The 70,776-nt window shown below is 44.1% G+C and overlaps 3 protein-coding genes across 13 annotated transcripts in view; 1 reads left to right on the top strand and 2 right to left on the bottom strand.

The window, feature by feature from the left end:
• The window catches only part of MPHOSPH9 (M-phase phosphoprotein 9), a 49,655-nt gene extending 40,168 nt beyond the window's left edge, over window positions 1-9,487 (bottom strand). For 4 of the 8 annotated variants that reach the window (XR_007949649.1, XR_007949648.1, XR_007949647.1 and 1 more), the window contains exons 1-4: window positions 9,217-9,487; window positions 5,736-5,895; window positions 1,555-1,644; window positions 749-1,287 (exon numbers count right to left, since the gene is read on the bottom strand). Coding sequence is in view for 5 of the 8 variants with exons in the window: in XM_051972676.1 (XP_051828636.1) it covers window positions 749-1,287; window positions 1,555-1,644; window positions 5,736-5,895; window positions 9,217-9,326 (899 nt within the window). In the remaining 3 variants the exon portion in view is untranslated. The remainder of the gene's footprint in view (window positions 1-748; window positions 1,288-1,554; window positions 1,645-5,735; window positions 5,896-9,216) is intronic. The other 4 variants (XM_051972672.1, XM_051972673.1, XM_051972674.1 and 1 more) reach the window with 1 other exon arrangement.
• Window positions 9,488-11,583: 2,096 nt separating this feature from the next.
• MTRFR (mitochondrial translation release factor in rescue) lies at window positions 11,584-36,632 on the top strand. Of its 2 annotated transcripts, XM_051972680.1 has the most exons (4): window positions 11,584-11,677; window positions 32,095-32,306; window positions 34,820-35,103; window positions 35,646-36,632. In XM_051972680.1, the coding sequence occupies exons 3-4, from the start codon at window positions 34,828-34,830 to the stop codon at window positions 35,880-35,882; spliced, it is 513 nt and encodes a 170-aa protein (XP_051828640.1). In that variant the 5' UTR covers window positions 11,584-11,677; window positions 32,095-32,306; window positions 34,820-34,827; the 3' UTR covers window positions 35,883-36,632. The 2 variants fall into 2 exon arrangements, with proteins under 2 accessions (XP_051828640.1, XP_051828641.1); XM_051972681.1 differs by lacking the exons at window positions 11,584-11,677; window positions 32,095-32,306 and adding an exon at window positions 32,675-32,807.
• A 1,393-nt stretch (window positions 36,633-38,025) lies between these two features.
• On the bottom strand, window positions 38,026-58,383 carry CDK2AP1 (cyclin dependent kinase 2 associated protein 1). Of its 3 annotated transcripts, none has more exons than XM_051972678.1 (4): window positions 57,959-58,383; window positions 45,519-45,616; window positions 43,170-43,296; window positions 38,026-38,897 (listed from the first exon to the last, which is right to left on the bottom strand). In XM_051972678.1, the coding sequence occupies exons 1-4, from the start codon at window positions 58,011-58,013 to the stop codon at window positions 38,830-38,832; spliced, it is 348 nt and encodes a 115-aa protein (XP_051828638.1). In that variant the 5' UTR covers window positions 58,014-58,383; the 3' UTR covers window positions 38,026-38,829. The 3 variants fall into 3 exon arrangements, with proteins under 3 accessions (XP_051828638.1, XP_051828639.1, XP_051828637.1); XM_051972679.1 differs by lacking the exon at window positions 57,959-58,383 and adding an exon at window positions 52,736-52,853; XM_051972677.1 differs by lacking the exons at window positions 45,519-45,616; window positions 57,959-58,383 and adding an exon at window positions 43,983-44,531.
• Window positions 58,384-70,776: the final 12,393 nt, after the last annotated feature.

Raw genomic sequence — 70,776 nt, 5'->3', positions numbered from 1 at the left:
CTGAAAAAAATGTAAAAATTGTTTTTAATAGTGTCAAATTATTGGAAAATACAATAGACTTTCTAATTATTCCTATTTTGAGAATACAATTTGTAATAATCTAGCATAAACAAAGAAATTCATACTTTATAAGATGCATTTGAAAAAATTATTTTATCAATCAACAAACAAGTTTTTAATAAACATTTCCCATATTTTCCAGTCACTATGTTAGCTCTATCTAGATGCTAGAGATACCTCAGAATAACTGACTGACCATCTCTACTAAAGAATTCTTCTCTGATGTCTAATAGTGACATAAAAATGTCTCTCATAAGCCAAAAAGGTGCAGAGAGCCAGATCTGGTAAGCCTTATCCAACCTGCAAAAACTTTACTTTAGATAAAGGGCAGTGTGTTTGTATATTTCCTCTAGGAACATATGGTATATATGTCTGTGTCTCTAGGTATTTATATTATCTACCCAAACAGGTTAACAAATGGAATGAATTTTTCTAGTCACAATCCTCCAAGACTATCTAACCCTAAATGTTTGAGCGATTACGATCTGCATCTTGGAAAGAAGCAACCACAGCCATAAAATCACAAATCTTTGAAGCATTAATTCAATTACCTGTTACCTGCCAATTAGCATTATCTGTTTTGAAAGGCTATTATCTAATAAATATTTCAGGTCTTTTGATAATATTCCAAATGAAAGTATTTCATAAATGAATAATTATTTTCAAAGCATGAAAAATAATGACTCACTTGTTTGATTTTCCACAATGTGCTTCAGAAATCTTATCTTCACTGGTAAAATTATGTTCATATTCACCAGGAAAAATAGAAACGTCCTCTTTGAGTGCTGAGTCATACTCTTTTGTAGCTTGGCTACATAGGCTCTTGTTCTTGATATCGCTTACAAACGAATCCTTCTGGGGCATAGGGATTATATGTTTGCCTTTGGAAATGTCTTTGTGCTCCTTGAATTCTTTTGAGTCTTTAGGTTTGTAAGGATTTCGTTCTGAGATAAAAAAATTACTATATCCACCATTATTCATTGAAATATTATCCATAATGGTGTCTTGATGTGAAGAAAATGTGTTTGGCCGAATTTCAGTTTCTTTAAGTTTAGAATAGTTGGCAACGTACTCATTTCTTTCACAGTTTTCAGAACACAACCCCATTTGACTTTCTACTGTAGAAAAATTGCTTGTCAGTTTGTCAGGGGAATGTCTGCTACTGGAAGGCCATGGAGCTTTACTCTTCTGTAACTTAACTAAATTTCTTATCTCTTCCTCAATAAGCTGAAAATAAAATGCAGGAAAATGTGTAAGAAAAACAAAAAAGCACATAAAACAATGCTATCTGAATATATTATTACAATATTCATATATAAAACATATTCATATATTTTACAAATTGTGATGAAATATGCTCTAGCTAAAATATTTATTCTAGAACACTCATTTATTTGTACAAGACATATTATATAAATCAGTAAAGTTCAGGGGAACAGGAAAGTGAAAATACACAAAGGTAAAGGAGAGCTGAACATGTAAACAAGTTCTCACTTTGAGTTGGTTACTGAACTGTTCTTGCTGTGCAACGATCTGCTGTTCTCGCTGTGCTTCCACCAAACTGAAGAGCTGTAACCACTTAGCCTAGTAAATTTTTTAAAAAGAATGATTCAAAAGAGAAAATTTGTCTTAGTTATATGACAGTACGTCCAATATGAGGTAATAATAATGGCAACATTTTGTATCAAAATATGTCATAATTAAATAAGCTACAATAAAGAATTTCTAAAAATAAAGATGACCAAATATAGAAATTCTTCAAAACTATTATACTTTAACTAGAGTTTGGAGAAAATGAATGAGAAAGATATTTTCAAAATGACGTTCAATATCATTTGAACTATTCTATTTCTGGTGGCTCTTCAATTATTAAGAGGTTTTTAATACTTTGGCTTGAAGTTTTTCTCAAGCTTCATTCTCCATACCTCACCCATCCAAAGACAAGATTTCTCAACAAATACTTTCTCAACTATACCATAAACTCGAAGAATTCTTCTATACTGTGAATAATTACACCAAAATGTATTCTTTAAGTTGACAAAATCATGTACAGAGTCACTTTAAGTAAAACAAACTATAACAGAGATAAACAAATGAGCTATTCCATAAATCAAGGAATCCTAATCAGGCTGATGAAGCCACAGCTTATCTTAAATATACTTAAATGCATAAAATAAAATGTGTAGGATTATAAGAGAATCGGAAGTTAGTCAAAATAAAAATTTATTTTTCCCATCCAATTTCATGGATCTTCTAAAATTTCATCCCTATTATATATGTTTGTGGTACACAATGATAGGAATTCTGCTCCCTTGCAAGTTTTCTTTAGAAATCATTTTCCACTGCAATCAACTAACCCTTATTAAATATTTATTATGCTCAAGGCAGTAAAAACTACAAAGAAATATAATTTTTAAGATGGTTTCTGTCTCGAGGGATTTCGTGTTTTCCTGGAATTCCATTACCCATTAAATTCATAATTCCAATAAATTCAAGCATTCAAATGATTACATCTACAGCAGAACAAAGTGTTGAAAATCAAAAATGAAAAACTAAATTGTCTTGATAATTTATGTTCAATAGTAACACATTTTTACAACATTAAGATGGCTATAGTTTCAATATGTCTAAACAAATTATCCCATATTTTTGCTCTATGCAATGTAATATTGAAGAACAATATAAATCAAAATTTAAAAATATATCTCACTGTAGATATGATTTGATTGAGGCAAATTAAACCCTGAGATAAGAATTTAATTTAATACTCATGATATAATAAGAAAATCAAGGGCAAATTTATGTAAGTTTCATCTTTTTTGGTATTTTATATTAATGAACCAATCTTTCAGGCTAACTTTCAGGTAACTTTCTAAATTTGTATTTAAAAAGCCTCTTTCTCAATTCTCTTACTCCCCAAGTTAATAGAAGTATATTTTTTAAATTTATAATAACTTAAATTGACAATAAAAGACAAGAAGGGAAGATATCTCACAGGAAAATAAAATGATTTTAAGTAAGTGACAGTAAATATTTCTCTTATACCACGTAACTTTGGAACAATGCAATTTATAGGATAAATTAAACATTTTTTTCAAACTAGATTAAAATCTAAGTGTGTAAAACAAACTAAAATAGGGAAGAGATTTTATGATTGACTTAATATGTTAATCTATATTGACTTAACATAATTAAGATGTTCAGTTTCTACAAATAAAAAAATATATGAATGTTAATTGAAATAGTGAACTGAACGAAATCACAAGTGCAATTTTGTGTTCAAGCCTGGGATGAGAAAAGCAGCAAGCACAGAAGATAAAGCTTGCTTCATTTTAGAATAAGGAAGAACTGGCTTCAAATTTCTCCTCAAACACCTTCTATCCATTAAGTTCCTTGAGAGAAAGAACAGTGGTTTTGCTTTTCTTTGTACCATCAAAACATGGCATAGTGTCTGGCACTGAGTAAGCACTTAAGAAATGCTTGGTGACTGAATGATGGTATGTCCATGAGTATGACATTCCAACTTTCTAGATCTAGTTTCTTCACCTGTAAAATGGAGTACAATAGCTTAATTGAAATAACATCCCTTTATAAAGTATCCCATTAAAGCTGAAAGCACTCATAGCATATCCAAACCAAAATTATTTGTGCACACTAATTATGGCACTATATTGTTGCTATACTATTATTGCTTTAGGATTCAGATTATTGAAAAAAAAATCATTCTTTCATATCTACTTTATCTGATAATGAAATTTCTCTAAGATACATGAAATACAGATATATTCTCTATTAAATGTTATTTAAAACTTGTTATTAAAAGCATGTAGAGAGGTGGCTTTAAAAATATTGCTTTAAAAGGCCAATCAATTTATTTGTAGCAAATCTTAAGATTATTTCAATTTTACTTATTATATTCACAATTACTTGGTAGTCTCAAATTATACAAAATTTTCATCTATTTAACACTGAACTAGATTTCTGCCTGAAGATATTTTGTGTCATATCATACTATCCAAATGAAAACAGGTTTTTTTCTTCAAACTTTATATCAATTATAGGCAGAAAAGGAATAGAAACATTAACTTTATGTTAAAATTTCAAATAAATGAAAAGAATATGAATGGATCATAAATTTAGAGTTGAAAAGACTCTTAGAAACACTTCATTTCACAATCAAGAAAGCTGAAGCATAGCTCAACCTGCTTGCTCAATGCCAGAAGGTAACAAGTGGCAAAGTTTTGATTTGAATCAGTGGTGAATTTGGACGAAAGTCATTCTTCTAAATTCATGTTATAAAGGCTAAAATACTTTTAACTAATTTTTCAATGAATTGGTGAATTAAGCATAGAATCAAGCAGTTCTTCCAAATTCAAGTGAAAATGATTTGATGCTTATTACATGCCAACAATATGGGTTTTTATTTTTGTTTTCAAATAAACTGAGAAAAGGAAGAAAAATCTAGATGCTGGTGTACGGTGTGAATTTGGATCCTTCCTTGAGACTTACTTATCCAGAGAAAAAATGAAAAGCGGTAGGTTCCTAGCTTAACCCATATGAGTTTATCAAAATTAATAAATCATCATTTACTTTATTTCATGTTAATAGATAGATATTAGGTGAATTTGTTTCATGTTTCTGATGATAAATTAAAAGTCTTCACTTTAGCAAACACTAATGGGATTAATATTAACAACAATAACAATAGCTAACTTTTATAGAACTTACCCATCCAAGCTATACTAAGAATTTTACAATTATCTTATTTAATCCCCACATCAACCTTAAGAAGGTAGGTGCTATTATAATCCCTATTTTGCAGATGAAGAAACTGAGGCAAATAGAAGTTAAGATTTGCCCAGGGTCACATAGCTAGAAAGTGTCTGAGGCTGAATTCGAACTCAAGGAAAACCATGTAAAAAAAATTCCTGTTGCTTATATGAATCTTTCAATTTAAACCCACATTTTATTTACTCTTCAATATAATAAGAATTTGTTGCTTGAGGTCTACCACATGATTTGCCTTTCTTCAATACCAAATATAATTTGACAATAATCATTTAAAGCAAATCAGAATGAAGAATTCTAACAACTACTATAATGAAACCTTTACTATAATTTAAATATCAATTCCAGCCAATACTAAGGAGTATTTTGAGAAAAAATTTCAATATACAAATAAACTAAAGCCAAGTATAAAAAGTTCATTTGTAACCATCATTCTAAAGAACATTCAGTGACATAAAAAGGGACCATAAATAAATGTGATAAGGTATTAAACAGAAACTTTGGTTTACAATTATTTTTGAAAGTTTTACTTCAAAGTAAGCTTTGCATCATTTTTTCCAAATAATTAAAATGTGGAATATGTACATCCATGATTTTTAAAAATGAGATTATTAAATTTAAATTTTTAAGAGCTTTTATGCTGCTCTGCAGAAATATATCATACAAGTACAAACTCAATACAAGAACAAATTAGTAATGCAAAATACATCTACTTATTATGATGTTGCAAATACATGGATTTGGGTTATCTTTCAATCTTTCATACACTAAACATCCAACAAACCACATGGAGACAGAATGAAAGAGAGAAAAAAAGAATTAATGAAGCTATAATGTCAAATGTTTCTATTCTCTATAAAGAATTCTATTGAATCCTCCATTGCTACCTCACACTTTCTCCAAATTTCAGAATCCTCCTCGCCACAGTTTTGTAGATCTTGCATAAAAGAGGTTAGGACTTCAACTGAACTTTGAATTACAGGGATCTTAGTCTTGGCTGAGAGAGAGGACAACCCATTTGCACTTAGGAAGAGACTGTTTCGGCTTCTGTGAAAACATAAATAATGCAAAATTTTCTTCATTCTACTGAACTATCGAATAATTCACTAGTTTAGATTAAGCAATGCAGTACAAAACCACAGTATTTAATTCTACTAAATGGGATCTCACTTGCTGAAAATTTGATCAGAGGATTATACATAAAGAAATAAAAAAATTGATAGCTTTCTATTTTAAAAAATAAAAACAAGTATTTCTTCAAAAGTATCAGCTTTCCTGAAAATAAAAATAGAACAATAACAAAATGAGTAAACTATGTCAAAACTTCCAATTTCTCATACCTAAAGCATTATGAGAAACTTTTCACCAATGATTATTAAATTTATACTATAAAACATCTTTTAGAAATACAATAAAATATCTTCACTGGAATTGACTAATTTAGTTTAATAAATATATTGGAATGAAATTTATCTTTACATTATTTACGAATGGGTGTGCTAAGCAAATGGTGTCCAAAATATTTAGACCATTTAATGTTAGCTTAAAAAGTTCTGATACCACAAAAATTCTTTTCAAATCTAGTGCTGCAATCCAAAACAAAGGATAATTTGCTTCAGATTTTTAATTGTATCAGTCAAGCTATAGAATACTATACAAGCCTTCTCTCAGTGAAAGTTACAATAATCCAAAAGAAATCTTACTATCACCCTGCGAAAAACAAAGTGGATGAAAAACACATGTTGTTCAAACCAAGCTAGCCTAAAGCTATTTGATAAGAGAATCAGTCAAGTTAATTTATTTGTGAATATGTATACACATACAAACACACACAAACATACACAACCATGGATAGACAATGCAGTTGGATAAGGGGCTAGCTGAACCCAGAAATCCAGTATGACATTATGCTGGATTGATTTTGAGAAATAACACAGTACATCCAAGTACATCGAAAAGCTATCAATTTTATATAGCTCAATAGTCTCTACGTGATACTATATGGCTGTGTATCACAAAGTACCATCACCTCAAAAGAATCAAAATTACAAATTTGAAAAGAAAATAGAAAGCCACAAGGTAAGAATAAAATGGCTATAACAAAAGACAGTTTTCAAAAATGTAAGACCAGAAAAGGAAATGATCAGTCACAAGCAAAAATGGGGGACAGCAGATGAACAAATGTCCCTCATTATGTATATGTGTGTGCATTTACTATCAGGTATACACACATATGTAGAGTAGGTATGTATATATACATATACACATACATAGTAAAAAAATTAAAATTCATAGAACCTCTGTAGATAAGCTATGGAACAATGTAACCAAAAATCATATGAGAGGATATGGGGAAGTTGCTATTTAGCCCTCTACAATGAGACAGTATTCACATCAATGAAATCAAATAAAACCATAATAAACATTTGATTTGTCTGAAATTATTTTATAAAAGTATGTGGCATAGAATAGCATAGGGTTTACTTATGAATTCTTTCAAAAACCTAATCAACCAACACATTTATGACATCTTAAGATATATAACCTATGTTATATGTTAGGAATATATTTCAATATAAGATACAGATTAAAACCTTAGTCATCCTAAGTCCTTGGGAAATGCTCCATTTATGATCAAGTTTTCCATAAAGTTGAGAATTCATCCTTTTTAAGTATCAGAATATTTATTTTAGCCAATATTGAGTAGAAATCTCTCCAAAATATCTTCCAAATGAATGGATGCCCATCAATTGGAGAATGGTTAGGTAAATTGTGGTATATGAACATCATGGAATATTATTGTTCTGTAAGGAACGACCAGCAGTATGAATACAGAGAGGACTGGTGAGACTTACATGAATTGATGCTGAGTGAAATGAGCAGAACCAGGAGTTCATTATATACCTCAACAACGATACTGTTTGAGGATGTATTCTGATGGAAGTGGATCTCTTTGTTAAGAGCTAATTCAGTTTCAATTGATCAAGGATGGACAGAAGCAGCTACACCCAAAGAACGAACACTGGGAAATGAATATAAACTGCTTGCATTTATGTTTTTCCTCCCGGGTTATTTATACCTTCTGAATCCAATTCTCCCTGTGCAACAAGAAAACTGTTCGGTTCTACACACATATATTGTATCTAGGATATACTGTAACCTATTCAACATGTAAAGGACTGCTTGCCATCTGGGGGAGGGGGTGGAAGGAGGGAGGGGAAAAATCGGAACAGAAGTGAGTGCAAGGAATAATGCTGTAAAAAATTACCCTGGCATGGGTTCTATCAATAAAAAGTTATTTAAAAAAAAACAACTTCCAATTCTCACCTTTCCAAACTAACAGAATTTAAACTTTTCTTGATGCATTGAGAAAGCATTATGAACAACTGGCCTATAAAGTTGGTGAACACTGCAGCGCTTTTATGATTTCTAAAACATTGTACATAAATTATCTCATCTGCGCTATGACACATTAAAGAGATTAATATTCTTAGAGCCCTAGTATATATGTGGACTCCTTGATGCTACATTAAAGACCTATTATACTTTTGGGATTTGTATTTTGTCTGTGTTTTTTTCCATTTTATGCCCTTTCCTTTGATGTCAGGATATCAACTATCATTCCTTATGCTATCTATATAGCTGCCAAAGAATCTTCTCTCTCAACTTCTAATTTTACTATATATTGAGTAAGAGTAATTTACATATTTCTATATAAAATAGAATCTAAATGATGAGCTACGGACTCATGAGTCAAGTATGTGGAATTTGTGACATCTATTTTAGATATTCAAAGATCTTTTTCATTTCTTTGAATTTCAGCCTCATTATAAATAAGTGACATTACTAAATAATGTAGTTCCAAATAGGTAAAGCATTATTATAATATAAACCACCAATTGTAGTTTATAACTATAAAATCAAAATTTATTAATATTTGAGGACATAAGTCCTAAAACTTCAAAGAAATGTGATTCTCAAAAAACAAACAAACCAAGAAGCAAAAAACTTCATGCATAAAACCAGACATAAAAGAGCAAGTTACTATTTAGCTGTTCCCCGATAAAAGTAATATTTTAAAATGTCTCTTGAAAAAGCCAGCAATATGGAAAGAATAAACCAGATTAACAAAATACATAAACTAGTTAGTTATATCTGGTTATATAAAAGCACTTTTAAAAACTATAAAATTCTAAGGCCAAAAGATTATGATTTAGGGTGAATTGGAGTACTATCCAAACATACATATGATAAATAACATCTATTGTTTGAGATATTTAATAAATTGCTGAATTGAACTGTTTAATTGAATTAACATCTATTACTATATAACTGCTTTTAAATTTTTTCGCACTTTTCCATTGTTACCTGTTAGTATTAAAGCTATATCCAACAGAATTGTGAGTATTTCTGACATCAGATTCTATAGAAGATGGAAAGGTTTCTTGTTTACTTTTCACCAAGTCCAAATCTTCCATAGTTTATATCTAATAGGAATGTGGTTACATTCTCTTATTTGAGAAAGTAGCTTGACTTCATTGTTTGAAGAAACTGAATCCGATTCATCTTCAGGTACTTCATCATCTAGGGACATTTTCAGTTCCTAACATTCAGAAGCACCAAGTCCTAAGCTTCCAAAAGATTCTGAAAAAATGAATGGAAAACACTTAAAAGCTACTAAATATTTTATTCTTCCATGATGGGAAACATTTTAATTTTTGCACATAAACCCACATTTCAAATGATGGAACTAGAAAACAACACCACCTTTTTAGTGATATTACTCAATTTTCTTTAAAAAAAAAAAAGAAAAAGAAAAGAAATCAATTTTCTAGAACAATTCTGTTACATAACCAAATAACAATAACACTTGACTTTTATCCAGGGAACAGGGAAAAGTAACTCTTGGCTATCTGTAGGTTTTGTACATAGATAACTTGTTGGCAAAAATAAGACATATCTTTTGCTAGTTACTAATTTGATTTCTTAATCTCTACAATTTAGAACTTGTGCTACACCAAAAGGCAAATAAATACTTGATGTGTCAATTCAAACAATATCTCCTTCAATAATCATAGGTCCTTAAAAATACACACAAAATCAAAATTAAAAATCTAGAATTACAAAATGAATTTTATCCAAAGTTTGATTTTTTTAACCATTTCCAATCTAAAGATAAATAGAGGATAAATAAATAAATGGAGGATGATTAGGAACACCAAGCCACAATAAGGACATTTTCTAAAGACATAAATGTAAGAATAAAAGGGGAAATGAAGCCAGATAAGCAAATTCTCTTCGGGAGTTTTGACAGTCACACCAGCTGACCAACATCATATTTACAAAAGAAAAAAAAAAAAAAAGCCCAGACAGCATCTAAACGCTAGCAACAAAAATAAAATAATCTGAATTTAAATCAGCTTGCCTCTTGTGTGTTGGATTTCTATCTGGAAAACAAGTCTTCTGAGATGGATCTACATGTCAGGCTATTCCTCTCCCAGTGAGGTAATCTTGATGCAGTAGACGCAGATGTAAATCCAGCTGAAATTCAAAGGTGCTTTTCTAGTCAGAAGGCAAATAAGAAAACAGAAATAAAACCGAATAGCCAGGTCCTGAATGTGGAATCTGTATGAATTAACCAGACTGGAAATTCCGATACTGCAAACCTAGACCCGGGGATTGGGTTGGCTTGGTTTGGGTTTTTTCCCTTCCTCTCCCACAGGACACGGATTTATCAGCTTTCGCCTCATCCTGGGAAAAGGAAGGGTGGAATTGAGGCCATCAACCAGCATCCCACGAGTTGACCTCGCGCACGCGGGGGGGGGGGAGGGAATGATGGCCTGATCTGTCACCCCCAGCCTGGGTAACCCATAACGGTTTGAAGGTGGAAGGCGATGGCAGACTAATCAAGCTAAAAGAGAGAGCAGCCAACCGCGGCGAGTAAGGCCGGTTCGAAGGAGGGGAGGAGAGAAAGAATCGGGTTAATACTGACAGGTCCTGCCCGCTATCTCAGGGAAGAACACACCAACCACTCAGTCACGGAAATCCCTCCAGGAGGTTCCTCCGCAAGCCACGCCCCCTGGAGGTGCCTTGCAATTGGACCATAGAAACGTCATTCACAGACATGGGGTGGGGGCTTAGAAAATGGGCCCTAGGTCCCGCCTCCCTACCTTGAGAGAGCCTCGGGGAGGTTGGGCTGCGGCAGCTAACGCTCCGCCCTGCCCCGGTCCCCTCCATCCCTCTCTCCGGTCTCACCCCAGTGCCCGGGGTTCGACGACCTTTAGCCATCCCTAGAAGCCCTGAAGGGTACGACTTCTGATCCCTGATTTCTTAGAGCTCAGGGTTCCCTTACCTGGCGAGCGCCACAGCCGATGGTAAGGGCTAAGCGAACTGCCCAGCGCGTCCGTTAAGACTCGAGTGCGCGCGTCTGGTGCCCCGCCTACGATTGGCCGTTCGGGCGTTGGGAAAGGGGCGGGGGGACCCGGCGGAGGGGAGGCGCGCGCCCGCGCAGTTGCCACTCCCCGCTGCCGGCGAATTGATTATGGGGCACATGGAATCTGCCTGCCTGCAGAAGAGAGGCGGGTCTCCTCCCCGCTCGCCCCCTTTGATTGGCCTGCTCGGATTCTTTCCCGCATTCACGTAGAAGGGAACAACCGCTCCCGCGCGCAAACCCACCCCCGACCAAAGCGGTGCGGGGGCGGGGAAAGTGCGAGCGCAACCGTGGGCGCATGCTCCCACGATACTTATTTTTTTTTTTTCCCCCTCAGCGGCGCTTTCCCGGTTTACCCCCCACTTAAGAGTGTTCCTGACGGCTCCTTCTCGGGCCCAGGTAAGAGACCCCACGGCGAGCCCGGCAGTCCCCTTGGGCCTCTGCGTCGCCCTTGACGGTGTCCTTTCGTCGTGCTCTCCTTGTGCCGGGGAAGCAGGGAAGCGTGACCTTGACGGCCTCAGTTTTCCCCATCTGTAAGTGGAGGTCAGTCGGGGTCTGAAGGAGAAGGAAGAGGCCTCACGGCTGGCCCTCGGAATCGTCCCCTTCTCCTCCTCCCCAGGCGCTGTGCTGGACGGCCCGACGTCTCTCTACTGGAGATCTCGGTTGTTAGGGGACCCGCAAGTATTAGGTGCTTCAGAAATACACTATTCCTTCCTTTCCCCCTCCCCCCGCCTCTTTGTCTCCTTTCACTCTCCTTTTCTTTCATCCCTCCCTTCCTACCTTTTTTCACTCCTTCTTCCACCTCCTCGGGGCGGCTTAACCCCCACTCCAATTTCTACAAAACCTCCCCCCCTCAATCTTCATGAAGTGCCTCCTAGATTCCAAAACTGGCCCCTAAAGAGTCGCATATTACCTTAGGAGCCCTCACTCAATTCATTTCCACAAAACCATTATTAAAGCTCTTGCTATATGCAAGGTGTAAGTTCAGGTGAAAAAATAACCACAGCTGGAGAATATACATGTGAACCTAAATGCCTAGACAAAATTATTCTACCTGCTGTTTTAAAAACCCTTTCTTCTGGTCCCATCTCGCAAAAAATGATTGAATGAAAAAAAAGTAATGTTTAAGTACTTACAAAGTGCGCTGCACTCTACAGGGCTATTCAAATGCAAAAATGAGGATCCTGCTCTTAAGGAACCCGCATTCTAATAGGCAGGAATATATGTTATCTATGTATGTGTATATGTGTGTTTAAAAAAATTTATATATAAACGCACATGTGTGTATGTACCAGTACAACTTTCTCTCTTTATATGTTTATTTATGGAAGAGATTGGCCTAATGTGTCTAGTAAAATTATGTTTCTCATTTTGTGGCCCAGTCAAGCCTCAGTCCAGCACCTGATCTGGAGCATGTCTTACCTCTCCTACTGACTACCCGAGTGCACCTGCAGTTATCTCAAGCTATTACTTAGAGACCAGTTCATTGATTTTCTGGTGAAGCGAGAGAGAGAATTTCCTCTCTTTGAGTTTCCTTTTGTAATGGAATCACAATCTGGATTTTAAAAATGCCTTTGTCAAGGGGCAGTTTATCACTGATGATTTCTTTGAATGTTGAGGGATTGAAGTTTTCCTGAGTTTTACACATTTTGGGTCATACAGAAAGATAATTCTGCAAAGTCACCTAGAGAGCCTGAAGCAGTGCTGATAGAACTTAAATAGTCTCGTTTTTCTTCTTAGAGGTACTAAACAAATGTGAAGACAGATATGTTTGATAGCCACAGTACAACATCAAAATAATCAGGCTTTGGTGCCGACAGAGCTGACTATCTATCTCTATATATATCTATATGTGTGTGTGTGTATATATATATATATATATATATATATATATATAATATATATATATATATATATATATATATATAAAATAAAGATGACTGTGAACCTAAATATAGAGCCATTGTTAACATTTTTGTCAGCAGCAAAACCAGTTTGTTTTGATGCTGTATATTTGGCCATTGGAAAAACCAGTATATCTCTCCAATAGAAATGTTTAGGTTTAGTTCCTAAAAATAGGACTTTTTAAAAAACATCCTTCACCTACTCTTTTCTTTTGTTTAGCCAGACTGGAGTCAGACACTTTTTCCCTTTTTTGTGTTTGAGCAGTGAATAAGCACATCTCCCCATAGTGGTGGCAGTCTTATTATTCATCAAGTCAAATTTTTACTGGTTTTCCCATTTTAGACACTGACATCTATAGATGAGTATAAATGGTTTTTCCATGGAAATATATTATTGAACCAAATAAACTATCCCCTCTGCAGTTTTATCTATATGTGCCAGACAACCAAAACTAACTAACTAGCTAAGGTCGTTTACTTTTTTACATTATATTACAATGTATACACATATTATATAATTTAACAATATATTTATGTCTGTTCTAACAGAACTCAGGTTATTCCAAGCAGTGACTTACTTGATCCTACCAATCTTGTTGGATTGGTTGTTTTACTTACCATTTCCATTAGCTATACTATCGATGCTTATCCTATATCATTTCATCAATAAATATCAATTATATAGTCAGACAAGAACGAGACAAAACTCCTAAAAAATTTGATAAAACTATTTTGACAATAAAGGAAAAGATGTATTATTGTGACAAAAATCTGTGTTGCTTATAAAATTTATAATGTGTGTTGACTGCAGCAAGTTCTAGTGTGATAGTTGTTTCTTGTACAGTAACGGGTCAGTTTCTCCTAGAAAAATTCTTTTTTTTTTTTAATAATGAAATTTTAGAGGCCTCCTTACCAATAAAATATCTTTCTGAACATCATAGTGAATGAATTTTTTTCAAGAAATAATAGACATGTTAACTGAATTTTTCATTTAACTCATTTCCTCATGAGTCTTAGGTCAAAGGTATTCTGCTTGTATAGCCTTGTCATCTGTAGCTGCCACACAGTTTGGAAAAAAAAAACTTGTAAGAAGTTATTTCTGTCTGGCTTAAACAGAATAAACTCAGAAGGCTTAAATATATTAGTACCTTCATTAGTTAACTACTGCTTTGTGGCTTTACATAGTGATGATTAGTATATGTTAATAATTTATTATTGCAAAATAAAATTTTTCCAATTGAAAGGCTTTTTCTTTGTCTGAAAGCTTCACATAGGCCACTTTTGGAGGAAGATCTTTGATTATCTTAAAGCAGTATGTGGGAGGTTGGCAATTTACATTTTATCTTGAAACATCCCGGTTGCCTATAACTCATAAAGTCATTTTTAAGATCTTTAAAAGTGTTTTTTTTTCACAATTCTGTGAGTATGAACAGATGTTAAACTAAAAAATGAGATAAAAGATTATTATGCCCATTCTACAGATGAGTAAATATTATGAGGTTGTGATTTGCCCATGATGACACAGTCTCTTGGGCCAGGTCTAGTGCTTTGTCCACTACAGTATCCTATTAGTATGTAGTAGAACGTAAAATTGAAAATAAGGATTTGGGTTTCTGTCTTTGTATCCACAATGTCATGCACACAGTAAACGTTTAGTAAATGCTTATTGGAGATTTCATTAACTTTCTTATTCAAATTATGCTATTTGGTGGCTTCTCTCCAAAATAAAAATGAAATGTTAATAACTTGACATCCACTATTTGAACATAGAAGGAAGTGACATTTTCAGGATAAGTGTAAATAGTGTTATCTCTTATTTCATAATTTTTCTACAGTCTTTAAATCCCTATATTTTCACTGATCTTAGTGATCTTGTTTTCCTTCAGGATTCTGTGAAAAAGCTTGATCCTTTATATTTGATATCATAATTACCTCCTTGGCAACATAATTATTGAATTGTGATCTCACCAAAGATTGAAGCAAATGATAAATATGGGTATGAAGACAGCCCTTCACTTAGAAAATACTTCCAGTATATCGATTATGATCTTTAAAAAATCAAGGGAATAGTCTTGACCCCTGAAAAAAGCAAGTAGTTACATATATGATGCAGTTGCTGTCAGTGTTCTGTGCTTTGGTTTTTCTTCGCTCTAGAGAGGGTTTCATGTGAGGAGATTGTATCAAAAAATGATTATTGATATAAATTACTTAGAAAATAAAAGGTGTTGATCAAACTGTTTTAAGGTGAAATTATCTTAAGGAGCCTTTTGAATACTTCAGTACTCAGTGATTTCTTTGATGTAAGTACTCCCTTCACTGGTATAGATTGTAAGCCTTCAGGCCTTTTTCGTCCCCTGAGATTTTTAATCAGTAAATCCTCTTGAGGACATCTCAACATTCTCAAGGGGAGGTGGGGGTGGGGAGGGCTTTTAAAAGTTCTTTTAACATGTTGTAGCTCCACCATTGAAACAGTTAGGCCATAAATCTGTTTGCTAGCCCTCATTCTTAGTACTATAACTGATCTATTTACATTTCTGGACATATATATCTATATATGCCTTATAATGGTATCTTAATTTTAAGGAATTAAAATGCAAAATCAAAACTGAATACAGTGAGAGATCTTTACACAATACATACCATAAATAGTTATGGTAAATCCACATAGAAAATGATGAAACTGTCCAATTATTTTGCCAATTAGATTTGTTCTATAAAACCACCATTTAGCAGTCATGTTGTGGCTGTTACCTATGCTTGTCAGCCAGCTTCCTACTGGTCTTTAGGAATAGAAGATATTACTAGTTAAAGAGGAAAGGAGTGATTAGGAAGTGGAAGGAGATAGAAGAAGAAGTGATTGGCTTCCTAGCTCTATGACCCTGGGCAAGTCACTTAACCCCAATTGCCTCAGCAAAAAGAAAAGAAAAAAGAAACAGCGGCAGCAGCAGCGATTGAGGAAAACAAGTTAATAGTTGTTTATTGATGAAGCGACTCAACAAGTCAACAAAGATTAATTACTTATGTTGGGCACTGCTAGGAATGCAAAGAAAGGCAAAAACTGACTACTTTCAAGGTTCTAATGGAGAAGACAAGATGCAAACAACTATGTACAGACAAGATTTATACAAGATAAATTGGAGACGATCTCAAAGTGAAGTCACTGGTATCCTAGAGAAGAATGGCAAAGGCTTCCTGTAGAAAGTGGGGTTTTAATGGAGATTTGAGGGAAATCAGAATGTGAAGAGGAATTGTAGAGCATTCCAGGCACAACAGCCAGTCAGTGAAAATGCAAAATTGGGGGATAGAATGTTTTGTGTGAGAAACCACTGTCACAAGATCATAAGGTATACAAAGTCTGGAAAACTAGAAAGGAACGAATTTGGAAGGGATTTGAAAGCTGGAGTATTGTAATTGATCCCATAATCAAGAGGGAATTGCTGGTGTTTATTGAATGAGGAGTGGGAAGAGGGGAGGATAGAATATGATCACATCTGCAGCTAAAGAAAATAAATTTGACAGTTGAGTTGAGGATAGACTGGAGTGAAGAGAGACCAACCAGCAAGCTGTTCCAGTAATCAAAAGTAGTTGATGAAGGGCCCACCTCAAGGGGGCAATAGTCTCAAGACAGAAGGAGGCATGTAAAAGAGCTGTTAGGAAGTTAGGATCAATCTAGAGGCTTGCTCACTGACTGGCTGTGTGGAGATTGGGAAACAGTCAAGAATCAAGGATGACCCTAATTTCCAGCCCAAGTGACAGGGTAGTGGGGCCCTTAATAGTAATAAGAAAATTTGAAAGATAGGAAGGCTTGGGAGAAAAGATGATGGTTTCAGTTTGGGAAATGGTTGAGTTTAAGATGTCCAATAGAGAGTTGGACATGTAAGATTCTGGAAGTTAGAAGAAAGATGCCACCTGGATAAATGGATTCGAGATTCTTCTACATAGAGATGACCCTTGAGTTGATGGGAGCTAATGGGGTCACCAAACAAAATAATACAGAGAGAGAAGAGAAGAAAGCCCAGAGTAGAGCCTAGGATGGTGCCTAGAAAGGAGATTGAGCAGTATTGGTTAGGCAGGCAGGAAGAAAACAAGGGGAGATCTATGTCACTAATGCTTAGAAGAAAATTCAAGGAAAAGGTGGTGATTAATAGTGTCAAGGGCTGCAGAAAGAAAGATATTAATTAAGAAAAGAGCATTAGATTTGATAATTAAGAGATAATTTAATAATTTTAGAATTATGTGAGAAATTAAGCACTAATTAGTCCTGGATCCTTCAAAAGGGATTAATTTAGGTTTAAAAAAGCTCTTAGCTAGATTCCATAATGGCTGTGTCTCAGTTTCTGTTTTTATGTGAGGAAATGAGAGAAGAGATATAAAAAGGTGCATTGAGATCTTCAGAAGAAAGATGGTGTGAGAAGTGTAAAGGATTTTTAGTATTTATAAGACTTTCAAAATAGTATTTATTTTGAGATGAACTTTAGTTGGTTCTTGTACTTGAGTCAATATGTCACAAGGCTCCTGTTAGATGCTTTAAATAGGACAAGATCACTATAGTGCTTGCAAATAGAACAATTGCATCATCTTTAGAATTCAAAAACATCCAAGCTTTCTGCTTAGATTTTAAAAGTAGAATATTTTCTAGAAGGGGGAATTTTATAAAAATTGTTGTTCTTTTCCTTTCTACCTTGTAAGACTAACGTTAGAAGCCTTGAATTTCAGGCCAGAGTCACAGTACTCCAATTTCCTTTTATCCATTTAAATTTTAAATAACTCTTCTCTATTTCCTAGTTAACTTAAGCCTTTGTGTTTTTCCCATTTGGAACAAAAATTCTGAGCAAAATTTTTTTTGAGTTTTTTGATTTGCAAAATCAGAATCCTCTGCATGACTGTACAGTGTCACTGATGGGCCTCAGCTATAAGCGAGCTAGCTGCAGAGGCGATTTGCAGTATGGCTGTTCTTTTATAGGACTGCCTCGATTTGGAAGAGCCAAGATGGTTATTTTAAATGCAGCTTTGTAGGAAGTGATGAAAAGAATATCTAAGAATGGAGCACTGAGCATCAGTCCCTCCTGTAAGCTGGCTTTTGGTGCCATCAGCTGGTCATTTCATTTCCTCTTAATATTGCAACACTGCTTTGCCTGCCAGTTCTCCTTCACTAATATATTAGGGTTTTTTGTTGTTGTTTTGTTTTTTTAAGCTTATTGGAGCATAAGAAGCGTTATGTCCTAGTGCAGAAAGAGCCAGCCTCATTGCCAGCAGGATCTGAGTTCAATTTCTACCTTTCCCAGATTTGGAGCAGATCCCTTCAAAGGTGTCAAACATATCAGCCCAGACACATGTAGCCTAAAACACTCCCAAGCCTGGTTTCAAATAAAGTTGGAAAATATTTTAATAAAAATATAAATACAATAAAACACAGATATTGTTAATGTGGTTTTGAAATCAGTATGTAACTCAGGGATCCCTATGTAGTTTATTTTCTATTTGAAATTAATCCAGTTGCATTTGAATATGACTCCCCTGCTCTACACAGCTCTCAGAATTAGAAGTAGCAGGTGCCTATTGGATCAACCATGAAATCACAGAGCTAGTCCTTATGCCTTCAGTAGCTTCGAGGAAGACATTGTAAATCTTCCTATTGCAGTCAATAGTGGTCATTTTAAGAAATAATCCCATAGTTAGCGGAAAGAAAATTGCTCATTACACCAATGTTGGTTTTATTAAACAGGAATCACTTATGCATCCAACCTGATTACTGAAGTTCTCTCAGTCTAGCACAATAATATGGTGGTGATCTTACTTTGTCTATCTTCACTTGTCATTTGACTAAATTTTAAATTTTACCTGAACTTTAAATGTTTTGACTTTTTTTTCTATTATCAACCTTTCTTTCCATATTTCTACAGACATTTACTGTTCCTTACTTGATTTGACCCTATTATAATCTCTTGAGCTTTCCTTGGTCCCCAGCAACATTTCTGACACAAGGCACTGTGAGTGAAATGTCTACCGGATCTGGAGTTAGACGCCCTTAGTTCAAGCCCTGGCTCCCACCCTTAATAGCTGCTAAATTATGGGATAACTTTTACTTCTTGGTGCCTTCAGTTTCCTCATCTATTAAAAAATTATAAGGTTTATGCTACTTACCTTTTAAGATTATTGTGGAAAAAGTGCTTTATAAGTCTTACATGTATGCTACTTGTAATTATTTTGGTCCTAAATTCTTGTACAAATTTCTGCAGAATCCCTAGAGCCTCCCATAAGAAAAACAACCTGGTACTTAGTGGAAGCTATTAAATCCTGTGTAATGTCTTAAGTAAAACTTTTATCCTTAGCATTTTATTTGCAGTTGAAGTCAGTAGATTTACTTGGTACCCACTACATGCAAAATGAAGACCTAAACTCAAGCCTAATCTACACAGTACTTGGCAGGGTAGGCACTTGATAAATATTTATTTGAGTGATTAATCTCTGATAGATACTTTGTGACTCTTCTCAGAGCTGCAGGCAATTCTCTAATAAACCTGTGCATTGCAGAGAAGATTTTGACCACCTTGGTAGTAAGAGTCTCCTCACCCTGGAGTTTTGTGTGTCAGTGACATCACAATTCCAGTCCCTGTCCCTCAGTGAAGACATTATGTTTCTGTGACCCACTTGATTTCAATAAAAATGCCCATCCTTTCTGCTTTGGATGAGTTTCTTTCCCCAAAGGTGAGACATTTTTATCAAAAGTTGGAAGTTAAAAGAAAGTATGAAGTTTTGCCTTTTTTTTTTTTCAATTATTATAGCTTTTTATTGACAGAACATATGCATGGGTAATTTTTCAACATTGTCCCTTGCACTCACTTCTGTTCCAATTTTTCCCTTTGCTCCACCCCCTTCCCTAGATGGCAGGCAGTCTCATACATGTTAAACATGTTAAAGTATATCTTAAATACAATGTATGTGTACACATCTGTACAGTTCTCTTGTTGCACAAGAAGAATTGTATTCAGAAGGTAAAAATAACCTGGGAAGAAAAACAAAAATGCAAATAGTCCAAATTCATTTCCCAGTGTTCCTTCTCTGGGTGTAGCTGATTCTGTCCATCATTGATCAATTGAAACAGAGTTAGACTCTAACCCTAACCCTAACCCTAGCCCATCAGAATAAATCCTCATGCAGTATTGTTGTTGAAGTGTACAATGATCTCCTGGTTTTGCTCATTTCACTCAGCATCAGTTCATATAAGTCTCTCCAGGCTTCTCTGTATTCACTCTGCTGGTCATTTCTTACAGAACAATAATATTCCATAACATTCATATACTACAATTTACCAACTGTTCTCCAATTGATGGGCATCCATTCAATTTCCAATTTCTAACCGTTACAGAAAGGGCTGCCACAATATGTTTTGCCTTTCTACAGTGACTAATGGTAATGAAATGTACTCACTCAGTAAGCATTTATTAAGCACCTATTAACTATGTGTCAGACCCAATGCTAGTTCCTGGAGAAACAAAAATCAAACTTTATACCCTGGTATTGTGCTTATAAATATAGGATAGGGAATAGAGACTGGACCTGTAATTTGATTGATCTAGGGCAGTAGCATCAAACTCCAAGGAGATGCTGACTTAACAAGGAGAATGAGTTAACATTCTCTCTATGTTAATTGATTTTTATTTCTTTTGTTACTTGTTGTATTTTCACTTGTTAAATAATTCTCGATTACATTTAATCTCGTTCTGGTTGTAGACCTTAAGTAATTGACTTTGACTTCCAGTGTTGGTGGATGGCATCTTCTCTACAACTAACAGTCTTCTAGAGTTTCCTAGAGGCAGATGAGAGTGCTCACTTAGCAGCATGGTCAGAGCAGAGTTTGAATTAGGTCTTTGAGGTAGCTCTGTCCATTAGGTAGCATTGCCTCTCATGCACAAAATGCAAAGTAATTTGGGGAAGAGGTCCTAGTAACTGGGTAGATTAGGAAGAGCCTCTGCTAGAAGATAGAGCTTGAACTAAGTTCTGAAGCTACCAGGGATTCTGAAAGACAGGTGGTGAGTACATTTCAAGCAGGAGATGAAGTAGCCTGTGTGAGGAAGAACCAGCAGCCACATAGGCCGGACTTCAGAGTACACGAATGTGTGTGATGAGGCATCCAAGCTAGGTTGGAGCAAGCTTATTTGTAATATCTGGACTAGTTCTCTGGAGGATCTAGGGACCAGCCTTGATCTTAGTGGAGTGCAGGAGGCAGGAGGGCCAGCAGGAAAATGGTCAAAGATGAAATGCCTCTATTTCCAGTCCTCTCGGCCTCTAAATACCTCAGTATGATTATGATTACATCATTACAGCACACTAAGTGTGTGCTAACTAAAGAACCATCACAGAGCTAGTCCTTATGCCTTCAGTAGCTTCGAAGCTACATCACCATACTAACTATGTGAACTAGAGAAGGATCATCTCATTAATCACAGAGTTAACACCCTGCTATAAGTATCTTTGCTTCAAGTATACTTTTCTGAGTTCCCCAATATCTGCGGTCCTCTACAACTTATAAAGAGATTTAAATGCCTGATAGACTAGTTTGGCTTAGCCTCTAGAGATAATAAGGAACTCAGAGACCAGCATCTTCCAACCCTATGTAGTTTTCTGCCTTTCAAAAACACTGAAATCAAACAGAAGACTGCTTACCTGTGTGCCTGACCCAGGGCTCAGAGGCAGTGAATTCCATCACCAATTCAAACACGTCATCCATCCAAACTGTCTTACCCCTGAGCCACAGTTCTAAGTTGCAGACATCAGTTTAATCCTTGGTGGTGGCTCAAGACAGACTTTTTCCCTAACAAATAATAATTTTTTTAGTGAATGATGTCATACTGAGGTGATGCTTTTTGTCAAGGGCCTTGCAGATAAGCATACTAAATGGATCAGTTTCAGCCTGCAAACATGAGAAATAAAACTAACATTCTTTATCATAGATCCAGAATTGTTAAAAGGTCCAGGCAAGGTTAAAAAGTGGCAAATTCTGTCAGACTTTCTGAAAAATATGAGGTTTAAATCTAGATTGAAGGCAGCTGTTTTCTGCAGAAGTAGTCATAGATGGAGGAGGTAGGGAGAGGATTTAAAAGAAAAAAATCAAGTAAAGAATCAGCCCTCTACTAAGGCTGCTTCACTTTAGTGAACCACCCAGAATTTAGGAAATGGGTCAGAGCTGCCATGCCACAAGAGCATGCCTCTTAGTGAAGCTTTTTTTTTATTTAATTTTTTCCTTTTTTCCCTTTTAAATGTCACTAGAAACAGAAATTTGAGCTGATTTTATTGTTCCCTAAAGACTCTGGGCTCCCTCTTTGAGTATCACAAAAACCAAGATCCAATCAGGATCCTTCTTTTTGGCTTGGGGAAGTGGAGCCGTGGGCGTGTTGGTCATTTTTAGCAGCCTTTGGAGTCGGGCCAGAGCGCCAGAAGATGCTGGGAGGGCCTACAAGAGTCTGATTGGCTCCTGGAATTAGCTGCCAAATAGAGCAACCAGTCAGTGAATACCTGGGACCTTCCCGAACTCCAGTTGGGTGGGAGTCTTTCCAGGGCAGCTGAAAGCACTGAACCGGGACAAAAAGGTGGAGGATGGAAGAAGAAACACAGTGGGCTAGTCTAGTGAGCAGCTGATAACAGCTCTCTGGGCTCCTCCTTTGTCTGGCAGGTTCCCAGCCTTGTTTCAGAGTTGTTTCCCCTCTTTGTTAATGCCCTAGACTCTTCACTGTCCTGTGCTGCTCAGATTTGCTAAGGGGCCGGAAGAGAAGCTGCAGAAAAATCAATAGTCCTGTGTTTCACATCCAGCCTTGATGAGAGACAAGCAGTTTGCACAAAGAAAGCTTGTTCCACCAGGAATATTTGGAGAAGATGGTACAGAATAAGCTGGGGGGAAAGGGGAGTAGGGAAATGAGGGAAAGCTGGATAAGAAAGGGAGAGGTTTCCAGCATTCTTCTAACATGAGAGAATCCAATCTAATCTACATCTTGGCGTGTTTAAAGTGGACTCTGTTCTTGTGAAAGTTACAAGAAAATGGCAATGGCAATGCTGATACTACCCACAATACTTCACTGGCTACTTGATCCAGGGCATCATGATGTCCGTTTTTCATTTAGCTTAAAAAGCTCATGAAAAGCTTCAGTCAGTTTGGTGAGTCATCTTCATTTTCATTTGGCTGTAGCTGGAATATACTTTGCCTCAAAGATCTTCTCAGAGGCATGGAATTACTTCCTCAAATGCCCTAATTAGCATCCCATGGGCTAGCCCAACTTAAAAAAAAAAAAAAAACAGGTTTGACCATTGTAATAGCCACACAAAATGATAATAGCATTGGTATACCTCTATGCTTTGAATTCATTATCTAAACAATGCAGGGACTGCCTTCCAAGTGCAGATGTAATTCATCCATAGCCTTTATTTTGTGTGATTTTTATCAAAGACCTTAAATAGGTCCTGCATAGAAAATCTGCCCAACATGCTGAAGGTCTTCTTGGGCCTTGAATATTTCCTGGATATCAGCACAATACTAGGGCTAATTGAACTGTTATCAGCTGGCCCACCTTCTTTCCCATGGAGAAGCAGCATTGGCACTTAAAATATTCAAAGCCTTCTTAGTTTTATCATTCTATCAATAACTCATTCCATCAATTAAGGTCTAGCCCTTCTGTGACCTACCTGCCTGATAGTTTTGATTGCTGATTGTGGCCAAAAAACCACTCACTACTTTGCAGGCAATCTGCTAAATCTGAAATTTGGTAGACTAGTTGGTCTTTAAAGGATGGCATCTATTACTGGGCCTGTATTTAATACCCTTCAGTTTGGTAAATTTGTGCCAAAACTTGTGCCCTGCTGGCATAGCATCATCATCATTATTAATAGACATTTCATAGCACTTTAGAGTTTGCAAAATGCTTTACAATCCTTTCATTTTAGCTTTACAACAATCCTGTAAGAGTATAAGTGCTATGTGTATTATCCCCAATTTACAGATGAGAAATGATTCAGGTGAAGTGACTTGTATCTAAGTGTCTCTGAGAGGCAGAATTTTAACCTTCCAGTATTCTATCCAATGTGTCCTACTCACAAGATGTGGGAAGACTTTAGTGCACTGTTGAGATGGCATTAGAACAATAAGCAAATGTTTAGAAAACAAATATATATATATATATATTTGTCAAGGAAGCAATGGATGTATCCCTTCATGTTTCTAATTTCTTCTTCCTTCCAGCACTAGACACAGAGGAAAAATGATCTCCAATCAGTGAGTGTTGATGTTCAGAACTAGAACTAAAATTCTAAAGGATGGGGAAACTCAAGAATCCAAAAGTAATCCATCCATCTTGATGATACCATTTTGCTTGCCATATGAGTTTGTTAAAGTCATGTTCAGAATGGGTTCAATACCAGTTGCCATGAACCCAAACAGAATGGAGATTTCAGATTGGAAATGGAGCCATTTATAAATTGTGGATGTAATAGTTCAACTGAGAACCCCAAGGCATTAGTCCAGATGGTGTCTAACAAACGGTTGGCTACATTTGTAGTTTTCCAAACCCAGGCACTTGTTTGATGTCTTTAGAGCAATTAGTCTCACATATAGCAGTAAATGTAATTACATATATTTGTTATTAAAATAATTGCCTTACGTGTTTTCATCCTGAAGAATGAGTTAATCAAATATATTTCAGAACTTGAATGAATCTGTAGGCCTGTAAGTTCTCCCACCACTGGTTCCACTATGAATGGATCCACTTTTTTTTTTTTTTCTGGAATGAATTTATTAAAATTTGTGAGTTTTTCGTTTTTATTTTTTTCTCACTGGTCCTAATAATCAAAGAGGATAAATGAAATAAATACTATTGTATTTCACATACAAAGTCTGTCAATGCCATTTTTTTGCTCCAGAAGTTTTAAATTAAAATACAAATTTCTCTTTTAGACTTTTAAAGCCCTTTCTGCTCTTCCTCTAGCATATTTTTACAGACCTATAACATCACTTGCTATCACATGCTCTTTACCCCAGTCAGCCTGGTCTGACATTTACTATGCCCCATACATAACATTCCATCTCTTGCCTCCATTTATGCCTTTGCATTCTAGACATGTCTAGCATGGTCTGACCTTTGTATCTTAAAACCTCTACTTATTTTTTTCCTCCTTTTTAAAATTTAATATTTTTCCCCAATTGCATATAAAAAAAATTTTTTTTAACATTGTTTATTTTGATTTCCCACCCTTTCTTATCTAGTTGCAGTTCTCAGCCCTTATTATAGTGCCGGATACATACTAGGCAATAAATTTTTGTTAATTGATTGATTCTCTATAGAGAATCCACTCAATATGCCAGGGGCCTTCCTTTTTAAAACTTGTCCATCTTTTATCCCTCACTTTTGACGTATGATACCAACCATATTGTTAATGGTGGTTTATACTACTCAGCTGCAAATCATTGAGTCAGTCATCAAGCAATTATTGATGTCTTCAGAATTTCTGACTTATAGCAATAAATGTAATCAGATATACTTGTTATTAAAAGAATTATCTTATGTGTTTTCATATTGAAGGATATTAATTATCAAATATATTTCAAAGAAAAATTTTAATGGATCTGCATGTTTTTAAGTTGTTAATCACAAGACATTATGTGCCAGACACTGTGAGAAAAAACAAAACCCAGGCCTTGTCCCTCAAAGACCTCCAGTTCTCATGAGGGAGCCATGTCAGGTTTTGGCTTGGAACTCCCTCAGTTCAGATCAGCAACTCTTTTGTGACATTCAGGCTAAGGAGATGGCTTGGGCCTGGGAAAGGTTAAGTACTTTGCTTTTGAACCCACTGTGCACATTCATATATGGGCTTATGTGTGGCTTTTAGACTTTTGTTTTTTTAGTGTGGGCAATTAGACCCCCATGAACAACATAAATATTAGCTGTTTTTAATCTTTAATCCGCAGGGGAGTCTTAGTCGTACATAGAGTTGGACTGACCTCTCACAAGCCTCTTCTCTCTCATGAGAACATGACACGCAAGCAACCATAAGGCAGAAAATATATCCACAGTGTGAATGGGAGGTGATGCCAGGGGAAAGGCACGAGGAGGCAGAGGGAAGAAGAGGAGTAAGAAAGATCTCTTGCAGAGAATAGGGTTTTAAACTGACTTTTGAAGCAAACCCGGAGATGGAAGTTAGGAGAGCAACCCAGGCCTATGAAAAGCCACAGCACTGATACAAAGATGGAGTGTCTGCTGAAAGGACCTGCCAGAAGACCAGTACCATCATCATAAATAGGATTAGACTTTAAAGGGGAAAGAAGGGCAAAGACATGAAGAGTGTTGACAGCCAAATTATAGTTTATACATTTACAGGAGGTAATAGGGAGTCACTGGAGTTTATAGATTGTGGGACATAGTCAGACCTGCATTTTAGGAAAATATCTTGGGCAGCAATGGAGGATGGCTTGAAGTGGGGAGATATTTATGACAAGAACACCTAATAGCCCAAGGGTAAAGTAATAAGCATGTTCCAGGCCTTAAAAACACATGAAACAATTACTGACCTCACGAAGCTTACATTTCATTAGGGGAGTAACTATACATAAATATAGCCAAAGTGCAAAACTGTTGGGGAAGAGGGCACTAGAGGAAATCAGGAAAGGCTTATTGTGGAAGCTGGTACTTGAGGGAATTTTAAAGGAAAATAGGGATTCTGATTGTTGGTAATATGCTTATGCCTGCTATGCATTTTTGGTATCTCAGTGAGAGAAAACATCATGGAGATGTGCTTTTGCAGGAGCAGAAATAGTCTGAATCTTAAAAGCATTGCCAAAGTACAGTCCTGCTCACTGTCTACCAGCAGCACCTGCCCAATGAATACAAATGGAAAGATTTACCCACCAATGCGCATGTCAGGTTTTGGGCTAGAACTCCCTCTCCGTTCAGATCAACAACTCTTCTGTGACATCCAGGCTAAGGAGGTGGCATAGGTCTGGGAAAGATTAAGTACCTTTCTTTTGTTCATACACATATATGTCAGAACCAGGAATTAAGCCTCGATTTTCCTGACCCTGTGACCACATCTGTACCCACTATGCACATTCATAACTGGGCTTATGCATGGTTTTTAGATTGATTTTTTAGTGTGAGTAGTTACACCCCATGAATGTAAATCTTATCTGCTTTTAATCTTTAATCCAAGCAGGGGATCTTGGTTGTATATAGAGAGTTGGGCTGACCTCTCACAAATCTGCTTTTACAATCTCTACCACATTCTCGATTTCAGCAGTGGTGTTCTGGTTCTTTTTTTAATTGATTCCTGTCTTCCCTTGGCTCATTCTGGGAAGACTGTATCCTTGAGAAGGAAATGAAATGACATGAACCATTCCAAGCTGTTACGCATAAAGAACTCATAGATTTAGAGCCATAAAGGACTTAGAGCTCAAGTCCAACTTCGTTATTTTATAAATGAGGAGACTGAGGTCCAGGGACATTAAGGGATTCAAGATCACAGATTTAAGTTAAAGAGGCATTATTTGAACCCAGATTTTCTGACTCCAAATCTAGTACTCTTACGATTGTACCACAATGTTTTTTAATCCTATCCTTATAATTCTATACAAGTCATGACTCCCTACTGCATTTTTAAGAGCTATTATTTAGCTTGACATCACATTAAAAACACTTCTGTAAAAATGATGGGTCATGATATACTACTGAGAAGAAACAGTGAGGGAAATCTTTTACTACTTGTATTTGAAAATAAAATTTCCCTACCCATTACCTACAACTATCCTATATTTCACAAAAAAGGCCCTTGGGACAACCTATTTTCTTCATACACTGCAAGAGGGTTCCTAATAATAGCAGGGGGAAGATAGATTTTGAGAACAAGTCCATTCTGTGGGTGCCAGGTAAGCACACTCTTATCTTCCCCGCCATTTCGTTATTTCAATGTGTCAGTGATTTCATCGACCCATAAGTAACCCCTCCTAGTAATGCATGTCCTTATCCTGGACCACACTTGTTCACGACTTCTTGTAAAACCTCCATAGAACCAGGTGGCCAGCATGCTGAGGGCTGTCTTCTGGATCTCTTGATAGTGTGTGGTTACCAGTGGAGCAAGGTGGCTGTCTCTGGTCCTCAGCACTTGATCAATCCAAATCCTTTTACATCTCTTTGATGGATGAGTTCAGGTCCCTTCTTCCCAATTCTTTGTTGTTAATATGTTTCAGGCTACTCTCACAGTGGGCTTTTCCTTTGTCCCTTGTGGTCAAGGGACCATAATTTCAGTTTTTGGAAGAAGGAAAGCATTTTACTTTTTATTTTTTTAAATATATTTCCATATTATGTTGTGAAAGAAGAAACAGAATAAAAGGGAAAACATGAGAAAAAAATTAAAAGTGAAAATAGTATGCTGGAGCTACATCCAAACTCCATAATTCTTTCTCAGGATGTGGATAGCATTTTCCCTTATGATTCTTTTGGAAGTGTCCTAGGTTTTGTTTTGCTGAGAAGTTGTCTCTCATAGTTGATCATCCGCATAATGTTGATGTTACTATATACAATGTTCTTATGGTTCTGCTCACTTTATTCAGCATCAGTTCATGTCAGTCAGTCCAAGCTTTTCTGAAATCCACCTGCTCATTATATAGAACAGTAATATTCCATTACATTCATATACTGCAACTTGTTCAGCCAATCTTGAATTGATGGGCATCCCCTCAAATTCCAATTCTTTGCTACTATAAAGAGAGCTGCTATAAATGGGTCCTTTTCCCTTTTTAATAATGTCTTTGGAATACAGAACTAATGGTGGTATTGCTGAGTTCAGGAGGGTATGCACAATTTGAGTGCTCTTTAGATACAGTTCCAAATTGCTCTCCAAAAAGATTAGATCAGTTCAGCAATGCAGCATTGTTTTGATTTTCCCATATTTTCTCCAACATTTATCATTTTCCTAACCAAAAAAACCAAAACAAAACAAAAAACACTTATATAGACCCTACTGCATGCCAGTGAAGTGCTTGACAGATATTATATAATTTGATTCTACAGTAATCCTGCAAGGTAGATGCTATCTCCCCCATTTTGTAGTTGAAGAATCTGAGGCAAATAGAAAAGTAAGTGACTTATCTAGAGCCACATAGCTAGTAAGCATCCAAAGCTAAATCTGAGCTTATGTATTCTTGACTCCAGGCCCATTATTCTATCCATTTCACCACCTACTAAGTATGGTATCATGTCTACCTCATAGGATTATTATGTAGCAAGAATACGATAATGTACATAAAGTGCTTTGCCAGTTTTAAAGCATTATATAAACATCAGTTATTAATGTTATTCCATGTAACAGGGCCATGTAGGATCCTGGGAAAATATTAAGAGAAAAGTTTTTGATTTAGGTTTTACTTACTTGGGGGTTTTATTTATTTATTTAACATTTTTGTTTTTCCTCAGTTACATTTAAAACAAACTTTTTTACATTTGTTTTTAAAACTTTTGAGTTCAAGATTTTCTCTTTATCCCACTCCCAGCTCCCATTAAGGAAGCACATATGAAATTAAATAAAAACATTTCCATAAAATCATGTTGTGAAAGAAAACATAGATATCTCCCCCCTCCCCAAAGAAAGAAAAACTCTCAAGAAAAAAAAGTGAATGAATCTGAATATATTCAGATAATCTGAATAGTAGATCATCTGAATTGACTGGCTGACTTTACCATGTTATTCTCTGCACTATACTCAGTATTTTATGAAATTAATGCTTTTCATAATCTTCTAACATCATCCTCCCTAGAAGTGAAGTTGATGTTGACAGGAGATCACTTTGCTAGATAAGGTGGTGTCTAGGCTTTTAGGGTCTCTTCAGCACAATAACTCATTTATATCAGTTATACTTCTTTGGGAATGGTAGGAAAACTAATGTCTGTTCTTTTATCCAGTTCCCAGATTTAGGCATCAACATTTTGTTTCATGATTAGGGTCAGAGTTGCCTTAACTGTTGCCCTATTTCCTTATTTCTATCCTAGTTTAATACCAATTTTGATCACAGCTTAAACTAGTGATTTGGCTGAACAAAGTCTCATGATTCCCATTTCAGCCATCAGTTGTTTATTTGTTAAAATAATTCAATCCAGTATTGTGACATTATGGATCTAGCACCTCTCAACTCTGAAGGAAAAATGTTCATGAATATAGATGTAAGGCTTCAAAATCCACAAACCTTTGACCTCATTTGTTTCTTGCTCCCATTCCTGCTTGCCTCGATCCCAGAGGATTCCAGAGGAAATCCCTCATCTGGAAAAGGAGAATTGGACCAGGTGATTTCAGGGGTCTCTTCGAGCTCTACTCCTTTTGATTCCATGAGTCTTCAGTTTAGCTGATCCTTATGACAGTAGCTGATGTTTAGTGTTTTATGTAGATTTCCACTATCCCCCTGTTTTTACCCACTTTTCCCCAAAGTCACTAAGTATAAAAGGCTGCCTTGATTTAATTTGGATATTCATCTCGGTATCTCCTAGAACTGGATGACATCTTTACCTTTAGCAGCCCAGTGTGGTACATACACTGCAGGTTCCTTCACAGACTTTGAGTTATACTCACCTGACTTCCCTGTTACTTTGAGGGTACCACCATTTTCTGAATCCTGCAGACTCACCACCTTTCACCTCCCTCCCTGCCCCACCATAGCTGATCAATTGTGGAGTCTGCTAGTTTCCATCAGATGGCCTTCTTTGTCTTGTGACAGACAGTGTATTTACCTGGGTACAAGCCCTCATCACTTCCTAGAAGCCTCCTGACTGATCTCCCTGCCTCAAGTCTGTTCCCACTCTAATTTGTCTTAAAGCATGATTGAGTATCTTTCCTCTCTCCCTCAATAATCTTCAGTGGCTCCCTACTATCAGCCCTTTCCTCCCTTTCCTGTTTTCTTCCCTAGCATATAATCTTCATTCCGGTAACTCTGGCCTCCTGGCTTTTCCTTAAGACACACCATCCTTCTGAGACTATGCCCAATTATTTGTACGTAGTTGTTTGCACCTCTTCCTTTTGAGACTAACCCTCAGTGCAGGTTTTTGTTTTTTTGTTTTTGTTTTTGTTTTTGTTTTTTTGTTTTTGCCTTTCTTTGTCTCCACAGTGATTAGCACAATTTCTGGTATCCTGTTGTAATTGATTAGTCATTTCCAGGATTCCCATTTGAAGTTTTCTTGGCAGAGATATTGGAGTGGTTTTCCATTTCCTTCTCCAGCCCATTTTTCAGATGAGGCAGAGTGAAGTGACTTGCCAAGGTCACCCAGTTGCAGGTGTCTGAGGTAACAAACTCCAGTTTTTCTGACTCCAGGCCCAATTCTCTATGCACTGTGCCACCTAGTAGACATGAGTCTTCAAGATTCAAATGTGCCCTGAAATAATTTTCTTGTGACCTTTGGGGGCCCAGAAACACTCTACTATTTGCTTCTCCAAGGAGAACCTGAAAGTTATTTTTCTATTAAGCTGCAATTTTGGGCCTATAACAATGATAGCAAGAATGTCAAGATTATTACTATATAGCAGTAGTCCACACTTGGTTACCTAGAACAAGGCCAGTTCCAGGGGACTGACAGTCAGTCAGTCTATAATTTCCCAAGGTTACCTAGAACAAGGCCAGTTCCAGGGGACTGACAGCCTATTACTGCTTCAATCAGTCTGTAATTTCCCAAGGTTACCTAGAACAAGGCCAGTTCCAGGGGACTGACAGCCTATTACTGCTTCAGTCAGTCTGTAATTTCCCGAGGGCACTGTCCCTGCAGAAGAGGGAGGACATAGGACTAGGGAAACATTGGACATTTCCTTGGGTTTCTGGGTAGCCATGGCCACAGAAGGCAGTATTCAAGAGGCTCGTGGACCACTTGTTTTCACCTGTGGACTCTTACTGTTTTTTAGGAATTGCCCAGTGGCTAGAACCACACTCTGTCCAGAACTATGGAGGTGTCGCTGACACAGTCTTCAAGAACTCAAGGTCTTCTCTACGCCAGGAGGAGGAACTAGGAGAGAACTTCTTGAAACTAGGAGAGGACTTCTTGGAGGTTCACCATTCTGATAAGGAAACTGGGAATAGGGAGAGAAAACCCTAAACCTTTTACTACCTTCCTCTGGTGAGCTTGGGAGAGCTATGGGGTGGTTGGTTGGTTGATTTTGTTTTGTTTTTAATAATAGTAGCTTTTTATTTTTCAAAATACATGGCAAAGACAATTTTCAACAACCACCCCTGCAAAACCCTATGTTCCATATTTTTTCTTCCTCCCTCCCTCCCCTAAACAGCAAGTAATCCAGCATAGATTAAACATGTACAATTCTTCTAAATATGTTTCCACATTTTTCATTCTGCATAAGAAAAATCAGATCAAAAAGGGAAAAAATAAGAAAAAAACAATCAAGCAAGCCACAACAAAATGGTGAAAATACTATGTTGTGATCCATACTTAGTCCCCACAATCTTTCCTCTGGCTCTCTCCATTACAAGACTATTGGAATTGCCCTGCATCACTTCATTGTTGAAAAGAGCCAAGTGCATTACAGCCTACCATCGCATAATCTTGCTGTTCCCGTGTACAGTGTTCTCTTGGTTCTACTCACTTCACTCGGCATCAGTTCGTGTAAGTTTCTCCAGGCCTTTCTGAAATCATCCTGCTGGTCATTGCTTACGGAACAATAATATTCCATTACCTTTATATACCATAACTTATTCAGCCATTCCCCCACTGATGGGCATCTATTCAGTTTCCAGTTTTTCGCCACTACAAAAAGGGCTGCCACAAACATTTTGTGAGTCCTTTTCCCTTTTTACTGATCTCTGGGATACAGACCCAGAGTGAGACTGTTGGATCAGAGTATGCACAGTTTGATAGCCTTTGGGCATAGTTTAGGGGATGACTATATCTATGAACCTCAAACTGTTGCCAAAGCCATCCTCTACCACTGCCCAAACAATAGCCCAACAGCTCTTGTGTTGGCTTTCCATTTAATCATTTATTGTTGTAAATGGGAGTTAAAAAAAAACAACAATCATCAAACCTGAGTTCTGCGATTATAATAACCAAATTGGCTCCAGATACAAAAGGAAAAAACTGCACCTGCCTCCCTTCTTTATAAAGGTGAAGACTATCAAGCACTAAACATTTAGCACTTACCCTGTGTTGGGCATTGGCAAAACTAAAAGAAGCAAAAGGCAGCCCTTGTTCTCAAGGACCTTACAGTCTAATGAGTAGATAGACTGAGTATAAAACGTGCCACCCTGGGTTGATGTGGTTTTCCCCCTCTTAAATTATTACAAAGGATGGTTCAATGGGCTGGGATATATTTGGAAATAAAGGTGATATGAATAGAAACCGAGAATGAGTAAAAGAATGAAAAAGTGTTGAATGCTAGGGATAGAAATAGCAACAAGAAAGCCCTGCCTCTCTAGGAGTTCACATTCTAATCTAGAGGAGATGGTACATTTAACAGGTTTTTTCAACAAGTCAGCAAGGCCTATTGATCTTTAGGGTGTAGTACTGGGGGCAAAATAGTTAGCATCTTTAATGCCATTTATAAGACCGTTTATAATGCTGTTTATGAACAGATCATTGGTCTGGGGTATGCTATTATTCCCAGGATTCTAGGTCTAGGTATCAATTAGCGACCATTGGATATCAGTCAGTGTTAACAGTGTCAAGGAAAGTAAAACTTCTTAAACTTTTTCCATTAACAACTTTTTTTGCCCAAGAAATTTTTATTCGAGCTCCACATATAAAAAGGATGTAAATCAAACGTTTCCTGATAACCAATTTTAATGTTGCAATTGCCACACTGGGTCGTGACTCACAGGTGAAGAAGCTTTGCTGTACAGTAATCATGCCCCTCAGTGATGGCTGCAAGGCTTGACCTGGAAGCAGGAAGATAGAAACAACAGACTGTCCATGAGTTCCCTTCCCCACGTGAAAAATCTGATCACTCTTTGAAGGAATGGATGATTTTTTTGAAAACAAAAGGGAAGCCGAGTGGTCTGATATAAAGACAAGTTAGGAAGTCCAGATGGTCTGGCAGGAAATCCACCTGGCCTCAGACATTTACTGGCCCCATTTCCTGAGGGAAGAACAGTGCATATATTTATTGTCAGATTCATCTCAATATTACTTTTGTTCAGCTGCTCCCTCCCCTCCCCCTTTTCCTCTCTTCTCTGTTCTTTGTTACAAAAAATAACCTTTGGGGAAGAGGAAAGAAATATTTGGAAATGAAGATAAAGTAGAAAAGATTTCTCCCAAAAAATTGTTTAAAAAGAAACGTAAATATCCTTAGTAAGCCGGGATATTTGTTCGTGTGGAAAGTGTGTGGATTTCTCACCGACTTAGAGTCAGGAAATGCTGGGTTCAAATCCTGCCTCAGTCACTTCCTAGGTGATGACTCAGCCTCCGCTTCCTTATCTGTAGGATGGAGCTAATGGCCTCTGCTCACTGTGGTTGTGATGATCAAATGAGATAAATTCAAAATACATAGATGCTAGTGGCGGCTATCGTTTGAATTTCTCATTGACAGAGAAATCTGTTTCTGAGCTCTGGATCCCCTTGGGGGTGTGTGCTTGTTTTAGGCCAGCCCGAGCACCTTGTCACATTCCTCCCTTCTCTTGCAGATTCCTTTATGAACACCTTGGCCTTCACCTCCCTTCCAGCCTCCCTGGGCAGATTGAGCACCGGGCTATGGGGGCTGTGGAAGAAGCCTGCCTTCTTATTCCCCAGGACCGGAGCTTCCGGGCCCCAGGTGGCAGGCAAGACAGAATCCCATGCCCTCCTTCCTCTGAATGAAACGGATCTGGAAGAACAGTTTGTGAAAGGGCACGGTCCTGGTGGCCAGGCAACCAACAAAACGAATAATTGTGTGGTGCTGAAGCACATCCCAACCGGCATCGTGGTCAAGGTAAGGAGGGGTCCTGAGAAGAGGGGTCTCTGCCCCAGCCCAGCCCCCCTAGCTTGGGATGCTGCCACATGGGACCAGGCTGCTAGGCCTGGAGTGTTCCTGCGGCCTGCCACGAGAGGGCGCTGCAGCCTGTCCCATGTGAGAGGCCGCTAAGGAAGCCAAACGAGCCCCACCTGAGGCCTTCCCTATGCTCCTCAGCCCACATCCCTGCCTCGGCCATGGCCCAGGAAGCAGCTCCCAGAGCGACTCATGGCGGATAGGAGGCCCTTGGGCTAGCTGGGTCTTTCTCACCTGTGAGGTGCCTTGGCTCAGGCCAGATTCTCCAGTGACCTGATGTGTCAGGAGAGCCCAGAGCCCTGGCCCGTTTCAGCCTTTGGCCCGTTAAGAAGGTCACCAGATTCTGTGGCAGGCTGGCAAGAGCCAGGGCCCTCCCGGACCTCAGTCTCTCCTTCTGTCAGACGAGCTCAGGCTCCATGATGTCCGAGGGCCCTCCTCGCTCTGCCATGTCACAGCCACTTAACAAAATCCCCTTGTTTTCCCAGTGCCATCAGACAAGATCGGTTGATCAAAATCGAAAACTGGCAAGAGAGATTCTGCAAGGGAAAGTGGATCTCTTCTACAGAGGAGAAGACAGTCACATTTATAAAGCCAAAAAGGAGGCAGAGAAAAGGAAGAGAGAAAAGAAAAAAAAAGCAAAGGAAACCCTGGAGAAAAAGAGACTGCTAAAGGAGTTGATGTTAAAGGAATCGAAGCCCACAACGCCCATGCTGGAGGAGTGATGCCCCTGGGGGGAGCAGGGCCAGCTGGGTCACTGGCACATAGCTTGGCCAGGAGCCCTGATGGCAGCCACCCCCCCTACAGCACACTTGCAGCAGCAGCAGCAGCTTCAAAGAAGCGTCTGTGGACTGACTCCCAAGCCCCCTGAGCTGGGGGACGGGGCCCCATGTGGGTGGCAGTTAGGGTGATCTCATCATGTACTGGAAGGTTATCTCTGGGATGTAGAGGAGTCACCAGTTACACCAGGTTAAATATGGAGAAAAGATAGGTTTTGAAAGCTAATGTGTCACTTGCCAGTTTACTTACTCTTAGCTAATGAAGGAAAGGCAGGATGGAAAACCTTAACTTGCCAAGTAACTTTTCCGATTCCCCAAGATGTGTGGACACAGCTGTGTGTAGCTGCCCACTCCATCCATATCAATTGGGTTCTCACCCTGTAAGCCCAAATGCACCCAGTCACATTTCTCACGGCACTGAGAGATGTTCACCTTACGTGTTTTAGGCAAGAGTGGTTAACGGCTTGGTTTGTTGTCGCACCCTTGGAATTAATGCACAAAGGGCGAGGAAGAGAGAATGTTTTTGTCCAGAGAATGACATGAATGAGACAACGATGACACCAGGGCTTGTTTTAATCTGTTACTTTAACCAGTAGACCAAGCAGTCTCCTCTGCTGAGTTGGATGCTCCCTTTAGGTCTATGATCAAAATTAATTCAATTCAAAAATATATTCGAGTCGGGGTTTCACTGAACAATCTGTCCTTTCTGTTCTACCTTATATATGGAAACTTTTTTTTTTTTGGTATTGTGCTCAGAATATTTTGAATAATCTATTATAATTTTCTGGGGTTGGATCATAATTGATTTCTTCCTGGAGCAGCTAAATTTAAAGTTTGTTTTTTAAGATTCACCACCTTACCACCTCACACCCAAATCAGCAAAGATTGTAAAAGAAGGGAAAATTCACTGTTGGCAGGATTGTGGGAAAAACAAGGCAGAATAACTCAAGGCAAATGGGGCTGTGATTTGGACCATTTTAAAAAGCAATTTGAAGTTACGTAAGAAATTTTTACAAAATTGTTCGTACAACACTTTTAACTCAGCATTCCCACTACTGAACGTATACTTCCAAGGAAGCTATGGACACCAAAATATTCATAGCAGTGCTGTTTAAACAGTTGTTAGAATCAAAATTTCTCTCAGTTGCAGAATGACCAAATTATGGTATCTGGATAGAATATTATCATGCCGTAAGGAACAACAAATATGAAGGATGTGGAAATACTTGTCAAGTGAGACAATGGGGGCGGAGAGAGAAAGAAATCTAAAGGAACAACAGAAAGTGGCTACAGAAACGGAAAGTCCAAGCAGCACAGGTGGGGACAATTTGAACCAATTATTCCTGCCAAGTCCCCTCCCAAATTTGAAAATCCAGGATGTGAAAGAATCATTGGGCATGGTTGGTACTAATTTGTGAACCAGTCTTTTTTTGCTGAGGCAGTTGGGGTTAAGTGACTTGCCTAGGGTCACACAGCTAGGAAGTATAACGTGTCTGAGGCTAGATTTGAACTCAGGTCCTCCTGACTTCAGGGTTGGTCCTCTATCCACTGTACCACCTAGCTGCCCCATGCTCCTAATGTACAGGCCACACATACCATTAGTCGGTGTCATCCTTTCAGAATTGCATTAGCTTGGTGGGTTTGTTCATTATGTCAACACAAAATCAGTAAAATCGTTTAAACTTACCATCTAAAATTGTTAAACTTACCAAATAGTGAAGGACAGTAGAACTGCTTATCTATTCTGCCCCAGCCTATGCTTTCCAGTCTATGTAACTCCCCTATAGGAAGGAACCAAGAAAGCTCCCTCTCAGGGTCAAATCCTATTCTTATTTAGGACATTGGCCTGAGACACTGCATCTTAGTTTTCTCCTTTCTGCCAAATGGACCCCGTCTCCCATTTTGTAATTGATGCAAATCAATATTTCAATCATTCCCTCACTATAAATGCATCTATTTCCACCTCTGCCCAAAAGGCTTCTGAAACATGATCATAGCACAATCAACACACTGCTCAGTGTCTGGCCCTGCTACCCAGCAATTTGTCGTTTCATCCAGCACCTCCGGAATAAAAACAAATCTACACACATTTTGATACAAATTGTTAATGAAAATAAGCTTTATTACATCAAGTAATAAATACATACAAAGATGCACGTAACGGTTTTAGTCATTTATCCAGATTTTTTTTTTAATCCTTCTATGGCAAACTCAAGACCTGAAATCTACAGTCTTCATCTGAAAAGTAACTATCTGGGTTCTTAATTTTTTAGTAGGCTGATCAGTCCTTTGTATTTATAACTCATGCATTTTAAATTGACCTCAAAGCACGAACAATCATGCAAATGCTCACACACCAAAAAAAAAAAATATTTTTTTAAAGCAGGGTCTCTTATCACGTAGCCCTAAATGGAAGATCCCCAACTGCCGGGCAGAACATGCAGTTGGCACCGATTCATGGAAAAAAAAAATCCTTAAGCGTTATTGGAGATTCTGGAAAAGGTGCAAAGAACAACAATCAACAACTTGGGTGGTTTTAAGTGTAGTCAAAGCAAGAAAATCATAGATGGGGGCAGGTTAGCAGGGCAGTAAACTATAGTTGGCAGCAATGTAAGCAGAACCTTCTACATGCAGTTTCTGGACTGGATGCTTTTAAAATTAAAAAAAATGACCTAGATTGTTCCTAACTACTTATAATGCAAACTGCAAAATTGCCTTTCTTCTACTCATAAGACTGTGATGGGGATGGGAGCAAGAAAAGGGGAAAGAACCCAAACTTTTAGACCATTCAAAATAAGGGATTGATATGAATGTTTTGAAAGTCACCAGAGGAATAAGTGTTATTCTTTCTTCTTCACAAAGAAATGGAAAACTTTGGAAGTGAAGTGGGGGGCTAGGATCTTGCATTTCGTTCGGTCTCTGCCAGGCATTCCCGGACCAATCCTCGAGCGTGAATGATCCCTGGAAAAGGAAGCAAGAGAACATGGAAGTGATTGAATTCATGCGATCTCTGCTCGAGTCCTGCAGGACCAGGAAAGGAGGCGAAGATCCTGACGAGAAACCTAAGGGGAACCATCGATGGCCCCAATCGGGGCCCTAACTTATTTCTCTTAGCCTGCCCAATGGAAGGCTGGGACGTCACTAAAGTCTGGAGGTTTCTCCTGGGTTTGGGGCTTCTTCAGGATTGAGATCGCACATCTGCCTGTTCACCATCCAGGCAAAAAGCATGTTCTGCTGCATTTGGGACAAGAAACTCCCAAGTTCAAATTCTGGTACTGCCATTTATCAGCTGAAAAGTGTCCCTAGCCTGGGCTCCTCCATCCCTCCCACCACATCTACTCTTCTAACTCCATGTTCTCTAGGTTCTCTAGGCCATGGAGAACCCAAGGGGACACAGTTCGCTGGTCCAATGTGCCTTCCCAGAGCTATGATTTTTCACTGCTCTGGGCCTACCTGTTACTACTACAAATTGCAGGCTTCATGAATCACTGTGCCTTGGTTTTTTAAAATAGTGATTAGCAGTTACCCTGGACAAATCACCTAAAACGCCCTGGGTCTCAGTTTCCTCCTCTGTGATAATAACCAACTTTACCAACCCACCTCCTGAGAGAGAGGAGATGGATTCAAGAATGAAACACTCAGGAACAGCGATCACGCAGTGGAGAGAGCACCAGCCCTGAAGTCAGTGGGACCTGAGTTCAAATTTGACCTCAGACAAAATACTTATAAATTATTTTTAAAAGGTTCAAAAGAAAAAAGGAACTAGCATTTTTAAGATTTTCAAACCATTTTAAACTTATTTGATCTTCACAACCCTGTGAATTAAGTGCCATAATTATTGTTTACAGATGAGGAAATTAAGGCAGACCAAGGTTTAATGACCTGCCCAATCACAGGAGGTATTAGAGCAGAATTCAAACTTGGGCCTTTGCCTCTGTGCTTCTAAGTCTAGCACATTATCCTCCTGACCCACTCTGCCGCCTCCTGGTAGAAGAGGGGGCTGGGCTAGCTGGTCCCTGAGAGCCTCCCAGCTTAAGGTCTGTGACCCCCAGAATTTCTGACACTGAACTTGTGCCCCCTCTGAGAAGCTGTCAGGAGGGGTGCGCCAACAGCTGCTGCCCCCGTTCCCATGAGCCTCCCTGTAATGAAGCTTGGGGAGCAGGGCTGAGGGAAGTGGCAGCTCTGGGGCACTTCTGTAACTCTTGGCCGGCTTTTACAGAGGTCCTGCTTCTGATAATGACCACTGTGTGCCAGCCTCTGTTCCCTCATCTGTGAAGCCAGCCCGAAATCCCTTCCCGCTCCAAATCAATGGACAGTCTGTACTGGCCAAGTGCTTCAGCCTCTCTGGGCCTCGGCTGCCTCATCTGTAAAATGGGCGGGGTCCCTAGGATTTCTCCAGCTTGATAAACCTGGGATCCCAGACTCTCCTTTCCTCCACCCCCAGTGATGCTGTTTGCAAATAATTAGCATTAGTGCCTTGAGGTTGTAAAACACTTTACAAATATCTCATGAGCCTCACAACCACTCTGGGAGGGGGTAGGAGCTGTTATGTCCATTTTACAGAGAAGGAAACTGAGGCAGGCAGAAGTTAAGTAACTAGCTAGGGTCCCACAGCTAGCAGGTACAGGATTGGAATTCAGGTCTTACTGACTCCAGGTCTGGTGTTCTATCCACTGGACCACCTAGCCTCCTTGTGCTGTATTTCAAGGCTCTACGATCTGTGAGTGGGCCTATCTCCTCCCCTCCTGCAGATGGCTGGGAGCCTCTCCTAGAGCAGGTGGGCACAGCCTCTACCAGCCACCATGAGGGGAGTGCTGGGGAAATCCTCCTTTTCTGTCATACTTGGAAGAAAGGAAGCCCTGCCTCCTTTCAGCTTGAGTTCCCAGTCGGCTTGGTCCTTGTCAGTCATCCTCCCTTTCCCCCAGCCCTGCTCTCTATGACCTAATTAGCTTCATTTATTTTATTTTTCTTTAAAAAAAGGCAGCAAGATGGCTTAGTGGCTAGTGCTGGGAGGCCCAGAATCAGGAAAACTTGAGTTCCCATCCCACCGGATTTACCAACTCTGTGACTCTGGGCACGTCATTTAACCTGTCTGCCTCAGTTTCCTCATCTGTCCTGTCGTTCTGCCAAGATGCGCTGCTGGGTAACCCGGCCGTGGGACCGAGAGCCAGCGAAGCAGTCTCTTCATCCAGACCAAAGACAAAGGCGCTAAATTGCGCCAGGACCGACCCCCGCGGGAAACCCACCTACCCCCTGCCCCTCCCCCTGGGGGGCGGGGCTGAACTTTCAGAGTAAGCATTTACCCTTCAAAAGTCTGCCAGAGCTCCAAATCTGAGCTTGATTCGCTATCTGCCACGTGGTCGAGCCTTATTGGGGAAGTGATGGAAATCTGAAAGGGGGGGGGGAAGAGAGGTCCCCCCAGCCAGGGGAGTGGGAGTCACTGAGCCGGGGTCTCGGTACAGCCGCCCTCGTCCTCTGCCAGATCTCTCTCTGTCGGTGGACCCTCCGGAGCAGCTGTCTGGAAGTCCGGGAAGCCCTCAGCGGGCTGACCCGCCCCGTCCCCGCCTCAGTTGGCCCCTCTGGGAAAGGGCGGGCAGTGGCGGCTCTGACTCTCGGGCTCCAGGCTCCTCTTTAGTCTCGGTCCTTTGGGGACGGGGCTGCCTGTGGAAAGTTAGGACGCCCCGAACTCTAGCCCAGCCCCAGGCTTCTGCTCCTCGGAACCGAAAACGCTTGGGCACGTAAGCAGCGGCCTCCGGAGGGCGCCCCTGCAATCCGGGCTTCGGCTCGGCCACGCCCTCCTGCCAGCCACGCTCACGGAGGGTGAACGGCCCCGGGACCCGGAGGAAGCCGGCAGGAAGCGCCCCTCCCCCCCGCGCTCCAGGGCACGGGCCCAAGGCAGGAAGCCCGCCTGCCCGCGAGGAAGAGGCCGCTCACCTCGCCAGCGGGGGGGCGCTGTTCCCAGGGAGAGTCTGTTTCACTTGGCGCCCTGTGCGCCCGAGCCGGGGGCCCATGTCCCGCCACGTGAGCTTCCGCGGCGAGACCCGGGACTCCGCAAGGACGGCCAGATTCCCCTTCGCGGGCGCTCGGCTGGGAACAAAGGCCCGAGCCCGGCAGCCCGTGACCGCAGGTCTGACGCCAGGCCGGCGGCGGCTCTCCAATCACCGGCTCCAGGGCCTCCGGGGCCCAAGCCTGGAGCCCGCACCGGATTCGAATCCCCATTGGCCGCTTACTACTTATGAAATCTTGGCCGAAACCGCTGTCTTTTTCTTCACCTCAGCAGTAAACTTTTTCCCCTGAGGCTTCAGTGACTCGCCCAGGGTCACACAGCCAGAAAGTGTAAAGTGTCTGGGGCAAATTTGAACTCAGGTCCTCCTGACTTCAGGGCTGGTGCTCTACCCACTGCGCCCCCTAGCAGCCCCCTCAGCAGGTGCCAGTCTTCCGTGGTGGCTGCGGACTTCACACTTGGAAGTGAAGCTAGACTAATGATACCTCCCATTTCAACAGCTTCTGAAGGGCGTCTAAGCCTCTCCCAAATATGATCTCATCCACACCCTGACAGGTCCTTGTTCTTCCCCTGTGTCTTGTGACTCATGACCCCATTTCAGATTTTCCTGACACAGTACTGCAGCGGTTTGCCATTTCCTTCTCCAGCTCATTTGACAGATGAAGAAACTGAAGTAAAACGGGCGAAGTGATTTGTCCGGGGTCACACAACTTGGAAGTTTCTGAGGTAGGATTTGAATTCAGATCTTCCTGACTCCAGGCCTGGCGCTACTGCGTCACCTCGCTACCCCAGTAGTAACAAAACCGGCAACAAAAAGCCCTTTACAAAGATGACCTCATCCAATCCTCACAACCCTTTATTATTCCCATTTTACAGATGAGGAACCTGAGGGCTGAGTCCAGTGAAAGAGCTTGCCCAAGGTCCTACAGCTAATCTCAGGCAGGACTCTCCAATCCAAGGCTGGTAGTCAATCCACTAGATCACCCTGCCTCCCCTTCCAAGGTCCCTTCCACTTCCTAGCTCCCTGATTAACCGGGGGAGGAGGGGGGCAGGTGCCATCCTTGGCTGCTCGGTGCAGCTCAGGGCCAGTGAGGAACAATTTCCTCGGCTGTCAAGTAAGGGAGCTGGTCTGAGGTCCCTTCCTGCTGGGGAGCTCTGATCCCATGGCCTTCCGGCCTCGTATTGGATGGTTCTGACTCCCCGGGACCGTGAGCCCGGCCGGCACTTACCTCGCTTTAGCCTCTCCATGGCGCTTTTGCTCCCTGCGTAGGTGGGTCGGATCTCTTTCCCCAGCTCTTCGATGATAGCCAGCAGTTCCGCATATTTGCTCTGGGGTACCTGGCTGCTCCCCGTACCCTAAAACCAGAGAGAAGTTAATTAGAATGACCATGGAGAAATCTCGGGCCCCCAATCCCCCCCCCCCAGGCCTAGGCCACCAGCGGGCCTGTGTCCCCCCCCCCCCCCGGAGTGCCAGAGACAGGACAAAGCCCAAGAGCAAGGGACGGGCGCTCCCGGCCGCAGCACAGCAGTGACCAAAGCATGACCAATGGCTGCCAGGGCAAGCGGGGAAGGGCGCGATGGGGAGTCAGAATGGGCTCGAGAAAAGGAAACCTCAGAAGCGAAGTCAGGAAGGCAGCCATTCGTTACCCAGGTGACCTCAGGCCAGCTTCCCTCACCTGCAGAAGCAGGGCACTGGGCTGGCGGTCCTCCCGGGTCCTTCCCAGGTTTATCCCCGTCTACCCTTTGGGATTCCCAGCTCTGCCCTGTGATCCTAAGCAACGTTCCAAACCTCTCTGGGCCTACCGTCCCCCGACGCAGTTAGTAAGATTCCCACTCTGGTTCCGTACTCCCAGAGGGAGCGACGTCCCGGGGCCCAGGAGCTGGGGGTCACTCCCCCCAGGGGTTTGCTGTGACCAGAGCTGAGTGGGTGGCGGAGATGTTTTTGTAATGGCGGGCAGATGACGGAAGGCCTTGGTATCCATCGCATCCCCCTCCTCCTGATGCCCCCCTGACAATTACAAAGAGTACCGCGAGGCAAGCACCCAGATCAGTGAAGCCGGGGTCCCCAGGACCACAGACGTGGACTCTTTGTCTCTCCTCTCCCTTTCTTCCCTCTCCTCATCTTCCTCCTCCTCATCTTCCTCCTCCTCGTCCCCTTCGTCTTCCCTCTCCTCCTCCTCCTCGCGGTCCTCCTCCTCGTCGTTCTCATCCTCCTCCCTGCCCCAGAGCTGCATCAGAGCAGCCACATCCTCGTAGAGCGCCTTCTCCCTCTCCTTCTTCTCCCTCCGCCTCCTCTTCTTGGCTTCCCGGTCTTTCTCCCGCTCCCGCTCCCTCTCCTCCAGGTTCTCCCTGCGCCTCCTTTTGGCCTCTCGGTCCTTCCTGCGCTCCTTCTCCCTTTCCTTCTCATCTTCCCGCCGGCGCTTCATGGCCTCCGCATTCCTCTGCCGTTCCAGGGTCCTCTTCAGGCCGTCCTCCCGCTTGCGACGCTTTTTGAGCCGGTCCCGCTCTCTGGCTCTCGCCTGCCTCTCTTCCTGGGACAGGAAGGCTCGGCGGGGCATGAGGAGGTGAGCTCTGTCCCTCCCCCCCCAGCAATGGGCTTCTGTGTTCCGAGGAACAATCGGCCCCCCTCTGAATGGCCGGACAGGTAACAATGTCCCTGCCTCTGGAACCTGGGGCAGCTCCTCTCCCAGCTCGGGTCCCCGGCCGCACGGGGGAGCGTGGACACTCGGCTCCCGTTCTTGGGAGGGGTACCCGAACTAGGGCCCCAGAGGCCGCCTTTCCTGTTGGGCCAGACGGGGCCCGGTCCTGGTCTTCCTTCCCCCCATATCTCCAAGGCAGGCCATGTGTTAAAGGCCATCACATGGAGCTTCTAGGCCTTACTTCTCCTAGGAAACACCACGAGTCCCAAGAGACTCTGCGGCGACCTCGGAGGAACATGCCGGCCGGCTCTGTCTCATCCCCTAGTCTCTGACCTCCGGCATGAGCTGGAAAAGTCTGTTGTAGAGTCACCTTATGCCAGATGGGGAGGGAAGGCCTCTGGCCTTTTGTGAAGAACGCAAAACTGAGCCCCGCCGTGCCCAAGTTTCTCTCCTGCCAGCCAGGCCCCTTCCAAGCCATGGATCGGGGGCAGACAAACGATCCCAACCCAGGCCTTCCTTGTCCACCAGGAGCCAAGTGGGAGCCCCAAGGAATCAGGAAAGGGGCTTCTGAAGGAATCCATGAGGCCTGGGATGCCGGGGCCCTGCCCCAGCCCTCACGCTCCAAGTTTTCCTTATTTACTGGCCCCCAGTAGTGGGTAGCTCCTTTGCACAGTGGGTGTGGGAAGGGCTCGCGGGCCTTCTGCCGTGCAGGTCTCTGACCCGCCTCGGCCCACACCGCCGGGTGCCTTGGGGGCGGGCAGGGATGCCCATCTCTATGGGGCTCCCCAAGGACAAAGCCATTTTAAGAAGGCTGCTGCTGGTCATTCTCAGACGATCCCCAGAGCTCGGCGGCTACTTCCCCGCCTTGCCTCCCTCTACCCCCCACCTCCCAGGGCTGAAATAGCCCAAAAGGAAAGTGAAAGAGGACTCTGGCCTTACCTGGGTATAGCCCAGAGATGGGGGTCCGTAGTCATTGATCAGCTGCCGGTACTGGGTGGACGCCGCCATGCTGGCAGAAGGAGAGTGGACGCTCCCACCTTCCAAAGAAAGGAAAAGGATGGCAAGAGTTACCAGAGGCCAGAGGCCCGGCCAGCTTTCGGCCGCCCCCTCCCAACCCCAGCCTCCCTTTCTGGCCTGATCTGGTTATTTCCAGGGCTTTATTCTCTGGGGAGAACAAGGCACGGCAGCTAAGACGCAAGCCTCGGTCCAGAGGTGCAGGCTGTTCTCTGACACATTCTGGCTGTCTGGCTCTGGACGAATGGTTTAATCAGGTCACTCTTCAAAGGCTTAAAGTGCACAAGTGCAGATCGGCCTTGGCAGAGGCAGTTTCCTCCCTGGGAATTTCTTAAATACCAGTAAAATCATAGGTGCAATCTCAAAAAAGCTTTCCTCACAACAACCCCATTAAGGAAGTAGTTACAAGCATCCCAGATCCCAATTTACAGATGAAGAAACTGAGGCACAGGGAATTAGATGACTTTTAGAATCATAGATCCACAGGATGAAGGGACCTCAGAGGACATCTAGCCTTGTTTTATAGCTAAGAATATTGAGGACCACAGAGATCAAAAGAAGTGTCAAAAGTCAAAGAGGAATTAAGTGATTTGAATCAAGTTCCTTTGACTACAGATCCAACACTCTCCCCTATACCACTGCTGCCTCTCATTACAAAAGACAACCATGATAAAGCCATCAGATATTCTTTCAATCTTGGAACCAGAACAACCACAATCATCTCCAAAAGCCATAAAATGTGCTGGTAGAAGATGGTTAAAAAGCAGTAAAGGAATGATTTTTTAAAAATCCAGTGAGAGTCTGCCAGCCCCCAGCAGCCAGAAGCCCATGGGTGATGAGAAAGGTATCCCCTCCAACAGAGCCAGCTTCTCCCACCTGTGACAACAGGAAACACATAGCTCTGGGCCCAGAGGTTCTGAGCGAGGACCAGGAGAGGGGGAAGAGCTTCTGGAGAGCAGCAGCCAGCAGTGTCCGGTGCCGTGTTCACATTGGGGGCTCGGAGTTACATTACATTCTGTACGAAGACTCCAGAGGAGGTCCTGATCATCCAGCAATCCCGGGGGGCTGACTTTGAGAGGTGGGGGTCAGTACAAGGGCTTAGGGGGGCTCAGAGGGAGTCCGAAGGGGCCAAGCACCTCAGGAGCGCATCAGTGAGCGAACCACGACCCTGGCAATAAGCTCCAAATCAGGAACTAAAGCAGAAGCCAAAGGAAAGATCAACCAGAACAAAAATGACTTTCAACACAGAGATTTCCCCGAAAGGAATGAATACAACTTCAAGCAGAGACCAAAAGGAAAAAATGGATTTTCCACAAGGAGGATATGACTACCTGGAAGAAATGAAGTGATATGCATTTTTTAAAAGCTCCAAGTGAAAATTAGGAGAATAAGAATAGCCAGCTTAGAAAACAAAGTGGTAAACTTTATCCAAGAAATGAAATCTGTTCAGAATAGAATAAACTAAACAAATCATTGACTATCTGAGACAGCAAGAAACATTAGAAATAACCCAAAAGACTGGAAAAACATCAGAAAGAAATCATCTGAGAATCTCTGAAAAATGTGCTTTAAAAAAGCCTTTATGCAATTTTTCAAGAAATCATAAATGACAAATCAGAACTTTTAGGACAAAGTGAGGATAGAAGAAATTCACCTTTCACTCATGAAAGGAACTCCAAAAGGAAAAGTTCCTTGAATGTCATGGTCAAAATCCAGAGTGACTGTATCATAGGAAAAATAGTGCAATTATCCAGAAAGAAGCAATTCAAATAATAAGTAGGCAGTCAGGATCACACAAGAGCTAGCAGCTTCAACTAGGAGTAATAGGAGAGCTTGGAATAGAGTAATCTTAGAGGCTTACAAATAACTTGTCCCACAAAAATCAATAATTTTGAAATGTAAATATGAATCCACAAAAATCTATTAAGGAAAATATATTTAAGCAATTGGAATAAAATGTATGATGACACACTACGAAACTATTAGAGAAAAAACAAGTGTGTCCCTTAAGGGACACTTTTAAGGGCATTTGGGGAAGAAGAGTAAGAAAAAACATCAAGCCTGGGGGGTTATTGGACCTATTCGAAGGGTTTGAAGAGGAAAAAGAAGAGCTAAATACACTACTATAGAAAATAAGAGAAGGGGGAGATGGAACTTGCTATTCCTCCTAATTGTAGTTCATGAGAAGAGTGAGGAAGAAGTATCAGAAAAAGTCACTTCTAAAATGACAAGGATGATTAAATATGTGCGCACACACACAATCGTACAAATGAATATATAATTTGGTCTAGAAATACCACAAACCTAACAGGGAAACAAGGCAGGATAGAGAGGGGGGTGGTTAAGAGAGAGGGTAATTCTGGGGAGGGAATCATCACAAATAAACTTTCTCATCCCAAAAGGGCTAATTAAAAGAAATGAAGGAGGGAGTAAAGAAAGTGACTCAAACCTAAGCAGGTGGGGGGATGAGGGGAGACAAAGATTTGCCACACACTGCACTGACTCTCAGACAATTAAGAACCCAATGAGCTTGTATATGGATATAACGGTATACGAGTACACTGAAAAAGAACATGAATGAGAGAATTTCTGAGAATCCAGGGTATTGTGAATAATAAAGTGGGCAGAACCAGAACAATTCAAAGAACGAAACACTAAAGAAAACCAGCTTTGGATTTTTGACCTTTGGTCCATCTGATGCTCAATCACTATACCGTGAAGCAGGTTAAGTGCCCCCAAGAGAGGGGGCTGGAGTCAGATACAGAAAAAGGCAAACATTTGGGGCCATGGTCCCTCTGCCAAGTCCTTTTCCTTCATTAAGCCTCAAAAGATTTTTTTTCCTTTTCAGTTTTATGGGAGAAATGTGGAGGAGGTGCGATAGTGATGCAAAAAAAAAGAAGAGGGCTATTGTAACATTTTAAATGCACAGATGCAAATAGAAATTAAGAAAGCACAATGAAGTAGGGCAGTTTTGAAAGTAATGTTTATACTTTATGCTTTTTTTCCTTTTTAAAGTAGAATGAAATGAAGATTCACAGTTTCCTATAGAATTCTCTATTTACGTTCTGCTGGATTTTGGGGGGGTATTTAAGATCCAGCCCCATAAAAAGGGCAACTAAGGCAGAATCGTTTCTAAGAAGTAAAATGGAGTAATCAAAAATAGCTTCAATGGGTGGCAGAAATGGAGGTGGAGTGAAAGGTGGAAAGCACCTGACTCCCAAGTCAGTGTTCTCCAGTTAGCACCTACTTCATTAGGCCAATTTAAGGAAATTCAACAAATAGGTCTTAAAGAGCCTATCCTATGCCAGACACTATGCTAGGCACAGCTAGCTGGCTCAGTGCTGGGCCTGGAGTCAGGAAGACCCAACTTCAAATTTGGCCTCAAGCTTTACTGCCTGTGTGACCCCTAGTAAGGGGTCATCTCTGTTTGCCTCAGTTTCATCTGTAAAATGGGAATAATAGCATCTACTTCCCAGGGAAGGAGGACCAAATGAGATAAAACTTAAATGCTATGGGGCCTGGCACATAGTAGGCTCTATGTAAACATGTTAAAGACAAAAAAAAAAAAAGTTTTTGCCCCCCCCCCAAGGGAGGCGTTCTACTGATCCCTAAGGCCTCTTGCAGCATTCAAGACCCTCCACAGTTGGAGGCCAATCTATCTTTCCAGCCTCACCTACCAACTCTGCTTCCACTGGACTATTCTGCGGCATGGGCCATTTTCCATCTACCAACCCAAACCTGGAGAGAGTACACTTAGAGAGGTCTCAGTTCTCAAAACCTGCCCATCCCACCCCATATTCCCACCTTTTGTCCTGAAAACTAATCAACACCCCCCCCCCCATCCCTGTCTCTAGAATGGCCCTGTTGTTCCACTTCTGGCCATATAAGACACCCTCCTCCTATCAGAACGTGAGGTCCTGGAAGGAAGGAACGTGAGGTTCTGAAAGGAGGGAATGCATGCTTTTGTATCCCCAGCACCGGGCTGGGCACGGAGGAAGTTTTCATCAATGCTGTTTCATGCATCCATTCGTTGCACACATTCTAGGTTCCCACAAGAACAGACCACTCTCTAAGAGTTCCTGAATAACCATTTTGCTTCTCTGCTTCCAAAGGCCTAGAAAGCCATTGTTACTATCAACTATTCAATCAAAATATTTAATCAGCATCTCCTGGGACCAAGTATTGTGCTGGGAGCTGGGTTCAAAAAACAAGAGGCCAGCTTTTCCCCTCCTTCAAGGAGTTCACAATCAAAGGGGGAGATATATACACATACACACATACCTAAAAATATATGTCTGTGTGTTTATACACCTGTATAAGTATGGAGAGGGTGTATATGTATTTGGGTATGTATGTACACACACACATGAAACAGGAGGAGAGATGGTATGAAGGGCCTCCTCAAGGCCAGACACTGGGCTAAGAGATCTACAAATGTTTCATTTGGACTCCACAAGATGCGCATTTCCCCATTTGGTAAACTGGGAAACTGAGACAGACAAAAGTTAAGTAGCTTGTCCAGAGTCACAGCTGCGGAGTGGTTTTGAACTCAGATTCAATATTCTAGCCACTGAGCCACTTAGCCACCTCCTGAAGGAGACCCCTGGGGAAGGGGGGGAAGTCAGAGGCGAAACTGGGGATGAACCTCGACAGAAGCGAGGGCTGGTAAGAATCAGCGAAGGCCAGGAGGATGAGAGCCTTAGATAATCCCTCTGGCATCTGAGGGAAGGGCACTCGGGACAGGGCCCAGCTCGGGGTCGCCGTCTCCCGGACATGGAGGGCCAGACTACCGCGGAGGACCCAAGGCCCGGCTCTGCCCAAAGCCCAAGGGGAAGAAGAATCCGGGCCCAAGGCCAGCACCCCTTCTGCAGGGCCCTGCTGCCCCGCCAGCCATGAAGGCCTCCAGCATCTGCCCGGCTCATCCGGCATCGCCAGGTACCCTCCCCTGAATTCACTGTCCCATGAGGGCAAGAACTGCCGGCTATCTGGCTCACCTGGCGGGGGCAGCGGGCAAAATGCCCAGCCTCCTTGGGCCTCGGCCTCATCTCACACAGGAAGGAGATGAGCCAGAAAACATCAGCGGGGTCCGCAAAGGCGCTACTGACCTCAGGGCTCCCCCGCGCCATCGTTCAGATCCGACCTGGCAGCGGCTCCCAGACCCAGTGACGTGCCCATCCCAGTGCCGGCCGTTCCTCACGATCTCAGCTGCTGAGCAAGGTGGGCAGGGGGGCATGGAGGGCCTGTCCTTGTGAATCTGTCTTCTCTGGCTGGCTGTCTCCCCGTGGCTGTCTTGTCTGTATGTCTCTATGTGGGTATTATGTCGTTTTTATCTCCCTGCGTCTGTGTGTCTATCTGTGTGCATATGTCTGTCTCTGTGTTTCTCTATATCTGTGTCTGTGTCTCTGTGTACGTGTCTATATCTCTCTGCCTCTGTGTCTGTGTTTCTCTATGTCTGTGTCTCTGTGTGTATCTGTCTCTCTGTCTCTGTCTCTGTGTCTCTCTATCTGTGTGTCTGTCTTCTCCCCCCTCCCCCTCCCCACCCCGTTGTGCTGGAGTTCTCCCTCAGGATTACATTAGTCCCACCAGCCCTCGGGGAGCCCCTCCTACCTCCAAGCTCAGGGCACACAAAGTAACAAAGCCGGCCCTCAAGGGGCTCTCCTCAATTGGGGGGGGGAGGGAGGGGTTAAACGAAGAGCACTCTGGGAGGAGCTCTGGAAGCGCAGCCTGCGGTGGAGCTAAGGCTTGCAAAAGCAGGAGGGAGGCTCCTTCGGCCCCACAGGCGTGGGGAACAGCCAGGAGGCCCTGACAGACCGGACAAGAGGGTAACCCGAGGGCTAACCCGAAGAGGAGGAAGGAGGGAACAGGAACCCATTAAGCACTTACTGTGTGACAAGCACACAGTGTGTTCTCAAGACTAATGGAGAGGCTTTAAACTGCCAAGCAGAGCTGACAGGGAGCCAGGGAAGCTTCTTGAGGAGGGGAACGAGGGCACCAATCTGGGGGCTGTGGAGGATGCGCTGGAGAAGCGGGGGGAGCCCGAGGAGCGAGGTCAGGGACACCCCGCCACCGTCCTCCAGAAACTCTGGTTTGGCCAGTCGTTCCAGAGCATCCAGCAGGCCCGCAGCCGGCCAGGCGGCGCCTCCCCCACGGTTGTAAGATGGGGGCAGGGAGCCCCAGGGAACCTGAGCTTGGGGTGCTTGGGCCACAGTCTGCAGGCCCTGGCCTTGGGGGAGGGGAGGAAAAAAGGAGGCACCTCAGCCAGCTCAGCCACACCTGGATTCAAGGCTCTGTCTCCCCTCCCCCCTCCCCCACCCTTGGTGTCACTCCTGAGAACCCTGGTTTCCTTTACAGTTCAGCTGGGAGGCTGCCTCCTCCAGGAAGCCCTTCCTGATTCCTCCCCCCAAACTGACACTGTATTTGTTTTTAGTAAACTTATAAATGGACACATTGTCTTTCCTTTTCTGGACAGAAAAGTGGGGGCGGAATGAAGCTCACGATCACTCATGGTCAGAGGGGGCGAATGGGCAGCAAAGGAGCCCCCCAAGCCTAAGCTGGCTTTTGTTTCCCGTCTTCCCTGGCTCTGCTCCCCTCCCCCTCCTCCATCCCTTCCTGTGCTTTTCAGACCCTGCACACAGCCCTAACCCCAGAGGGGCCCAAGGCACACAAAGAGCTGCCCCCAGGCTTCTGGCTGGGGCAACTCCCAGGAGAGCCGGGCCCCAGAGCATTCTGGGGGGCAGGTAGGCGGGCCCAGGGCCTCCCTCTCCTTCCTCAGCCTCGGTGCCCCCATGGGCCTCCGGGACAGGTCCCAGCCCCGCCAGCCCGAAAGGCAGGGCCCAGGGAAGTGAGGGGTCAGTGGAGGAGCCCAGGCCCACCCCTGCCCCAAACTGAGGTTCCTGCAGTAGGCTGGGAAGACAAGGGGCAGGGGGGCCTTGGACTCTCAGGCCAGCCCCCTTCCCAAGAGGAGGGCCCTGCGTGGGGGCCCTGGAGCAGGCTGGCTCCCCCTCTCCCTCCTTCTCCGCCCCCCCCCCCCCCCCCCCCCGCCAGGCCAGCCTTCCCCTCTGCTCCCCCGCCAGGCCCAGCAGAGCCGCTGCCTCCTGGTTGGGGAGGGAGCCTCTGGCCCTGCTCCCCCCGAGCATACGCACCCCCATACTGGAGCCGCGAGTGGCCATCAGCCAGCTGGCGAAGGGCGTCCTGCAGAATCGCAAACGGCAGTAACCATGGAGAATGTACCTATTCCTCCGCAGCTCGCCTTTGCTCGCGCACACGTTCCCAGGCGGGGTGGGCGGGGGAGCGCTGCCCCCCCAGCCGCCAGGGCCCCCTCCCAGGAGGCCCCTCAGCCCGGCCCCAAGGGCAGCCCCGATGCCAGGGCCAGTGGGGGGAGCTGGGCCGTGCCCCCGGGATTGGGGAGGGAGGGTCAGGGAGCCCCAGGGCGCTCCCGGGGCCCATCTGCCGGGACCAGCCTTTGTCCTTTTCCTATTTTCCTTCTTATACAAACCAGGAAAATAAAGTTCAGAAACGCAGAAGAAAATCGGGTTCCCCAGACGGCCAGCCAGGTTCTCTCCGGCCCCGACCCCAGGCTGGCCTCCCTCCCACCAGCACCAGCTCCGCAGGAGCCTCCATTTTGCTCTTAAATTCAGGGGAGGGACAGAACTTTGCGGGCTCTTCTCTAGAACGCACTGCCCCCCCAATTAATCAGAGGGTCCCGGGGCAGGGGGGGGGTCCCGGCCCCCGCAGCACTGCCCAGTACAAGGGGACGACAGGGCAGCTCCCGTCCCAGACAGAGAAATGTCCCTTCTGCCTTTCACAAGTGGCCTTCAAGGCCTAGTTTGCAGTGTTCGAATCCTGCCTCAGACACTGGCTGCGAGATCCTGAATAAAGTGGGGGTAACAATATTTAAATGCCTCACCTCAGGAGCCTGTTGCCAGGAAAACCACAAAAAAGTGTCCACTCATTCATTAGGTGAGCACCCATTAAGCACCTACTGCGTGTTAAGGAGTAAAGCTGTGCCCCGATAAAGCCCTGGGCCTGCAGTCAGAAGCACCTCTGGCTACCCAAGGTGACCCCAGGCAAGTCACTTAACCCTGCCTGCCTCAGTTTCCTCACCTGTAAAACAGGCGTCATCATGGCACTTACCTCCCAGGGTGATTGTGAACATTAAATAATGATGGTAAGGCCTTATCCATAGGAAATGACATATAAATGGGGGACGGGGCGGGCACCAAGAGACTAGCAAAGGCCTCCTGCAGGAAGGAGATGGCAGATGGTCGCCATCCAAGAAAGGGGATTGGACACCCTGGGTGAGGGTCCTGAAAAGTGCTGGGCCTTTCTGACTCTGCCCTAAGAGTTCCATAGGCTGCGGGGCCCAGCCTCCTCCTCCAGCCCCCAGCCCCTCTGCCAGTGCCGGGGACCTCTGGGAGGGCTGGAGGCCGGGGCATGAATGGGAGAAGGACCGGGAGGTGGGAGCCTGTCTGCTTCTCCTGGGGCGGAGATGCTGGGGGACTAGTAAAGTGCCTTCCCTAAGGGGCAGATTTCCTTTCTTCTCCCCCTACCTCCCTTCTCCTTTCCCCTTCTCTTCTTTCCCTTATGGCCCCAGGAGAAAGGCTACCAGGACTGGGGAGGAGAAGGGGGAAAGTAAGGAATTCTGGTTCCTTTCTCCCCATCATTTCGGCCCTGGCCATTGGCACACAGAAGGAGTCTAATAAATGCTTCCTGTTTGAAACTGAGTATCTGTGGATGGGGCTGCTGTGTCTGATCGGGTGCAGGTGGAGGGAGCCAGCCCTGACTGCCACCTTCTCCCTCTCCTCCCTGCCCAGAGTATGGGACTGGTAGTAAAATGTCTTCTCTAAGCAATGGATCTCCTTTCTTCTCCCCTCCACCTCCCTTCTCACTCCTTTCCCCTTCTCTTCTTTCTCTTATGGCCCCAGGAGAAAGGCTACCAGGACTGGGGAGGAGATGGGGGAAAATAAGGAATTCTGGTTCCTTTCTCTCCATCGTTTCAGGCCCTGGCCATGGTACCTGGCACACAGTAGGAGTCTAATAATTGTTTCCTGTTCGAAACCAAGTGTCTGTGGATGGGGCTGCTGTGTCTGATCGGGTGCAGGTGGAGGGAGCCAGCCCTGACTGGGTGACCGAGAAGCCGACAACTTCTCCCTCCTTCCACCTCCCCTCCCTACTCAGAGGCTGGGGGCTGGGCGAGGAAGCCGAGTCCAGCACTCCCTAGGCCGTGCCCCCCCATACACCCAAGCCAGGAAGCCTTGGGGGGAGGGGTCGGCCGCGGAGGGGGGGAGGGGAGGCGGCGGACAAGGAGCAGTTTGCAGCTCTCCCCAGCCCTGCCATCGGCAGCCCCCATAATCCTCTGTCCCAGAGAAAGGACAGCTAAAGAGCGGCTTCTTCTCCCCCCAGGCTGGTCCTCATTAGGATGCTGGTTTCTGGGGGGCCCCTGACCTGGAGCTGAGACACGGAGAACAATGATCAATGGGCACAGCTCGCCAGGGACTCGGGCCTGAAGGCAGATTGAAAAGAAATGACCCCCTGGGATCCCAGAGGGGGGAGGAGCAGGGGGGAAGGGAGTGGGTCAAGATGGGAAGAGAAACCAAGAAATCCCTGAACTCCACGTCAGCCTCTCTGGAAAATCCCAGACAATGAAGCGCTGTGTGAGGCAGACGCAGCGTTTCTGGGAGGGCTCGGGAGCCAAGCAGGGGTTGGCAAAGGACAGGAAAATCTTCGGGGCAGGAGGGAGCTGTGCCCGCCCCCTGCCCCCCCATCCTTCCCCTCGGGCCCAAACAAAGCCCCGGCCCCAGCCCCGGCCTCCCAGCCACCCCCACGGGACCAGTTGGGGTCCTGGCTGGCTCCCAAGAGGGAGGTCTGCTCCCAGCCCAGCCAGGGGGGGAGGACCGAGGGACCGTCCAGAAAGGGGGGCAGAGCCCCTGTGGAGGTGGCTGCTGCAGCTGCGAAGGAAGGGAGGGAAGGGGAAGCAGAGGAAAGGGAGGGAAGGAAGGGGAGAGAAGGGGAAGGAGGGAGAGAAGAGGAAAGGGAGCAGAGGAAGGGAAGGGAAGGGAGGAAAGAAGGGAAGGGGGCCGAGCTGGAGCTGCAGTCACGTCACTGGGAGTGTGAGATGTGCAAGGGGAGGACTCGGGCTTTGTCTAACTCTGTTGGCCTTAGGCCACGGGCTGGCATTCCTACTAGCAGGAGGCAGGGCTGGTGTGTGAGGGATAATGACAGGAGAGGGAGAGGGAGAGAGGAGAGGAGAGAGTCCATCTTGGATGCAGATGGCAGGGGAGAAGAATGGGGATGGTGACCAAGAAGGACCCGGGGGGGAGGGGGGGCAGAGGGAGGCTCCCCCTCCCCCAGAAAGAAGTGCCAGGCAGCTGACCACTCAGAGCCAAAGGGAAGTGACCCAGAGAGGAAGGAGCCCTCCCTGGAAATGGAGCGGGGCAGAGTGACAGCGTCTGGGAGATCCTGGGAGCCACAGGCAGGGCTGGGGCAGGACGTGCCCCCCGGCGCCGGGGACACGAGGGGCCGCTGATCCAGTCTGGGGGCCAACTCAGCCCCCCCCAAAAAAACCCCACCGTGAATGAGAGTCAGCAGAGGAAAAAAATCAATTGCTTGTGTCTTCCCAGGGGGAGACAGGAGCTGGTCACCAGCTCAGAGATGCGAATGCTGAAGGGGAACATGGTGGCCACTTTGTCTTTGTCCTTCGACCACATGCCCACCTGGTGGAACCAAGGGGCTGTTCCCGTGGCCCCCTCACCCCCCCATCCCGCCCCACCCCCACAGGCATGAGGCCATGGGTGTTCTCCCCCTGAACCCCAGAGCGCTTCCCTCCCCGCATTCTGCCCCAACCCCAGCCTGGGCGGAGAAAGGGTCAGAGTTCACCACTTGGAGGATGGGAGCCCGGCGGGATGACTCCTCCACGAGGCACACCCAGGCTCCCCGGGTCCCACCCTCTCCCCTCTTCCTCTCCTACTCCCCAGACCTGGCACCCAAAGGAAGAAGCTCCTCCGTGGGAGCGTCTGGCAGACGCCGGCTCCCTCCCTTTTTTAGACCTCCCCAGTACCCCGACTACCCCCGTACCCTGGGGTACCCCCAGCCCCACCTGGGAGGCCAGAGGGGCCACTTACAGGGATCCTCCAAACTTTTCGGTGCCTGCTCATCCTACTCCCCCCTCCCCCCAACCCCTGGGCCAACCCCGGGCAGGAAACGCTTAGAGATGTCACCTCAATACCCAGCAGCGCCCTAGGCCCTCCCCCCAACCCCAGGAAGGTAGATGAAGGGATGCTTGCGCCCCCCCCCAATACCTGCACCACAGGCGCCGGCTCCCAATCACACTTACTGCCCGCGCCCACCCTCCTCGGGTACCTTCCTCCCCGCGACACAGGGACCCTCCCGCCATCGCCCCCCCCCCCCCTTTGCTGCCTGAAAATCGTCTCCACAACCGAATTCCCGGACAACCCCTCCTCTCCGCCCCCTCAACACACACGAGCACACTCACACTTTTACACACGTGCTTTTAAAAAAACAAACTACTTTTTTATGCTCTCTCACCGTTTCCCATTTGCACACGCACATCCAGTCACACACACGCATCCCTCCCCAAACTCGGGCTCCCGGCCACGCTGCCTCTCCTCCGCACCCCGGCCGCGCGCCCACCGCGACCCTGCCCCACGCGCCGCTCGCGCACACCCCACCGCGGGCTCTCGGCGTGCCGGCCCCTCACGGTCCCGGGCCCCGGCGCCGTCGGCCCCCGGCCCGGCCAGCCAGCCACAGACACGCACACGCACTCACACACACACTCGGGGCAGCCCAGCGGCCGGCAGCCGCTCCCCGAAGCCGCCGGCAGGGGCCCTCGCCGAGCCGCCCAAAAGCTTAAAGCGGGAGGGGGGGGAGACCAGAAAAAGAGCCATCCTCCCCTCCCCGGGCAGCGGCACCGGCGGCGGCGGCATCCCCGGCGGCCGCCCGAGCCCCGGCGCCCCCTCCCCGCTCCCCATCGGGCAGCCGCCGGGCCGGCCAGGCTGGACCACGGAGGCGGGCGGGCGAGCCGGAGCGCGGCGGCGGCGGCCCGCAAGCGGGGCCACCCGAGCTGGCTCCCCGCGCGCCCCGCGCCCCAGCCCCGGGGCCACCGGCGAGCCGGCCGGCCGGCCCGGCGGGGGAACTTTGCCGGGGCGGGGGCGGCGCGGGATGAGGGGGGGGAATCATGGCGGCCGGGCAGCAGCGCTCGGCCGCCGAGCCCGGCCGGGGCACCGGCCCCTGGCCGCCCCCGGGCCCCCGGCGCTCCCTTTGTGTCCGGCTCCGGGGCGCGCGGGGCTGCGGGGGCAGAGCCCGGTGGCCGCCAAACTTCCCCTGCACTTGCCCGGGGGCTCACTTACCCGGGTTCAGGGAGGCGCCCGGCATGTGGGCGTTCAAGTTGGGCTTGTAAGACATGCCCGGGGAGGCGAGCGGCGCCCGGAGCCCGCAGGTCCCGCGATGCGGTGGAGCGCCTCCGCGCCCTGGCTCCCCAGCCCACTTTTTGTTTACGGCTCCGCCGGCACCGGCAAATATGGCCGTCACTTATATTGACACCCACAATGCAGTATAGTTTCCATACATCACCGGGGAAGGGGAGCCACAAAGTTTGCGGAGGGCGCAGCCCGGGGGGAGGCGGCGGGTGGCCCTCCCCGAGCCCTCCCCGCACGCCCCAGCGGCCAAATGCGCCTCTCTTGGGGCCGGATTCTTTTCTTTCTTTCTTTCTTTTTTTTGCGACCAGCCTTAGGATTTCTCCCCCCCCTGGAGGATGAACTTGGCAAACTTTTGGGGGAATTGGTTTTCAGCTCCTGCGCAGGGTGGGGAGGGAGGGGCCACGAGGGTCAGAGGGTGGCGGGGCTTTCTTTCTTTTTTTTTTTTAATTTAATTTTTTTCTTCAGTGAAGAGAGAATTAGTATTTTATTTCTTTATGAACATTTTAACTCTAAAAAACCCACACCGGAGAAAGACATATAAAAACTCCTAGCGAAGAGCTTCTAGGGGCCTCGGAAGCCAACTGGTCCGACCCCTTCTTGTCTTACCGAAAGGGAAACTGAGGCCCGAGAGAGGCGGTACTTGCCAAAGAGTCCAGGTCATGGGGGCCTCGATCTGCAAGTTGGAAGGGCCCTCACAGACCATGGCGGCTAATACCCTCCTTCTGCAGAGCAGTCCACAAGGATTTTATTTAATGGTCACTATCCGCCGGGCACTGGGCTAAACCCTGGGGTTACAAAGGGACACAAATAAAGGGGGTCACTGGGGTTACAAAGGGACACAAATAAAGGGGGTCACTGAGCTAAATCCTGGGGTAACAGAGACACAAATAAAGGGGGTCACTGAGCTAAATCCTGGGGTAACAGAGACACAAATAAAGGGGGTCACTGAGCTAAACCCTGGGGCTACAAAGGGACACAAATAAAGGGGGTCACTGAGCTAAACCCTGGGGCTACAAAGGGACACAAATAAAGGGGGTCACTGAGCTAAACCCTGGGGCTACAAAGGGACACAAATAAAGGGGGTCACTGAGCTAAATCCTGGGGTAACAGAGACACAAATAAAGGGGGTCACTGAGCTAAATCCTGGGGTAACAGAGACACAAATAAAGGGGGTCACTGAGCTAAATCCTGGGGTAACAGAGACACAAATAAAGGGGGTCACTGAGCTAAACCCTGGGGCTACAAAGGGACACAAATAAAGGGGGTCACTGGGCTAAACCTGGGGCTACAAAGGGACACAAATAAAGGGGGTCACTGAGCTAAACCCTGGGGCTACAAAGGGACACAAATAAAGGGGGTCACTGAGCTAAACCCTGGGGCTACAAAGGGACACAAATAAAGGGGGTCACTGAGCTAAACCCTGGGGCTACAAAGGGACACAAATAAAGGGGGTCACTGAGCTAAATCCTGGGGTAACAGAGACACAAATAAAGGGGGTAACTGAGCTAAATCCTGGGGTAACAAAGAGACAAAAATAAAGGGGGTCACTGGGCCAAACCCTGGGGCTACAAAGGGACAAAAATAAAGGGGGTCACTGGGCTAAACCCAGGGGTTACAAAGAGACACAAATAAAGGGGGTCACTGGGCCAAACCCTGGGGCTACAAAGGGACACAAATAAAGGGGGTCACTGGGCCAAACCCTGGGGCCACAAAGGGACAAAAATAAAGGGGGTCACTGAGCTAAATCCTGGGGTAACAGAGACACAAATAAAGGGAGTCACTGAGCTAAACCCTGGGGCTACAAAGGGACACAAATAAAGGGGGTCACTGGGGTTACAAAGAGGGACACAAATAAAGGGGGTCACTGAGCTAAATCCTGGGGTTACAAAGGGACACAAATAAAGGGGGTCACTGGGGTTACAAAGAGGGACACAAATCAAGGGGGTCCCTCTGCAGGGGAGGCCTAAGAGGTGATGAAATGGTCATGGCATATCCAGGTCATACCCAGACTCCAAACCCAACATTCTGTCCTTCGCCACAGGATAAGAAGGAGAGAGGTTATAATTAATTTCTCCGTGTTCTCCCACTTTTTGACCTACTGTATTTTCGTAGGGATGGGGATAGGGTAAGAAATGGGACACTAGAGAGGCAGGTGAAAAATTCCGACAATTCAATAAACAGCACCCTTTCCCCCCCCTTCCAAATCAATCCAATGGTCAATCAAGCTAATCCAATCCAATCCAATCAATCAATCCATGTTTTTTCTTTAATTAATAGGGATTGAGACTGGCCCTGTGATTATGATCAACTCAGGGAACTCCCAGCTGAAGAAACTCCCTCCACTACCTCCTCTGTAACCTATAGCTCTTAGCTTCCTCTAGCCCAGAGGGACATCCAGTACGCGTCAGAGGTGGCCCTCGCATTGGGGTCCTGAGTCCAAGGCCAGAGCTCTCTATCCATTCAGCCATACTGCCTAATAATTAAAATGCCAAAACAAACGATTGAAATCGATTTTATTTTTTAAAATCAATTTTAGATGAAGAATTTTCCGGCAAAAGTAATGGCCTCGGAATAAAGATCTGGATTCAAATCCAGCTTCTGATGCTTACTAGCCAAGGGACCATTGACAGCTCCCTTTAGTTCTCTGAACCTCTCTCTCTTCTTGGGATAATCAAACGTTAGTGCCTACTTCATGGGGTGGTTCTGAGTTCAAATGAGACGATAAATTAAAACACTTGGCAAATCTTCAGCCACATTATTGTCATTGTTATATTCTTCTTCCAGCTTGTGAGACAGGATTCCAGAAAACCACTTTGGTGAATTTTACTTCTACCCATTTGATTGATTTTGATCGATCTGCTCCATCCGCCAGCCCCAACTAAAAGTAAGTTATTTGAGGACAACAGGAACTATCACATTTGTACCCACAGTGCTTAGTATGGTGCTCAGCATACAGTGAGCATTTAATAAATGTTGGTTAAATTAAACACAAGTAACTAACTGCTTGCTCAGTTTTTTGTTGGTTCCCTTGGGCCTCAGCCTAAAGCCCAGGGCTTTTAAATATATATATAGTATGTTTAAAAAAATAAAATACAATTTTAATTTTAAAATAGTTAATTTTTTCCTCCTTCCTTTTCCAATGAATAAAACATTCACACAACTCTCTGGTGGGGCTGGTATTCAGGCAGCCTAAGGGCAGTGACCTTCTGGATCCCAGAACATACTTTCCCTGCCCTTCTTTTCACTTAAAAAAAAAAAAAAAAAAAGATGGGGGCAGCTAGGTGGTACAGTGGATGGAGCACCAGCCCTGAAGTCAGGAGGACCCGAGTTCAAATCTGATCTCAGACACTTAACACTTCCTATCTGTGTGACCCTGGGCAAGTCACTCAACCCCCAATTGCCTCAGCAAAAGAAAAAAAAATGCAATAAAAAGACAGACTGGGAAAATATAAATTCCCAGAGATTTCAACCAAATCTTCCCTTCACTCTATCCCATTTTCGCATCCAGGAACTTCAGGTATGGACCACTTTCTTCATCGGAGTATAAATACCCTTAAAGCATGGCTTCTCAAAGATGCTCCAAGTCATTATTAATCAGAGAAATGCAAATTAAGACAACTCTGAGATACCACTACACACCTGTCAGATTGACTAGAGTGACAAGGAAAAATAATGCGGAATGTTGGAGGGGATGTGGGAAAACAGGGACACTGATACATTGTTGGTGGAATTGTGAACACATCCAACCATTCTGGAGAGTAATTTGGAACTATGCTCAAAAAGTTATCAAACTGTGCATACCCTTTGATCCAGCAGTGTTTCTACTGGGCTTATATCCCAAAGAGATACTAAAGAAGGGAAAGGGACCTGTATGTGCCAAAATGTTTGTGGCAGCCCTGTTTGTAGTGGCTAGAAACTGGAAACTGAATGGATGCCCATCAGCTGGGGAATGGCTGAATAAGTTATGGTACATAAAGGTTATGGAATATTATTGTTCGGTAAGAAATGACCAGCAGGATGATTTCAGAAAGGCCTAGAGAGACTTACAGGAACTGATGCTGAGTGAAATGAGCAGGACCAGGAGATCATTATATACTTCGACAACAATACTATATGATGATCAATTCTGATGGACGTGGCCATCTTCAGTAATGAGATGAACCAAGTCAGTTCCAATAGAGCAGTAATGAACTGAATCAGCTACATCCAGTGAAAGAACTCTGGGAGATGACTATGAACCACTACATAGAATTCCCAATCCCTCTATTTTTGTCCGCCTGCATTTTGGATTTCCTTCACAGGCTAATTGTAGACTTTTTCAAAGTTTGATTCTTTTTGTGCAGCAAAATAACTGTTAGGACATGTATACTTATTTTGTATTTAACTTATACTTTAACATATTTAACATGTATTGGTCAACCTGCCATGTGGGGAAGGAGGAGAGGAGAAAAGTTGGAATAAAAGGTTTGGCAATTGTCAATGCTGAAAAATTACCCATGCATATAACTTGTAAATAAAAAACTATTAAAAAAAAAAAAAGGCATACTACCAGAAAAAAAACGATAACAATGAGATGGACCAAATCAGTTCCAATAGAGCAGTAATGAACTGAACCAGCTACATACACCAACGAAAGAACTCTGGGAGATGACTACAAACCACTACATAGAATTCCCAATCCCTCTATTTTTGTTCACCTGCATTTTTGATTTCCTTCACAGGCTAATTGTACACTATTTCAGAGTTCGATTCTTTTTGTACAGCAAAATAACTGTTTGGGCATGTATACTTATTTTGTATTTAATTTATACTTTAATATATTTAACATGTATCGGTCATCCTGCCATCTAAGGGAGAGGGTGGGGAGAAGGAGGGGAAAAATTGGAACAAAAGGTTTTGCAAGGGTCAGTGCTGAAAATTACCCATGCATATATCTTGTAAATAAAAAGCTATAATAAAAAAAAGTAATAAAGACTTCATTTTTCAAATTAAAAAAAAAAGCACAACTTCTCTCTGTTAGTTATCTCCAGTTCATGTTGTCTTTACCTTATTTGTCCATAGCTATTTGCATGATGTCTTCACCATTAAACTGAGTTACTTGAAAGCAGGAACTGACTTTTTCTTTCCTTGTAGACCCACCCTGGTACGTCGCTGTGGTCCGTTCATAGCTGACTCTGTGGGACCCCAATCCTGTTGGGGGGGGTGTTAGGGCACAGATACTGGAGTGTTTTGCCATTTCTTCCTCCAGTAAATTAAGGCAATCAGAGGTTCAATGACTTGCCCTACATCACAGCTATTAAGGGAAGATTGGAACTCAGGACTTCCCGACTCGAGGTCAAACATTCTAGCCACAGAGCCACTTCCCTGCCTCTCCCTGGCACATGAAATGTACTTAGTAAATGTCAGTTGACTCTTTCCAGAGAAGGCTGACTTTCTAAAAAAGAAGATTGGGAAGACAACGCTAAACCCAAAAGAATAACTCTCTAATGGCGGGATTTCAAGCATGAAATCCGGCACTCGAGGGCCTGTTTTAGGGTAAGGGGCTTCCCAGTGCCTTCTAGCTGTGATTCAGAATTCACTTTGGCCTTGAAGAACTGACTTGATCATTTTATCATTTATGTGAACCTGGGCAAGTCATCTCTTTGAATCTCAGTATGCTTAACTGTAAAATGGGATTAATTCTTGAAAATACTGGCTGACTACTTACTGAGAGGCAGCTCTGTACCACAGTGAATAGTCCTAGATAAGTGATCAAGACCTGAGTTCAATTTTTGCCTTAGACCTCTATAAGCTGTATGGACCCTGGACAAGAGGACCAGTGACTTCTGCCTCAATTTCTTCCCCTGGAAGAATGAGAATAATTTTCTTTTCTTTTTAAATTTTTTTTATTATAGCTTTTTATTTACAAGATATCCACATGGGTAATTTTTCAGCATTGACAATCACAAAACCTTTTGTTCCAATTTTCCCCTCCTTCCCCCCACCCCTCCCAGAGATGGCAGGTTGACTCATACATGTTAAATATGTTAAAGTACAAGTTAAATACAATCTTTTCTTTTTCTAATCTATTTTTTTTTATTTTTTCTGAGGCAATCAGGGTTAAGTGACTTGCCCAGGGTCCCATAGCCAGGCAGTGTTAAGTGTCTGAGGCTTGATTTGAACTCTGGTCCTCCTGACTTCAGGGCTGCTGCTCTATCCACTGCACCATCTAGTTCCCCCAAGGATAATTTTCAAAATGAGAATAATATCTCCCAGGATTACTATGAGGATCCAATGAGATGATATCTGGAAAGCACCCGCCCGGCACCTGGTTATTTTGGGTGTTATTTGTCCAGATTTCAGGAAGGTGATGTCATGATTTGCAAGTGAATTGGATTTAAGTGAGAGAGGGCTATGCAAGGTCACCGGTCTTACTTTCTCCCCAGAACCCTCTGGATCCAGAAGCAAAATAGACATCAGGAGACTAGAGCTGGCCGGGACACTGCGGAAGACTCTGGCCTTGATGGCACATAGAATATACTTAAATGCCTGTTTCCTTCCCTCCTGGTTTGTAGTCGTAAAGATCTTTTAAAGTCAGAAGTATTTGTTATTATTCTCTTTTCTCTCAATAGAACCCATAGCAGTTCCTTTGCTTTGGATGGTCTGGGACTTGTGTAAATCAGAGAGAGAGTGAGGGAGACAGAGGTCGGGGGTTTCTGGGCAGAGTTGAAGAAGAGCTCGGTCTGAGGGAGGAAAGGGTTTGAAACTGACCAGAGGAAGACATGACAGAATGAATGAAGGAGCATTTACTGCTTACCAAGTGCCAGGTACTTTACTAAGAGCCGGACATAAACATGGAAGAAACCGTGCAGTCCCTGACCTCAAAAAGCCTGACATGAGACATCCTGGGGAGCAGTTGCCAGGGAGCACTTTGGACAAGCGAGTCCCCGGAGCAGTCGATGCCGTGCTTTCCAGAAGCAGTCGGGTGACTGTGGCCAGAAGGGAGAGGGAACATCGGGCAGAGCAGAGGAGCACGGCTGCACATCTGAACGGAAGGTGGGAAAGGGAAACGAGAAGGAAAAGGAGCAAGTCCCAGGTCAGGGCGCTTAATGAGAAGTGGGCAAGGGAACCCGGTGAGACTGCCCAAGGTTTAGCAGGTGAAAGGCTAGAGAGATGCTCACAAGTTGTAAACACCCCCATCTTCCTCACTGTGAGCACAGGGGGCGCGTGGGAAATTTGCTCCTGCTTTGGACGGAGGCCCCGATGGGCCTGTCTCTGCCACGTACCTGGGTTCCAAGTTCCAACTGGTGTCTACCCCCCAGAAGAGACGTTGAAGGGGTCCGAGGAACCCATCTAGCTCCGTATCAAGGATCACAGCGGGAACATGTACAGATTTTTTTGTTTTCTTCTGGGTTTTTTTTAAGTTGGAGGAGAAAGGCTTTAACAGACAAGGGAGAGGTCATCTATCTGGCCCAGTGGATGGAGCACTAAGTCTGGTCAGGAGATCCTGAGTTCAGATCTGACATTTATGAATTGTGTGACCCTAGGCAAGTCACTTCTGCCTCACCAAAACCCGCACACACATATCCCTAGAAACATTTTCGAGACTAGTGCAAAAGGATGACTCTTACATACCCTTCTAATGATTCATTCATGTGTCTATGGATGATATTGCTAGAAAAAAAAGTGCCAAAGATTATGAAATCTTAAGAAACATCACAGGGACACAAGAGATGGTTTTTTCCATGGCTTTCCATTGCAGACAAGGGATGCAGAAAAACAGACCTAGGGAGTAAATAGCTGATTAAAATGAAGTCTGAATTTCTGAACCACATCTTAAAATAGAGCAACACAGGGGCCGCTGGGGGCTCAGTGGATAGAGCACCAGCCCTGAAGTCAGGAGGATCTGAGTTCAAATTAGGCTTCGTGACTTAACTTCCTGGCTGTGTGACCCTGGGCAAGTCACTTGCCCCCAATTGCCTCAGCAAAAAAAAAGAAAGAAAGAAAGAAAGAAAAAGAAAAGGAAACTATTAAAATATAGCAACACACTTTTAGCTAAGAACAGCGCGAACCTTCCCAAGAGTGTATTCACTGGCTATCTTGCAAGAGGTTGCTACACAAGTGCAATCCAAAGAGCTTGGAGGAAAGGGGAGGAAGAATAGCATCTCTGAACAGCTTCCAGCTGACGCTGGCTACAAGGTAGAAGGGCTTGCCGGCCAAAGGGAGGGCTGCATTAAGGGATACATTCTGTTCTGTATCCGCTTCTGAGTACAGACTATGGCTTGTCGGGGTAGAAATGACGGGAGCCTTGGGCCGACGGGATGGAGAAGCACGTGAAGGGCCCTTTCGCCGGCCTGAATTTCGGGGTTCAGGAGGACCGGGACGTGGGGGAGTGCGGAAGGCCGAGTCCCATTCTCCCCTCGGATAGCTCTGCAGCCGGAACCAGCGACTTCGCCTCCGTCTGCCTCAGTTTCCTCTTCTATACAACGTGGACAATAAAGAGCCCGCTCCCCAGGTGGTTGAGAGAACCAATCCAAAAGCACTGGACAAACCTTCCGTCTCAGTCATTTTTATTAATGTGTGTGCATACTTATGCATCTGGGCGGCTAGGTGGCGCCAGAGTGCAGAGTGCCAGATCTAAGATCAAATCCTGCCTCAGACACTTAGGAGCTGTGTGACCCTGGCCAGGTCGCTTCATCCTTTTTGCCTCAGTTTTCTCATCTGTAAAATGGACTGGAGAAGGAAATGGCAAAATATTCCAGTATCTTTGCCAAAAAAAAAAACCCAAATGGGACCATGACTGAAAGGAACAAAAAGGAGATAACTAAACATGAAATCAACATTTTTAGTGCTTATTATGTGTCAGTGTTGAGGATACAAAAAAAGAGGCAAAAGTTGGCCCCGCCCTCAAAGAGCTTTCAATCCATTACAAAGCAGAAACCTTGGGCCAGGGCCTGAAAGGAGCAGGATGGTCTTCCTGCAGGGGCAGTGCTTGGGTTGGGCGCCGAAGGAAGTCTGGTGCCCTAAGAGCCGGGCCTAACGAGGGAGAACATTCCCAGAACGGGGGACAGCCGGGGCAGAGGGTGCAGGGGCTGATGCGCGCGGGAGCGGGAACCTGCGGCTAGGGCACAAGGCAGGCTCGGACTTCATCCCAGAGAGGAGACTTCGTGGCGGCTTCTGATCACGTGTTCAGAGCTGGCTGTCAGCGGATGGGCCAGGGGACCAATGAGGGATCGAGATTGCAATGGCCAGGCGAGAGCTAGGGCGGGGGCAGAGAAGGGGGGACTGCGGGCGAGTTCTATGATTATATAGAAAGGACTAAAAAACCATCAGGTCCAACTCTCTTTCTTTACAGATAAGGAAACTGAGAGAAATGACACCGCAGGGAAGCGTCGCAGACCCAAGTTCGGGTCTCCCCGAAGGAAGGCGCCGCCGACTGCGCAAGCCTAGGGGGCAGAACCTGCAGAGAGAGGGGAGCTTGGAGGAGGTAAAGAGAGACAAAGTTCTGTCTTGGAGAAGCTACAGGGGGGATGTCTACAATGCTCAGAAGACAGCCGGCGACGCTCATCGGATCAGACTTAGAGCTGGAGGGAAGCTGAACCCCGTTCTGACTCCGAGGCAGCCGCTGTAACGCCGGGCCATCCTGCCTCAGAAGCTGGAGAAAGGCCTGGGCTACTCTTCCAAATGGAGAAAGCCAGATTTGGGACCAGGGTCTGTCCCCCTACTGCGTTCCAGCGCAGGAGAGGCCGCGCACCAAGACCGAAAGAGGCCCCAGATCCAGCACGGAGAGACCCGGGCCTGCGCGGCTCCTAAGGACCGGCCCGGCCCCTAATCCCGTGGTCCCGGATCCAGAGTGCGCCCAGGGAGGACCCGGGCCTACACACCAGGTTCAAAAGCAATGACAGCTGAGGGGTCTCGGCTCCAGGCCCGCCGAGGAATAACCAAGGCAGAAACTCTCAATTAGACTAGAAGGCTGGATACTGTTCTGTGAAAATTTAAAAGAAGAAGGGGGGGAGGACATAAGCACTTATTTGGCACCTACAGTGTGCGAAGAGCTTTACCGAACATAATGAGTCAGCAGTTACACTCCCCACTTTGTGTCTCCCCAGAAGCTGAATCCACATCTTTCTGATTCAAAGCTAGCACTGTTTGCAGAGCCATAAGTAGTACCCGTAGCCCATTCCTCCTTGGGTGCTTGTGAAGGTCAGTAGTCAACAAGCATTTATTCAACCCTATCTCCTCTGCACCAGCTCTGTGATGTGTGATGGGAATAGCAGCAAACAGAACAGGTCCTGCCCTCCAGGAGCTCCCCTGCCAGGGGAAGAAAGGGTGGGAACATGTGCACATGCTCTCCAGACCCCTCCCCCCCAACTTACTCACACCCCCCCCCAAAAAAAGCCCCTTCCATGGTTAACGGTTTCACCTCTCCCTCCATCCTAGAGCTGACCTCTGTGTCATCTTTTCACATTAGAATGAGCTCTAAGAGCACCTAGGTGACACAGTGGACAGAGCACCAGCCCTGAAGTCAGGAGGACCCAAGTTCAAATCTGGTCTCAGGCATTTCCTAGCTATGTGACCCTGGGCAAGTCACTTATCCCCAATTGCCTCAGCAATAATAAAAATTTAAATTAAAAAAAAAAGAAGAATGAGCTCGGAGGCAGTTGGTTGATACACTGGCCTTGAAGGAAGACCTCTTAGCCATATGACCCTTGGCAAGGCAATTCACCATTTGCCTCAGTTTCCTCACCTGGAAAATGGGGATAATAATAACATCTACCTCCCAAGATTGTTTTAAGGGTCAGATCAAATATTTGTAAATGCAATTAACACAGTGCCTAGCACATAGGTGCTTAATACATGCTTATTCCCTTTCCTTTTTTCCCTCCACCCCTTCCCTCTTGGCCAGCAGGCACAATTGCACTTTTTCTATGAATCTTCCTCTTTAGCAAAGTATTTGGCACAAGGGATGTACTTTATAACTGCCTCTGCATTCACTTATTCATTCATTCATTCCAGATAATGAATGAAAGCACTTAAGTCAACCTTAAGGTGCTACCTGGGTGTCAGCTATTAAATGTAGTCCTAATAAGTAGAATATTATGTGTATTTAACATATACTTTAACATATTTAACATGTATTGATCAATCTGCCATCTGGGGGAGGGGGGGAGGGGAAGGAAGGGAAAAGTTGGAACAAAAGATTTGGCCATTTTCAATTCTGAAAAATTATCCATGCAAATATCTTGTAAATTAAAAGCTATAATAAAAAAAAGTAGAATGTTATGGAAGATAATCCAATATTATAAAAGAGAAGCGGAACAATGGCAGGCACACATTGAGACCCTGAGGCTTGCCAAAAACCACTGATCTTACTCGATAAACTTGGCTCCCCAAGGGAGGAGGATGAGGGAGGGACGGATGGGAGTCAGTGGGGAGCAGGGAGGGAAGGCCTCGCTGGGCGGAGAGAACAGCCCGACCAGAACAAAGCCTGAGGAGGTTCAAGGGCAAGGACAGCCAGTGCCCAGCTTGGCCTAGCACGTGCAGGGGAGGCTCCTTCCTGGCAGGCCTAAATCGAGGCTGATACATGCAGGGCCTTTTGCTCTGGGGGGAGGAAGAGGGAGACTAAGAAGAGGATGTCTTCGGCCCTAATGGAGAAGACTCTGAGTTCCCTGGGGAAGGAGGACAAAGTCAGCTAGTAAACCAGTTCATAAATGTTTATTAAGCTCCTATTATGTGCCTGGCACAATTCTAGGTATCTGGAGAAAAAAAGAGGCAAAAGCGATCCTGGCTCTCACAGAACTCCCAATCGAGTGGGAGAGAAAGAGCGATTGGCTGCTCCCAGACAGGATATTTACAGGATAAATTTTAAAAAATACTTCCCATGTCGTCAAAGCCCAGTCATGTACTATTGAAGGCAGGAAGAGCTGGGTTCAAATCCCGCTTTGGCTGGCCAGGCCTGGGTCACTCACCTAAACTCAGCGCCCCCAGGAAGCTAACCAGGGTTGTTGCTGGTCTCCCGAGGCAGAGGTTTCCAGACTGAACTAATGAAATCACAAATCCAAACCAAGAGAAATGATGATTACTATTATTAGTAGCCAGATTATAAATTACATAGATATTAGGTATCTTTATTGTTTGAAAGTTTACAAATTGCTTCCTTATGAGGTTGTGGAAGTATTTTTATCCCCATTTTAAAGATGAGAAAGTTGGGGCTTTGTTGCCCACAGATTTAGAACTGTAAGGCATCTTAGAATCTAACCCCATCATTTTTTTTTCTCTTTTCCTTTTTTTTTATATTTTATTTTATTTTATAATAACTTTATATTGCTAGAGTCCATGCCAGGGTAATTTTTTTACAACATTATCCCTTGCACTTGTTTCTGTTCCGATTTTTCCCCTCCCTCCCTCCACCCCCTCCCCTAGATGGCAAGCAGTCCTACATATGTTAGATATGTTGCAGTATATCCTAGATACAATATATGTGTGCAGAACCGAACAGTTCTCTTGTTGCACAGGGATAACCCCATCATTTTAAAGAGGGGGGAAAGTGAAGTCTGCAAAGGCTAAATGATTTATGTCCATAGGTTATTGATTGCAATTGTGGAGCCCTCTGGTACTTTGTGTTCCATACCCAGCGAGACGAGCCCCTGTACATGTGCAAAGGGAGCCAGAAGAGTCATCTCTGGCCCCTTCTACCTTTCTCCAAGGGAGACTTTAATTCCTACCAGGAGGAGAAGCAAGGCTAGAAACCAGAATGATATGTATTCGCT

This window comes from Antechinus flavipes, chromosome 1 (genome assembly GCF_016432865.1).
Source record: "Antechinus flavipes isolate AdamAnt ecotype Samford, QLD, Australia chromosome 1, AdamAnt_v2, whole genome shotgun sequence".
NCBI classification, from domain to species: domain Eukaryota; kingdom Metazoa; phylum Chordata; class Mammalia; order Dasyuromorphia; family Dasyuridae; genus Antechinus; species Antechinus flavipes.
The sequence above is the reverse complement of the archived record's forward strand: the minus strand, read 5'-3'. Positions and strand labels throughout refer to the sequence as shown.

Excerpts from the sequence above, each read along its gene's own strand:
- MTRFR (XM_051972680.1), top strand. The coding sequence starts at position 34,828 with ATGAACACCTTGGCCTTCACCTCCCTTCCAGCCTCCCTGGGCAGATTG. Across the intron at positions 35,104-35,645 it reads CAACCGGCATCGTGGTCAAG|TGCCATCAGACAAGATCGGT; the intron begins GTAAGGAGGGGT and ends TTGTTTTCCCAG.
- CDK2AP1 (XM_051972677.1), bottom strand. The coding sequence starts at position 44,498 with ATGCCCCGCCGAGCCTTCCTGTCCCAGGAAGAGAGGCAGGCGAGAGCC. Across the intron at positions 43,297-43,982 it reads CCCCGGCTTCACTGATCTGG|GGTACGGGGAGCAGCCAGGT; the intron begins GTGCTTGCCTCG and ends CTCTGGTTTTAG. Across the intron at positions 38,898-43,169 it reads CATGGAGAGGCTAAAGCGAG|GGATCATTCACGCTCGAGGA; the intron begins GTAAGTGCCGGC and ends TTCCTTTTCCAG.